Source organism: Phyllostomus discolor, chromosome 9 (genome assembly GCF_004126475.2).
Source record: "Phyllostomus discolor isolate MPI-MPIP mPhyDis1 chromosome 9, mPhyDis1.pri.v3, whole genome shotgun sequence".
In the NCBI taxonomy this organism is placed as follows: domain Eukaryota; kingdom Metazoa; phylum Chordata; class Mammalia; order Chiroptera; family Phyllostomidae; genus Phyllostomus; species Phyllostomus discolor.
In genome coordinates this window covers 67,530,547-67,602,384 of record NC_040911.2, presented here as the reverse complement: position 1 = coordinate 67,602,384, position 71,838 = coordinate 67,530,547, and the positions used below count along the sequence as shown (strand labels likewise).

Here is a 71,838-nt window from a genome sequence, read left to right as displayed (position 1 = left end):
ATTCTGAGCCAAGATTCAGGAGAGAGCCAAGACTAAATACCTGTACTCTAGCTTTGACTCAGAACTCAGGTGCTAGAATTTTACTCAATGGTTGACTCTAAAATCAAATTCTTTCTTCTGCCTCTAGCCACCTCACAAGGGGACTCATATGCTACCAACCCACCAATCAGCCAGTCCCCCTCCCAGCCTCTCAAGGTGCAAATGGGGCCAGGGAATTTTTCAAGTGAGTTTGCCCTTGATACTGATTATTCACTTAATTTGTATTTCAGCTGCATAGTAGTATATGATGTGTCCCTCAGTTGGGAGGTAGAAAAAGTCTGGAAAATTAAGTTTCTAATGTAACTTGAGGAATAGGAAAAGGCTTTGCCTGCCTTAGATCAACCCTGGTTAGATGTTAGATTGTTTTATTAATTATACAAGTAATATCTGAATGCTTTATTTTTATAAAAGGAACCCATTACAAAAAAAGTCCCCTTTTTCTGGCCATTCTCAATAGCATTTCCAGTGCCTTTTCTATATATGTTTATCCATATATATACACACATAAGAAATATATAGTATTGTTTTATTGTAGACTTTTTTCACCTTTAATGCATGAGAAAACTGTACCCTTTAGCAGTTTATTGTTTTGGGTTTTTTTTGTTTTTTTTTCCAACTCAATATGTCTTTCATCCACCCTTCCATGTCAGGACTTAATAAATCTCCCACTTGATTCTTGACTAATACATGGATTTTATAGTATGGACATAATATATTTATATAGACATTCTTCTATTGATAAATACTTAGGTTCTTTCCAGCATTTTGTTTTGTTTTGTTTTGTTTTGTTTGCAAGCAACACAGCAGGGTAGTGCTATTCAAAGTCTGTGGTCACATGCCCCTGGTGAGGCCCCTGCACTGTGTGTTAGCACTGTGTGTTAGCGCTGCATGATGAAATGAGAATAGAGAGTGGGGGTGAGCACTGAGGAACTTTTATGGCAGTTGGGCAGAGTAATGTTTTGTCAAATTTCACAATAAAAATTGGAGAATTGTATTTTGAAAGTTTTTGATTTTTACATTTTCATTTCTTTAGTAATTCATTTTAGTAAAAATGTATCACTTTGCAACAGATTAGAAATAAAGACTGAGCTTGCCCCATGGACTGCTGAGAAGCGCCACTTTTGTGAACAGCCTCATGTATTCCTGTACATCCTTATGCATCTGCACGAGGGACTCTGCTACAGATTTAAAGAAGTAATTGTCTGAGTTATAGGATATGGGCTTTCTTTATGATTGTGATAAGATAGTATCAACTTACCCCTATAGGGAGTAGACATCCCCTCACACCATGACCATTAATATCTTGTTCTAATTCACGTGTTTCTGAATACCAGTGAGGTGGAACTTCTTTTTATATGCTTACAAAATGTATTGATGTGTTTTGGAGCCCAGGAAGTCAGCCAGGCCTGGGGTGTGACAATCCTTTTGTAACAAACTACATCCGCTCTGAAGTTCCAGGTGGTCTGGGGAAGTGGACCAGGCAAGAGTAATTTCCTCTCTAAACATTCTCAGTGGATTGAGCGCAGGCCTGCAAAACAAAGGATCGTGTTTCGATTCCCAGTCAGGGCACATGCCTGGGTTGTGGGCCAGTTCCCAGCAGGGGACGCATGAGAGGCAACCATACATTGATAGTTCTCTCCCTCTCTCCTTCCCTTCCCCTCTAAAGATAAATAAATAAAATTTTTTAAAAAACATTAAAAATTAAAAAAAAAATCATTCCATTCCTTAAGGGGAAAATTGAGGTAAGTAAGGTACCTGGGTGAGATACCTGGGTCCCACATGCCCACCTTATTTGTTGGCAGAGTCCAGGTCTCCTGGCCCAGAATTCCCTCTCTTCCCTTCTCCTGGCCCAGAATTCCCTCTCTTCCCTTTCCAGGCTCATAAGGGTAGTCCGGGTCCAAAAGCTCACCAGAAGAATGGGCTGGGAATATATGAGGGACTAGGAAGATGGTAGTCAGACAAAGAACCAAGAACTAGATTTGGAAGGTGGGGAGGGGACAGGGGAACAGTGAGAAACTGGAATGCAGCACAGTGCAGCACAGTGTGGGGAAGCTCTATCTTCTGGAGGTATCAGATAAACCTGGTGTCAGAGATAAACAAATTCTCTGTCAGTCCAACAGTCTAAACAAACAAGAAGTCAGGAGTTTCTTCCATCTATTTGCCTAATATTTTAACACTGCTATTGATGGGGTTGATATAACTCAGGCCTCCCGAAATAATACAAGGGCTTGTCCCCATCCAACTCAAACAATGAGCTTGCAGCTATCAAGACATTAGGCCAAACCATCACTCATTTTGCTGGGGTGTGCCCTTGTACATATATGCTGCCTGCCAAGCCTAGGAGGTCATTTCCAGGCCAGTGAGCAGGAAACGGAGGAAGAACCTGCCATAAGAAACAGAGCCAAAGGGAATAGGTTTCAGAGAACAATCTAACACAATCCTTACTCAAACTCATAGCCTCAAGTAACAGCCCTCAGTACTATTTCTAGACCCAAAGTGAGTCACTTCACTTCTCTGCACCTCAGTTTCTTCATCTGTAACATGGAGATATGCCTGCATTGGGTGCTATTGGTGCCCCACCTATACCCTGTAGACCCTTACCATTTTTGATCCAAGTGACTTCTCTAACAGCAATTGCCCACTCTGCCTGTGCACTTAGAAGAGGTAGAGAATTGGCAAGCCCAGGAGCAGCCTTCAACCACAAACTAAAGGGAGCTGGTATAAAAACACCTGAGCTCCTGCGGGACAGAATTGTTGGGTACATTTTCTGCACTGCCTCCCAGGGTTCTCCAGCAGGACTGAGCTTCAATAGTACATAGTAATGATGTGCTTGATAATACAATAACACAATAATGACTGCCTTCCATATCCTGTCTCTTTTCTCCACTCCCCACTGACATCACCTCGCATAAAAAGTACTTGCACTTGAAGCCTTATAATAAGGTCAGTTTTTGGGAGAACCCAAATTAAGACACTTCCCAACTTTCTCAGTTGTTGGTAAGATCAGGTAAAGCTTGGACAAAAGTGCCCTGGCTAGTATGGCTCAGTGAATTGAGCATGCCTGCAAGCCAAAAGATCACTGGTTTGATTCCTGGTCAGGGCACATGCCTGGGTTGTGGGCCAGGTCCCCAGTTTGGCGAGGTGGGGCAGTGTACAAATGATTGATGTTTCTATCACATATCAATGTTTCCTTCTCTCCGTCTCTTCCCACTCTCTAAAAATAAATAAATAAAATCTTTTTTTAAAAAAGCTTAGACAAATGTCAAGGTTATCATCATGAACTTCTGGCGCATTTCCATATGTCAGGCAAAGGGAGCTACAAGTTGGTATTATTCTGGAGCTTTTGAACTCCAGATGTACACTGTGGAGACTTTCAGGTAGAAGGAACATAAGCTGTAAAAGACAGTAGAATTGGAGCCTACTTGGGTTCTCCCTGGTTTTATCAGTGATCACAACTTCCAACTCCAATTGGTGGGAATTTTTTCCAAAGAATAGCTCTACCAACATACCAATCAACTAAGGAATATGTTTTGGGTATAATTTGGCCCCTAATTGATATCAAACAGAAGACGTGATCTGTGGCAATCTATGTAGAACTCAAAGATAATATCTAACAATTAACTGGATAAGGCCAGCAGCAAATCCTGGAATTTTGTGTGAAACCAGAAAAAGACTTGTTGAAAGAACACAGGAGCCCTGAAGGACTTCTGAATGGCCAGGGTTAAAATAATTTAAACAATAAAATAAATAATAATAGTATTGGATTATATAACCCATAGAACAAAAATACTGAATCTGTATTGATATGAATAACTACTTCATTAAATAAATTGTTGGAGCAGCCCTTGCCAGTGTGCTCAGTTGGTTGGAGCATCATCCCATAAATTGGTCATGGGTTCAATTCACTGTCAGGGCACATGCATAGGTTTCAACTTCAGTCCCCAGTCAGGGTGCATACGGGAGGCAACTGAATGATGTTTCTCTTGCATTGATATTACTCACTCCCTCTCTTTCCCCACCTTCCTCTCTCTTTGAAATAAAAATTTTAATTATATTTTATTGATTATGCTGTTATAGTTGTCCTGATTTTTCCCCTTTTTCCCCCTCCACTCCTTCAGGAAATACCCCTACCATTGTTCATGTCCATGGGTCATGCATATACGTTTTTTGGCTATTCCATTTCCTATACTGTACTTTACATCACCATGGCTATTCTGTAACTACCTACTTGTATTTCTTAAACCAGTCACCTCTTCACCCATTCTCCATTTCCTCCTTCCCATCTGGCAACCATCAATATTTTCTCCATATCCATAATTGTCTCTGTTCTTCCTGTTTGCTTAGTTTGATTTTTAGATTCAATTGTTGATAGACATGTCTTTTTGCCATTTTGTTGTTCACAGTTTTTATCTTCTTTTTCTTATACAATTCCCTTTAACATTTCACATAATAGTGGTTTGGTGATGATGAGCTCATTTAGTTTTTTCTTGCCTGGGAAGCTCTTTATCTGCCTTTCAATTCTAGATATATCTTTGCTGGGTAGAGTAATCTTGGCTGTAGGTCCCTGCTTTTTATGACTTTGAATATTTCCTTCCAATCTCTTCTAGCCTGCAAAGATTCTTCTGAGAAATCAGCTGACAGTCTTATGGGAACTCCCTGTAGATAGCTAACTGCTTTTCTCTTGCTGCTTTTAAGATTCTCTCTTTATCTTTAAACTTTGGGCTTTAAATAATGATGTATCTTGGAGTGGGCCTCTTTGCACCCATCTTGTTTGGGACTCTCTGTGCTTCCTGGACTTGCATATCTATTTTCTTTCACTATTTTTTCAAATAGATTCCCAATTTCTTGCTCTTTCTCTTCTACTTGTGGCACCCCTATGATGTGAATGTGTTGAGCCTCTTGAAGTTATCCTAGAGGCTGTTTACACTATCCTAATTTTTATGGACTCTTTTTCCTTCTTGTTGTTCTAGTTGGTTGATTTTTATTTCCTTATGTTCCAAATCATTGATTTTATTCTCAGCTTCACCCACTCTAGTGTTGTTTCTCTGTAAATTGTTCTTCACTTCAATTAGTGTATTCTTCATTTCTGACTGGATCATTTTTATGCTGTTGAGGTCCTCAATAGGTTCCTTGAGCATCCTTATAAACAGTGTTTTGAACTCTGCATCTGATAGATTGCTTATCTCCATTTTGTTTAGCTTTTTTTCTGGAGTTTTGATCTGTTCTTTCATTCAGACCATGTTTCCTTTTCTCCTCATTTCAGCAGTCTCCCTGTATTTGTTTCTATATATTATGTAAAGCTGCTTTCACTCCATGCCTTGGAAGTGTGGCATAATGTAGTAGGTGTCCTATATAGTCCGGTGGCATAGTCTCCCCTATCACCCAAACTGGGTATTCCAGGTGTGCCCTTCATGTGGGCTGAGTACACCCTCCTCTTGTAGTTGATCCTTGGTTGCTGTTGGCAGGTCAATGGGAGGGATTTGCCCAGGCAGTCAGCTGCAACAATCAGCTGTAATCACTTACCACCAATCTCCACTTCCGTGGAGGATCATCTGTGCAGGGGCAGAGTGGTGGTGCTACAGTGTGGTCTGTAGCTATCCACTGGGTACATCAGCACTGGGGTTTCCCAGGTGGTGCAGGCCAAGGTCAGCCCCCATCTGTGTTTTGCTTGGGGCCACCTTTCCTGAGCTATAAAGCAATTTGAAATGGCTACTACTTGTGCTGGGCTTGGTTTCCCTGGCAAAGCCAAACTGTGAATCTAGGCTGGCTGCTGCTATTTGTGGGCCTGGGGCTCACTGAGGCCAGCTCTTGCTTGTTTAAGAGGCTATAGGAAGTTGTAAAGCATGAGCCAAGACCAGCCATTTATATGGAAAAGCAGCTTGGATGGGCCCATAAGTTGGGGGGGGGGGGGAGCGGGGAGAGGTGAAGTCTCTGGGGATCTCCAAGACAGGTCAAGCAATGTTACCCAGGTTGATGGAGTCTCAGGTATGGCACCAGCTTGCCAGTTCTGTAGCTCTGTGGGGGGAGAATTTAGAAGAGACAAAGAGGGCAATGGCTTCTGCTCACCTTGATGCCAGACAGGTCAGTTTCTTCCTGTATACCACTGAGGTCTTTCAAGCTGCTACCCTAGTGCTGGAGCACAGAGGGAGTGAGTCTGAGTAGGTGAGTCTGTGGGGTGTCTCTTTAAGAGGAACTGCTTGGGGGTCCAGTAGTTTCTCCCACCTACTTAATCCCTGCTGGTTTTTGCAGCCAGAAGTTATGGAGGCTTATCTTCCAGACACTGGAACCCTGGGCTGGGGAACCTGGTTCCAGGTTGGGGCTGGGACTCCTAACTCCCAAGATATCCCTCCCAAATTTTTATCCACCATATGTGGGTGAGGGACCAACCCCTTCTACATCTGCATACATCCTACCAGTCTGGATGGATCTGATTTCTTTAATTCCATTGTCAGACTTCGATTCAACTCAATTTCTGATGGTTCTGAGTGATGATTGTTCTATATTTTAGTTATAATTTTGATGTGGTTGTGCCTACGCTGCCATCTTGACCAGAAGTCAATATTTAAAAATTAAAAAATAATAATAAATTGATGGAGAAGAGACAACTCTTTCTTGCAGTGGGAAATCCAATCAATAAATGTGGGAGGATTGAGGGAAGAGGGAAGTCAGCATTAGGCAAACAGCACAGAGGTGACTGTTGCAGACAAGATTTGATGACAGATGCTAGAATCTATGGAATGTCTAAAGATAAAAGGGATTTGCATAGCCTCAAGTTATCTTTCCCAAGATGTTTGTGTGGAGGGTAGATATCCACATCTGTGATGTCCTTGTCTAGGATGCATGACCTCCACAAAATCATGAGACACAGAAAGGCCTGAACTGAGGGATGTTCATCAAAGTAACTGGTCAACACTCTTCATGGGTATCTAGGTACTCAAAGGCAAGGAATAACCCAGGAACTGTTGCAGACAGCAGGACACCAGAGAGAAGAAAAAAGCAAATGCAAATGTGGGATCCTGAATGCCTTCTCAGAGCAAAAGAAGGACATTCCTGGAAAAGCAGGTGAGGTTCTCACAGGGTCTTTAGTTGGATTAAGGGTGTTATATCAAGGTTAATGCCCTGATTTTGATCACGGTGCTATGGTTTTTTGAGGTTAGGGGAGGTAGGAGGAGGGATATAGGGAAAGTCTGTTCTATTCTCGCAACTTTCCTATAACACTACTTCTTTTTACCAGTACTTTTCTAAATGTAGTTCAAAATAAAAAGTTAAAGGAATAGCAGCAAATGTCCACTCTGTTAGCAGTATCTCTACTAGAAAAGGAACAATCATCACACTAATGTTGATTTAAGGAACACTCAAAACTGAGACAACAGATCTCAAAATACTTTGAAATGTGGGAGTGAGGAAGTAAGGGCAGAGGCATTCTCTCCCTGACACGTGCCCCTAAAGTTCATAGGAGGCAAAAATTACATGATCCCATCTGACTAGATTTGGCAGAAAAAATGTTCAGTGACCTGTCTGAGGCTGATTACACATTTATCAATAGAATTTTAACTGTTCCATGTTTCCAGTTTGGGTTTCCTAGGCCCATGCTGTGGCATCAGCCCACGCCAAGATCTAATTTCATAGAAAATGCATGTGCATATCTGTTTTGAACAACATGACTTTTTACCTCAACCTCTTGGTGATTTGTTCGATTTTGGATCAGGAGCCAAGGCTACAAACAGCAGTATTTTTTTGAACATCTAGAATGTTCTGAGTACCTGAGTTCTAGGCCTGTAGGCCAAATATTGCGCCTGTGGAGCTAGAAGACAGGTTCAAGCTGCCTCCAAGAGGAACTGGACTCAAAAGTGACATGAGAAAGCTCTCTGGCCTTGGGCCCTGTGCTAGGGCACAAGGACAGAGGCAGGGCTGCCTGGTGAGCCCACTTGCAGAAAACAAGGCAGCCTGCACAGAAATGCCAGGAAGTAGAGTACAAAACAAGGAGGCAAGGTCTTCCATGTCTGTCCCTGCCCTTTTAAGCAAATACCAGGCTGTTTGAGGCCAGGGAAGAAGTAAATATTGACAAAGGTGAGGAGTAGCAGAAAGCCAGGTGGCCAAGTCTGCAGAGGGAGCATAGCCTAGAAACGGTTCCAGGCCCCTGAGCTCCCCTCCCCAGGGGACTCAGAGTGTCCTCTCTTATGGAGAGATGTCCTTGAAGCTTCAAAACCCTGTGGTACTTTGAGTCAAGCCAGAGGGATGGTGAGCCACACCAGAAGCTCAGCTCCTTGTGTTTGGCAAAGGTGTGGCCCAAAGGTGTGACCTTAACCTATGACCAGTGCCAGGTTGGGAGTTCCTGGGTTAACTCCTGCTTTAGCAGGTACTCAAGGATTCCTGGTCCAGACAGCCGGCTGGCATTGTTAGGGAGAGCTTCTCAAAGTGTGGATACAGGGCCCTCATCAGAGATGAGGTACTGGGGTACTGGGTAAAAATACACATTCCTGGGTACCACCCACCCCACATCCCACTTGTAGCAATCAGGAATGAAGCCCTAAAATGTGCATTTTTAGCACCTTCCTGGGTGATTCTGATGTCTGTCCCATTGAGCTCTGAAGAGAGCTCTGAGGTCCTGGCTTCCACTCCTCCTTTCCACGGCCTACCTCTCAAAGCAGAGCAGCCAGACCTGCTTCTGTTGTTTTGGTTGGGAATACTCACCCCTCCCTATCACCCAGTTTGTACAGATAACCCCACTAGACCATGCATAGGGTCTCAATCTCTCTTCAAGAAGGCTTCCCTGACCCCCACCTCCAGTCTAGCCCCTGGGCCTCTCTTTGTCCTGACACTGGCCACACTGGATTGTGACTAACTACTGACTCTTGGGTGCCCCACAGCAGCACAATGCATGGCACGTGGACCCAGGTGCTGGAGCAATGCCATCATGGATCTCTGCAATGCCACATTTACCCACCGGGCATCTCTAACAAACTGGGAGCATGTTCCTCAACCAACGGCCCAGGAAAACTCCCAGGGCTCCCCGTCATTGGCCTGCCGGGGCCATGTTCCCAACTGCAGGCCAATCACTAAGGTCTGAGTAGGAGAAGATCTTCCTAGGCCAGATCTCAGAGTTCTAGCCACACACACCTGAAAGCAGAGGGTGGGGTCAGCAGCCCCAGAAGGGCAAGGCTAGGATAGAGGAGAGGCACCCATAGAAATATCAGGGGTTTGGCCAAAAAGAAGGAGGGTAGCTTAGTCAGCAAAACCTAGCACACGTCCCTCCAGCCCACCTCCACCTCACAAGGGAGCTCACCCATCCTGAGGGCTGCCCTGATGATCAAAGCTCTTCAGAATCAAATCTAATTCTATTTCCCTGACTCTCCTACCCACCATACCTGGCACCACCCAGAACAATTTCTCCCTTTGCCTGATAGCTCTTAAATGGGTTGCTGACAGACTTCTTGTCCCCTAGTAACCACCCAAGCTTCACTTTCCTCACATTGATGTATCCATGGCCCTGCACTCCTACTTCCTTTGCCAAGGATTCCAGACACCTATTACCCAAATGTTTTCTAGGGCTTGACAAGATCAATGCCATCTTAAGCAAGTTGTTCTCGAGGATCACCTGTTCACCCTGAGAGAGCTGGGCCCATATCACCTGAAAGGAATGGTCTTACATTCAGAAGTGGTCCCATTAAGTTGTTTATTATCTTGAACATACAGTTCTTAACAGGCATGAGTCACAGGCTGCAAGCCACCTGTGTTCCTAGAAGTTCTATGTAACAAGCCTCATCCACTTTCTAATTCAGAGATTCACTGTCTTTCTGCCACTCAAGACTCTGCTTCTGTCCAAAAGTTTTCTTAATAAATTTGAATTCTGGAGTTGTTAGTCTCTTTCTTCGGTCTCTTGGTCCTTTCAAGGTCAGTTCCAGTACACCTCAGGAAATTTTTCCAACAACCTCTCCCATGCCAGCTACCTGCTCAGCCATGGACACCTGTTGTTAGTCACACAGGGACCACTCCTCTGCTAAAACCCTCAAAGGCACTCCATTACCTGCCTTCAGAATCCTCAGTCTGGTGTTTAAGGTCCATCTAAATCTGGCTCTCAAAATATTACTGGAAGTTAGTCATTATTCCATAAGCCTGTTCTGAGTATAATAAAAAGGTAAACATCTCTAAATTCTCTGAACCTTGTAGAGATTGTACCTACTGATGGTATCTTTGTTCTTCTATATTATTCCCACATGGGATAGAGAATACACCAACAACCTTTGTACCTTCCCCTTACATTTGCTGTGAACCTGAAACTGCTCCTAAAAAAATTAAGTGTTAAAAAAAAGAAGACACCACCTTAAAAAAGTACTTGAGAAGTACATAGAGAGAAATTTGGGGTAGGAGGTAGAGTTTCACAATTTATGTGCAGGAAATAAGGCTGGAAGGATGTTTCAACACATCACCTCTGGTCCTGTCATTTTTGTATTTTCTACCTTAACATATAATTTGGGGGGAATTAATAAATCAGTTTAAGAAACTTGTTAGACAAGAAGCAGTTTATATTAGAAAAGGCACCAACTCTGAAGTTAAACAGGCATAGGTTTGAATCTCAGCAGTTGTGTGGCTTAATCCTTTATCTCTCTGAGCCCTGGCTTGCAACCTGGGAGGTTACAGTAAATTGTGCAAGTGGCCACAATCTTTGCAGCTCCTCCCATCACAAGACGGAGTTGATATTCCTTCCCCTTGGACCTAAGCTGGCCTCGCACGGTGTTTTGGCTCAGAATGTGGCAGGTGTGATGGTGTGCCGGTGCACAGCCTGGGCCTGCAGATCCCCTTGCTCCCTGTATGCTTGCCCAGCAGCCTGCTGGGGGAAAAGCAAGGACATGGAACAACAGCAAGCCATCCCATTTGAAGCCATTCTAAGCCACCAGCCCCAGCTGACTGGGCAGGTTACCTCAGACAACTGAGTGAGCCCAGCTACCAGGACTACTCAGCTGGGCACCATTTAAAATAAACAGCTACTATTTAAGCTACTCAATGTTGAAGTAGTTTGTTATGTAACAGTAGCTAACTACTACACACACTTAATATGTCCCTACCTCATGACTTTTGCCCTTGCTCTTTTCTGGGCCTGTAACCCTCTTCCCCTAAATATCCATATGCCATTCTCCCTCACTGCTCCCAGTCTCTGCTCAGTCAGGCCATCCCTGACTGTCTATATAAAATAACACCTGCATTCCCATTTACTCTCCCTCATACACAGCTCATCAAAGTACTCATCAGCTCACCTCTTTATGTCTCTACTAATTTGTTCATTATCTCTCTTGCCCCAACAGACACAACAGAATAAGCTCCATGAGAGAAAGGATTGTCTGTTTTGCTTACTGCTTTCCCTGGTGCCCAGCACCTAGAGGGGTTCAGCTTCTGTGGAATGAATAAATAAGTTCGGCTCACACCCCAGTGATCCCTAGCCAGCTGGTCCTAGGCCACTCCTTGGTAGATTCATTCCAGGCATCCATCATCTATCTTCCTGCCTTGCTCTAGTCCTCACGCCCCTGAGTCTTAGTAGTCCTCACATTGGAATAGTCCCATTTCAGAGTGTAAAAGGGATTTCCACACTTAACGATGTGGTCACCCTTTCCCTTGACCTACTAGTGGGGGCACTCCCACCCCAATTTTTCACATGAGAAGCCAGAGGCTGAGTCACTTGCACAGAGAATCCAGGTACTTTAAGGCACATCTTGCCCAGAGCTCCCTCAGACCACTGGAAAGAGGTACCTACCATAATCATGCAGGGCCCCACCAGACCCCTGTCAGGAGACCCCACTCTGAGCCTTTTCCTTTCCTCCCAGATGGAAAGTCCTCCCACCATAAGAAGCCTCTGACAACCCAGGACCTCATTAAACTTGAACATGGTTTAAACGTGAAGCAACCAAAGGGAAAGGGAACAACAGGGGCTATTAGACCATGGTCACCAGCCCCTCCACTTTTGGAGCTTCAGAGACACAAAGGAAATGGGCAAGAAGAGGGGTCCCCTGCAGCCTCCAGGCTGCTCCCATCTGCACCTCAACCTCTCTCCTGCCCTTCCTCCCAGAGGCCTCAGAGAGGAAAAGCACAGAGGGCATGGGTCTAGAGTTCATTGGTGACTGCTCAGTAATATTGCCTTAGTTTAGACTTCTCTAAGAGCAAGCCAATTTGAGGACTTGGGCATAAGGATTTTACTTGAGAGGTGGCCGTAGGAAGCCCCAAGAGGGGGTGTGGAAGTGGGATGGGATCATCAAGCAGGGACTGTGTGGAACCCACCTCCATTCATTGCATGCTCCTGCCCTTTGCTGGATCCTACCTGCGGGCATTCCTGGGCTGGCAGAGAGGCCCCTGCAGTAAACATGCCCTGGGCCAGAGAGGCAGGTCCTCAGGCAGGGACAGCCTGTGTGTGTGTGTACAGGGAGGAGCTGCAGGTGGCCTCAGTGGCCAGGGCCTTGGAGACAACTGATACCAGCATTGTATACCCCAGGGAACCTGCAGGGGAGAGAGATTAAATTACGGTTCTCTAGGAGTAATTTCAGCTAGGAGTGAGAGGACTTGTGTTGCTGACTCTCTACCTTCAGACTGGCCACTGAATTTCCCAAGCCCATGTGGCTAAGGGGTTGTGGCAAAGGCACCTGTGCAAGTGCAGTCTTTTGGAGGCTAGCTCCAGGTTCAAAGGGAGCAAGGTCCAAGCCACTGCCTGCCATATAAAGCCACAGCCCATCCCCTCTGTTTACGCTGTGGATGCAAGAGGTATGAACTCTTTGGCAGAGATGGAATTCCTAGAATTAGCCCCTAGGTAAATGGCTCCAAACCAGTGGTACAAACAGCATTAAGTCTACAATACACACAGCCTGCAGCCAGGGAACAGGCAGAGAGACCAATGATATGACACTGTATTAGGTCCTTACTCTGTGACGAGTATGAAGGCTTTGCATGGACTACTCCCCTTGGTCCTCACAGCCCCTTGAATAAGTCTGAACTATTCTCATCTTAGGTGGGACTGATATTCCAAATGCCTCTTTAGTGCAGGCAGGGGAGCCAAAAACTTCAACAACTGGAACCTCCTTTTGTGTTCAGAGTAACCTCCTCTCCCAAATTTACAAATGTGGAAATGAGTGAGCTTCAGAAGCCTGTCCATGGAGACAGAAATCAGGCCACGAAAGGCCTGGTTGAATACAAAACGTGGTCCTCTTCCACAGGAGCCACAGTACTGTGGGGAAATGAGACTAGACGAACTTGAGCAGAAAAGTTAAATCCCAACACAAGGTGGCTACCACTTAGAACTGGCCCAAGTTGGGCACCAGGTATCCTGCTGATTCCTCCTCTTATGGTCTTCCCTCCCCCCTCTTGCCTGTTAAGTTTCTAAAAAAGTGTCCAAAAAAGTACTTACAGTGGCCCTGGGTGAATGGAAGGGTTGTTGCCTCCTATTCTAAAACATTTGCCAACAGATTTTCCCACCCCCTGTAGGGCTCCTTCCCTATCGCCCAGACAGCTGACCAGCTTCCAGAAAGCAGCCCTTTCATTATACCAGGGAGGGGCCTCCCACTGCAAACTGTCCCTAGGTCTTGGGAAACTGCTGAGAAGGCCATACAATTAGAGGGAAAGGCAGTCAATAAATTACGGAGGGGAGTGGGCAGGGCTAGAGAGCCTTTCATTAGCCTGTTGAGCTATATGGTAAGTGGCCCTGAGAGAGGTACCTCCCGGGTGTCTGAGGCCCCCTCCTAAAGCCCAGGGGGGGCCCAGCCTCAGGCCTCTACCTTCCTATCAGACTCTGTCCCCTCACTGTAGGGGGAGGACCAAGATCCCCTCGTGTGGCATATGTCACTGTGACTCTAGGCACCTGGTGGAGCCTTTGCGTCTGTTTCCTCATTTATAAAATGGGGCTGAGAATGCTTGGCTCAGAGGCAATGACCAGGATTCACCTGTGATTCTAACCCTGCCTGTATATTAGAACCACCAGGAGAATTTTGCAAACTATCAACATTTAGGCTACACCCCGTACCATTGAAATCAGAACTTTGGAGGGTAGGCCTAGGCATCAGCATTTTTAAAATCTTCCCATAACAGCCAAATGACCTTGGCTGTGACATTGCTACACCATGCCTGTGACATTGGCTACAACCTTCTTGATCATATCACCAAGTTAAATGGCTGATTTGGGGGTTTCCCTCCCAGACCCTCACTCCTGGAAGAGAGGCTGCTTGAGGACAGGGCACTCATCTGTCATGGTTACCTCTCTATCCCCAGGGGCAGTACCTGGCATAGAGTGTCAAATGAATGCTCTTGACTGAACAAAAGCTTAACTTGGCAGAGAATCTAGGTACAGTGAGCAGCTGCAGCCATACCTGGGAGACATTTGGAAACACAGCACCACCTCATTTACTTAATATTTGTTCACTCATTCCACAAGTACCTACTCCGTGCCCATTATTTGACAGGCACTGTTGCAGGCATGAAAGGTGAAGAGGCCTGCCTACCCTCCTTGAGTGTGCGTACAGTTCAACAGGGATGGAAAATAAGCTAAATATATAAAGATGGAGGTTTGTGAAAAAATTGTTAATAAATTGGGTTAGAAATTAAATAGGGTTGTCAAGGAAGGCCTCATTGACAGGTGAGATTTGAACAAAGATTAGAAGCAGGTGAGGAAACCAGCGAAGGCAACACAGAACATTCCAGCACAGGAAACAGCTGGAGCAAAGGGCCTGAGGCAGAAGTGTGCCTGGGATTCACTGGAGTGGACTGAGGGAGGGGTCCAAGGAGAGAGAGAAGGTAAGGTCAGGGGGGTTCCCGCTACTATCGCTAAATAATGAACCACCACAAATTATTATACTTCAGGATTCTGCGCATCAAGAATTTGGACAGGGTTAGGGGAAATGGCTGTTACATAGTGCCTGGACTGTCTTGGGGTGATGACAATGACTGGATCTGGGGTACACTATCCAATACAGCAGCCACTGGGTACATATGGCTATTTAAATTTTAATTAAAATTAAACAAATTTAAGTCTCTTCCTTAATTACACTGCCCACATCCTAGGTGCTGGACTTAGCAAATAAAAATGCAGAATGACCAGTAAATTTGGAATTTAGAAATTGTTTTAGTGTATCCCAAATATTGCATGGGAAGTACACTAATTTATCAGAAATGCAAATTTAACAGGGTGTTCTGTGCTCTATCTGAACCCTAGCTAACAAGTGGCTAGTAACCACTGTATTGGACACCACAGATGAAGAATATTTCCATCACACAATCCTACTGATCATCACTGACCTAGATACCTTTTTACTCACCTGTCTGGTTCTTGGGCTGGGATGACTTGAAAGTTAGCTAGGACAAGTGCCCTCTCCTGAGTGAGACCCAGCTTCTCTTCTCCCAGGATCAGCCAGAAAGAAGAGGGAAGGGAAAGGCAGAAGAGAGGAAGCAAGGAGCACCAAGAATGATGCTTCCTGTGGTCCATCCTGGAAATAAGCCCCCAGTGTCACTTCTGCTCTACTCTATGGGTTACAAATATGTCACTAAAATCAGCCCAGATTCAAGAGGAAGGGAACAGAATGCACAAGATTAGAAACCCTATCGACACATTGGAAAACTGTAACCTCAGAGTAGGGCAGCAAATCAGGCAGTCTTGTAGTAGTTGGAAGGACTTGGGCTTTTATGTTGAATCAAACGGGGAGTCGTGGTTCTTTTGCAGGAAGGATCATGATCAAACTTAGGTTTTTAAAATGAAACATAAGGGGATAATGTAGGCAGTGGGTGCTTATCTACATGTGGCTAGGCTGGAATCAGATCCTGTCAAAACTGGTGATGCAGGAGTGCCATGACACTGCCAGCCTCCTGCCACATCCCCTTTTGAATCCTGCAACAGGTTCCCCTCTGTCACCACATCCAGTCAGTTTCACATCCCCTACCCTTCCCTAGTGTGGTAAGTGCTTTAGTGCTTTAAGAGACAGTGCATCAAGGGTCAAAAGCGCTGTAGACACAAAGCAGACTTTGGGGAAAACCCTTCCTACAAGTCCTGTAGAACTTGCAGCAAGCATTTCCAATGTTTCCCTCTTGAATGCCAGTTGAGATTTCTGGAGCCGGGTATTTGCTGAGCAGGCCCAGGTCAGCTTCACAGAAGGTACTGAGGCTTCATGCAACACTTCTTTGCTGACTGGCTCCTTCTCTCATCTGAGGATCCTTTTCCCGTACTTTTTCTCTTCCCATGTTTGCTGTCCCCAAACACATGCTGGGTTGGGATGCTGGCCTCTCAACATAACTGTGGGCTCAAGATACAATCACTATCTCCAAGAAGCAGAGGCCCCAGGAGCCAGAGCTGAAGCCAACTGGAGTCTCAGGCTGATTCTAGCTTTAAGTTTCAACTGCTCAACTGCTTCGCAGAAAACTTTTACCCTGGCAGTACAGGACAACATGGAGTTGGGACTTCCATCAACTATTCCAAAAATCACCATGAGTATCAGGCCTAAATCAAGAGTAATTAGTACTAGCCTAACACCTCAGCAGGACTGTTTTGCTGTTCCTGTACCTTGCCTCATCTTAGGTTGATCTTCAGGGCATAAATAGTCCCCTCTTGTGTTACAGGGTAGAGGTAGCACGGCAAAAAACAGGTACATGATCTCCATTCCATCTCCAAACTGCACGGAAAGGACAGGAAAGGATCTATGACATGGCAATGAAATAAGGCCAGTAATAAACAGTTCCTAAAATGTAAGGAGCTGGCTATGTAACTTCTGCTACATAACCTTTGCAGCAAGGTTCAGCAGAAATCCTACACCCTTATCCCAAACTGTTAGCCAAGGGTGTACCAGATGAATTAGTGCTTGTGGGCAAGAGCTAGAAGGCAACCACCAAAAATAAAAATGGCAGTGGGCAGGGATTATGGTTTCTCCTTTTCCTGAGTGGCCCTATAGTTTAACAAGCTTTAAAGGAGTTTTGTAAAGCATGAGATGAAAATAAAACCCAATTGAAATTCTCCTAAAATGGCTACGTGTCATTCAGTCTACCAGTGAAGCCTTTGCAGGAGGAAAGGTTTGCTGACAGGAAGGCTGAGGCTGGGAGTGCCAAGATATCCTCAGGCCTTGCCCACTCTTCTCCACTTTTCCCCTAATTCCAGTGCAGAAAAGGTGTTCAGGCCTCTGGAACATGGACACCATTCCAAAGGCAGATACTCCAAAGCTAGGAACCTCTGGAAATTGATATGACCCCCCAACTCTGGCATCCAGAATCCTTTTCTGTAAAATACACTACATATGTAGATAAGGAAAAAAAAAACACTTAATAATTGATTTTTATGGAATCTGGTAAAATAGAGGACTTTACCAAACTGCCACTATGGATTCTTTGTTCTACCCACCCAGGCAAGGGGAGGGTCCTCCTGACCTTCCTTCCAGGCGTGTCACATGGACCAACGCTGAGCCCCTATTACCTTGCAGCTGTTTAACATTAGTCCCAGGTTAAGTTCTCAGAAAAGGAGCAGCCTCAGCGATATAGGTTATCTCGGATCACCAGGCATCTGAGGCCCACATGAATCCTGGGGGACTGGTATGGGAAGAATAGCTTGAAATCTTGGATTTCACATTTTTCTCCATTACAAGGTATCATTTGAGCAGCTCTGTAGGAATGCCAGGTTTACCCTCTCAGTCACTCCTGAAGAGGCCCCACAGCTGAGGGCATGTGGCTGCCCTGGGTGCTTCTGCCGCCTTCAGGAGAAAGGCTGACGGTGCAGTACAAGGCACTTGTCTGCTCAAAATAGCTCCCAAAGGGAAATCACAACTCAGAGCTGGATCTAGGCATTATCTCAAATGAACCCCACAACCTGAAAAGGAAGGCAAAGCAAATGCTGAATTTGCAAAAAAAAAAAAAAATGGGTGGAACAAGTGAACATGTAGGAAGGTCACTGGCCCACTGCTTGGGCCACCACTAATCTTTATTTCCTACCAAAGCTTTAGAGACCTGGGGTGGTCTTCCCTCACTGATATGCATCCCCTTATCTTCCTTTAGGTAAAATGCATTACCTAAGAACTGTAGTTGTGTGCTAACAATGCAACTTTCTTAAGATCACTAGCTGTCAGGTCTCACGAAGCAATCAACTTAAAAGCACTCTCTCAAACTTAAAGACAACCTGACTACAGCCTCCCAACATCATTCTGAAGTGGCTCATATTCACCTACTGGCTTTAAGAAAAGCACTGCAAAATGTTCTACCTAAGCCCACTTGCACTCCTGGAAAGTTCCTCAGCAGCTTAACTTTCCTCCTTAAGTCCACAGGGAAGATGCCTTCCTTTTGATCAGCCATCCCCATCCCCACAGGCACTGTGGCATGGACAGCAGTTTCTAGTCCACATTGCCTTGCCTTCATGTTTTGGTATGTTAGTTACCTCACATTCCTCAGGAACACTTAGTACAGAGCTATACAGATTGCTATTAACTGACATGAATAGGAAAAGGACTCGAGACATCCCTCATCCACTCAGAAGCACATGAAATTTCATGAATGACCTCCAGACCTAGTTACTTCAAAAAAAATTACCCGAGGCCAAAAAAATAGTGGAGGTAAACATATCTACAATCATACCAAAGATTAAGTCTGTAGATGAGATCACTGGTATAAAATTGAGGGACATCTGAAGTACTATTGCAGCTTACAGAAGATGGATATGACTTAACAGGGGGGTGACCGTTTAGACCACCAGCAAGCAGAACCAGGACTCAGACACAGCATCCCTATTTGATACCCAGCAACAGGCCTAGAACAAAATGTAGCAAGGCACCAATCAGGCCTTGGGACAAGGTGGTCCAGCAGTCAAGCTCCTTGGACCAGCTGCAACCCAGGCAGAGTTACCCACCCTAACCAGACGTACCACTTGTCCTACTATAGACAGGATGGGGGTAACAGGTAAGCCAGACAGAATGTTAGGAACCCAGACCAGTTTTAATCCACTCATTTCCAACACCTCCCTTTCCAATTATGTAAAAGAAAACAGAAGCTACTATCTCCAGCCCATTCAGTAAATTTCAGCTACCTATAACTGGCTGGAGAGGTAAAACTTCAACACCTGTTCAATATAAGAACAAAAAAATGCTCCCTATGGTATTCAAATATCAATGTTTTGCAATCCCACAACTACTTACAACTGATTAAAATCAAGAACAGAGGCTGGGCTTCCAGTCACGATGGTGACATAGGAATACATGGCTCACCTCATCACACAACCACGTCAAAATTTCAACTAAAATGTAAAACCACTGTAACTCAAAATCAAGTTGAAGGAAGTCTGACAACTATGGAATTGAAGAAACCACATCCATCCAGACTGGTAGGAGGGGCACAGATGTGGAAAGGGCTGGTCCCACACCCATGTGGATAAAAATTTGGGAGGGGTATCTTGGGAGCATGGAGTCCCAGACCCATATAAGGCCCCCAATCCAGGATTCCAGTGCCAGGAAGTCCCCATAACTTCTGGCTGCAAAAACCAGCAGGGATTGAGTTGGTGGAGGAGGCTGCCGGAGCTCTAAGTAGTTCTTCCTGGGGAACCCACAATCTCGCCTAATCAGACTCACTCCCTGAGCTCCAGCACCAGGGTGACAGCTTGAAAGACACCAGTGGTATACAGGGAGACTGGTGTCTGGCATGAGGGTGAGCACAGGCCACTGTCCCTTTGCTGAGGCTCCACAGCCAGTAGGGCAGTGCCATATCTGAGATTCCATCTACCAAGACAACACTTTTGTGACCCACCTTGGAAATCCAGAAGCTCTACCCAACCCAACTATGGGCCCACCTAAGCTGCTTTTCCATATGAATGGCTGGTCTTGTCTCCTAAATCCTACTAAACAAGCCAACAGCTGGCTTCAATGAGCCCTAGCAGCAGCCAGTTACAGCTTGGCTTCACCTTGGACTCTCCAACCCCAGCAGTAGCAGCAAGTGCCCCAAGCAAAATACAGGTGGGGGCTGGTTTTGGTCTGCACTACCTGGGAACCCCAGGGCCAACGCACCCAGTGCACAGCTACTGACCACACTGGAGCACCACTACCCTGCCCCTGCATAGCTGATCCTCCATGGAAGGCAGAAGTTGGTGGTCAGTGGTCACAGCCAATCCTTGCAGCTCACTGACCTGAGTAAATCCCTCCCATTGACCTACCAACAGCAACCATGGATCAACTACAACAGTGCACTCAGCCCACATGAAGGGTCCACCTCAAGTACCCAACTTAGGTGATAGGGGAGGCTGTACCACAAGACCCTACATGACACCTACATTAGGCCACACTACCAAGACAGAGTCAAAGCAGCTCTACCTAATGCATAGAAATGAATACAGGGAGACTGCCTAAATGAGATAAAGAAACATGGCCCAAATGAAAAAACATCAAAACTCCAGAAAAAGAGCTAAATAAAATGGAGATAAGCCATCTTCAGATGCAGAGCTCAAAACACTGCTTACAAAAGATGCTCAAGGAACTTAGTGAGGCTCTCAACAGCATAAAAAAGATCCAGTCAGAAATGAAGGATACACTAATTGAAATAAAGAACAATTTATAGGGGAATAGAACAGATGAAACTGAAATTGATTTAGAACATAAGGAAGCAAAAAACTACCACACAGAACAAGAGAAAAGAACACCCCCCCTCCCCACCACCAAAAAATTAACAGTATAAAGAACCTCTGGGACAACCTTAAGAGGCCCAACATTCACCTCATGGGGTACCAGGAGAGCAAATTAGAAATCTAGCTGGAAAAAGTGAACTTCCCTAATTTGGTGAAGGACATAAGCAAGTCCAGGAAGCACAGTCCCAACTATGATGGATGCAAAAAGGCCATTCCAAGACTCATAATAAGGCCAAGGTTTAACAGAAAGGGAGACTCTTAGAAGTTAGTTACCAGTTGGTTGCCAGAATGGGGGTGGTGGTGGGTGGTAAATGGCTGAGGAAATGAGGGGATTAAGAAGTACAAATAGGTAGTTACAGAATAGTCATGGGGATGTACAGTACAGTAAGGAAATGGAGTAGCCAAAAAACATACCCACATGGCCCATGGATATGAACAATGGTGCGGGGATTACCTGAGGGAGTGGGGAGAGTGCTGGATGGGGGGGGGGGAGTCAGCATAACTGTAATAGCATAATTAAGAAAATTAATTTTTTTAAAGAGCCAAAAATGGGGGGGGGGGTAACATTTTCTACAGTGTCTCAAATTATCTTCCCAATAGTTAATTTCAAAAGATATAAAACTTCACAGGAGAAAACCTGGAAGATACCACCTTAAGGCTCAATCACCAATGAGACAGACACATTCTAAGGACACAGCATCATGTACTAAGGCCTATCAAAAACGCAAACCTGAATCAAATCAAAGACAGACAAGCCGAGATCTGCGGACCCTCTAAAAAACTGCCCTGTAAGTCTTCAAAAACCTGAACATTGTAAGAGGCCAGGAGCACTGGGCAGACACTGAACCCCCTCACTATGGCCAAGGCTTAGCTAAACTGCTGTCTTGGGCTTGTCTTACACAAAAACACTCCATATGATATCAGTTTTATTATTTTATTATATATACTTTATAAAAATTCCAAAGACAAACATCTCCCCCCACCTACCAATAAGAAGGGTGCTCATATCTTTCTTAAGATAGATCTGGCCATTTTCTACAGTAAGCCAAATTGGTTTTTATACCCTTAAGATCCTTCCTTAAATATTTATATCCCAACTACAAAAATGGTGCTGCAAAGGGTACAGAAAGATAAATGATGTGTTCTTCTCTTGTGGTAATACAGACACTTAAGATGACTAGAACTGTGAGGATACTAAGGCAGGGAAGTTACCTAATTAAGGAATGGAATGTCTGTTATCTGTAACAAGTAGTTATTTGTTGTAATTGACACCTACCCTAAAACAACTGGTTTGTAGGGACACGGGCACATGAAACTGTGAGACTACATGCACCAGGCAATTCCTTATACTTGTTTGCATAAGGCACATATATCCTGCACCCTTTCTTAATAATTAAAAACAAATTACAGGAGAACCCAGTTTTAGATTCTGCCCACTTTGAGCTATTAAATGCATACGGAAGATTAGTTATGTCCAAGTAGCATGTAATAGAAATATTTTTAAACCAACATGGTTAAGTGTTAAGATTTTTAGAAATCAAAATATTTATTAACATAATTTTAAACTAAAGTCAAAGGTAATAAATCTTCTGTGGTGATGATTTAAGTGCAAGTGATGCTGGCTTTCACATTCATATCCTTCATCCAGAGAAAAAGCAGATCAGTTGTTCTTGAACAAGTCAATGCAGCTCTGCAAGAGGGTGACATTGTTCTGGAAGAAAACAAGTCAAAGTAGACCAATGAATCACTCTAAGAGTTCAAGACTTCCTATTGATCTGTAAAAACTAAACTCAAACCCACCAACCTGGCTTTTCACAAGAGAGATAAAGGCAGCCAAACTGGGTCAGTGCTTTTCTTCATTAAATCACAACCTATACTCCTCCTCACCCCAATTTCAGGTTGGCAAGTTCCTCTCCCTCAGAGGGTCTGGGGCTGCTTACAACTCAAGAGCTAGTGGTTGCTTCTCCAGCACCTCCATCCTCCCTAGTCCCAGGTTTGCCCCCAATGCAGTCATGCCAACTCTTACTGTGAATTGAATTAACCACTACATAAAAAAGTTTTTTGAAGATGGAGGCCTTGGGAAGACTGGATAAAAAGTTGCTAAAAATTAGTTCTGGGTGAGATTTTAGATGAGATAAATGGTAAGTATTTATGTAGGACCTTTGCACAAATTGCTTTATGAAGTTCTCACTTTAAAGGGATTCAGGAAACTAAGAACATGAAGAAAATTATGTATAAATAATACTTTAAAACTCCAACTTGAAAGAACTTGGACTTCAGAGACAAGAGGACAAACACATCCACACAAATGTTCTAAGTCTTCTTGCTTGAACCAATGCTGATATCCAGTGACAGTTCCCTCCTCCAGGGGCTGACCTACTTGCCCTGGACCAGACAGCACTCAGGGGGGACCAATCTCAGCAGCACCCAGTAACCACCCAAAAAGCCATCCCACAAGTTCTGAGTGAACCAGTCTGGTCATCAAGAAATCGTTGCCCTAGCTGGCGTAGCTCAGTGGATTGAGCGCGCGCGGGGGGGGGGGGGGGGGGGGGACCAAAGTGTCGCAGGTTCGATTCCCAGTCAGGGTACATGCCTGGGTTGCAGGCCATGACCTCCAGCAACCGCACATTGATGTTTCTCTCTCCCTCCCTCCCTTCCCTCTCTAAAAATAATAAAATCTGGAAAAAAAAAAAGAAGTCGTCTTAAAAACTCCCTAGTAGATGCTAATGTGCACCTAGCATTGAGAACCAATGTTCTCCAACTTTCTGGGTAAAATTAAGTTAGGCATCAAATATATACAGGGAAGTATTCTTCCTTTCCAAACCAAAGAGAGTATCAGAGGACATTTAGCAAAACTAGAAGACAATTTATTCTAAAATGTTTTTCATGAAAACTCCAGATAATTAAGAGCTATAATGGTATGACAGATAAATTAGAACAGGTTCTTCAAAGTGTGCTCCACAGGACTTTAGAGGAGGTAGAGTAGCTGCCATCAAAAATGCCTTCCCAAAAGCAGTATTTCACTAAGACATTATAAATGTCTTTTGTTCTGCAGAATACTGTTTAACAAGCAGCTCCCATTTACACTATAAGGGATTAAAACCACACAGCAACTCGCACCTGCGGAATGGATATTGAGATAATGAATTGGGAAAAAACTTTCAGAAATATTTTATTTATTTCTAGAGAAAGGGGAGGGGAGGGAGAAAGAGAGAGAGAGACATGTCAATGCGTGGTCGCTTCCTGTACGCCCCACAACGTGCCCTTACTGGGAATCAAACCAGTGATCCTTTGTTTCACAGGCATGACCTCAACCCACTGAGCCACACCAGCCAAAGTTTTTATGTTTTTGTTTTGTTTTGTTTTTTAATTTAGGGAAAAAACTTTTTAAAAAGCTAGAACAGTTGTTGGCTTAATTTGAATACTTACCCTAGCATGCTTTATTTCCAGTTCAGACATTTCAATTAGATTCTTCCTAAATGCTGCCACTCTCTTTCGTTTGAAATTGTTTAGTTCTGCAAAAGAGAAAGTTTACCAAAATAAAGTTGAACAATTTTCATCTTTAATTTCCAAATATCATTCTTACAGTGTTTCCCAAGCTTTGAAGCACCACTCTATTTTCTCAGATTTTTATATCCAACATTTTCCATGTATTATGTTTTATTATTTTAAGAAATGTAAAAGTGCAAAACAGAAAAAAAAGAAAGAAAAGAAAAAGATTTGTGCAGTGTATAGAGAAGGTGCTATGGCTGATTAAACATGTCAAAAGTGATCTGTGAAGTATTTTGGTACTATTGACCTTCTGGATAAATAATTCTTTGCTGTGGGGCTGTCTTATGCATTGGAACAGGTTTAGCAGCATCCCTGGTCCCTACCCACTAGAAGCCAATAATGGGAGACAGCCAACACACTCAAATCAATAAAGGTATTGGTGAAAATGAAAAATGTGTCTTTTATGTTACAGGAAAAAATTTAACAGACTTTTTGGCCAACCCAATAATAGATAATGGGTCGGGGAGGTGGTAAGCCACACACACATCAACCAACAGATTTTTCAAAGATTTTAAAAAACTTTGAAAGCCCTCCCTAGCTCAAGCTGGCGCTCTAGGCACTTAGGAGAAAAGTTATCCTCCTGTCTATACAGCACTGTCCAACGGAAATATAATGCAAGCAACCACATTAAAAAGTAAAAACATAACAAAAATTTTTAGTGATGTGTTAATGGCCATACCTTGGGTATACTAGGCTGAATGAATCTCCCCAGATGTCAAGATAAGCTCTCCTCCTTCCTCTAAAGCCTGCACAAAGGACCAGGACTCTAAGGTAACCCATCTGTATCTCCCCACACCATTGTTTTACTATGCTCCTTCAACTGACTCTTATCAATTCAGCCACAAGTCTTACAAAGAACTGGGACCAAAAACAAGACAAACAGCTTAAGACTCATTATTCTCTGAATTGTCTAGAATACTGTACTTTGAAATTATCATACAACCAGGATTACAATTTGAATAAAGAAGATAAAAATAACACAGGAACTAACCTCAGGCAACAAGGACAGGCCTGAAGTGGCACCATTTTAAAACATTCATTTTTTCTTAATCTTCTCTAAAACTCCCAGAGTCACTAAACTCTGACCTATGTAATAACCTATGGTTTCAGCATAGCTTTTAAAAAATTTTTTATTGATTTTAGAGAAAGGGAAGAAGGGAGGGAGAGAGATAAAGAAACATCAATTTGTTGTTCCACGTGTTTATACATTCATTGGTTGATTCTTTTATTTGACCCAACCAAGGATTGAACCCATAATCATGGGGTATCTCGATGATGCTCTAACCAACTGATCGACCCAGACAGGGCTCACCTCAGTAGTGTTGAAGTGTGTTCTTTTCCTTATAAATTTAAATTAGCTGCTTAAAGGAAGGCAGGCAAGAATTTAAGAATAGGGCAACAAGAGGAGGTCCCTTTGAAAAAATCCAAAAAAATTGCCATGTAAGCATGCCTCCATGCCATCTACAAAACTTTTATACAGAGAAACTCTGGTCCTTACCATTAAGGCATTACAATCCTGACAAGGTAAGAGTTAAGACAAAGGAATAAAATTCTACTGTTCACAGCTATTATCAGGACATTTCCAAATATGCCTAGATTTTGAAACTACAGGGGGAAAAACGTTTTGGAAAAACAGTCTTAATATCAGACTGGGATTCCTCCTCATGGGAACCTGAGCTTTGAGGCAGTGGGGAATTGTTTTGTGAATCAAATACAGGCTCACTATATTTGTTCTAAAAGACACATGCTTTACTTTTTGTTCTGGCATGGTCCATAGCCTCTAAGAACTACAGGGCAGTGAGATTCCTTAAGGAAATGACTACATATTGTTCAATGAAATACTCTTGTTCAATGAAAATGGTGCACCATCACCTCCTAAAACTAAGCTATATTAAAAAGGAATGTGAGAAAGCAAGAAAAAACTCCATGGATATGTACTGGAATTCAGTCATCATCACCAGCTCATGATTCCTGATGGGGTAGAGAGAAGTGAATTTCATGTGCACATACCCCTATATTTCCTTGCTGTCAGAAGGCTTAGAAGCAGGATCTCCCCAGGAGCAATGAGCATATTTAGCACCCTATCTTGTTACTATTCCTTAAGTAAAAAACCTGGGCTCCTTCAAGAAATCACAGTTTCTAGGGCTGGATAGAAAAGGTATAAAATTAGCCTAGACCACGAAACTGCTCAAAAGAATGGGAGGTACATCACAAGAACACGTCAGCTTAAAGGCATTCCTTGCTGGCTAGGTCTGAACAATTTGAGCCCCAAAATATGTTAGTGTAATAATAAATTTTAAAACCATTTTAAAAAATGGGCATGATTCTAATAAAGGTAAGAAAAAAACAGAGAAAAAGGGGAGGCTTGTGCTTCAAGGATGTCAAGTGCTAATCTGGGAAGGGAATGCCAGAACTGGGAGAAGGGGAAAACATTGACTTCCTGTAACCACCAGAGTAAAGGCTGCCTCAGGCAAGAACCATCAACATAGGCTACATTTTGGGGAAGAGTTTGATATGCATGGTCTTAAACAGTCTCCCCATAAAGTGCTAATTAATGGCATGGGAAAGAAAAATTTACTACACAGTGGAGAAATCCAAAATTACTTGACTAGGTATTCAAAATTAATACCATAAAACTTTGAAATTGCTTAGGGGAAGATGGACAGAACATGCCCTCAGATACCACATCTTAAGAAGGACATATTATTTATATAGAATTCTGTTGGAAATGCATCAGTGGAATCTAGTCATGAGGAAACAGACCAGCCAAAAATGAGGAACGAATCTACTTGTACAGAGATTAGTCTTCAAGAGGGCAAAAATGTCATTTAAAAAAAAAAAAAAAAAAAAAAAGGTTGTGAGAAAGATTCCTTTCAAATTAAAGGAGACTTAAGATCTGTGAAAACTAAATGCTATCCTAGACTGGAGGACATTACTAAGACAAACAAAATAAGAACGTAGGTTGTGTTATATTGTATTAAAGTTCACCAAAGTCAGTAACTGTACTACTATAGGGTAGTAAGAGAAACGCAGTTTTTCAGGGGGGAAAAAACAAGCCGTAATATAGAAAACTTTATCTTAAATGGTTATAAAAAACCCAACATGTTTATAAAAACACAATGGAGCATTGTTTTGCAAGTGACAAAGCAAAAAAAATAAAAACATAAAATCAAACTGTGGATACATATGGACCCCAAGTAAAGAATTAAGTATGGTATTCTTGGCACTACTTGTGAAACTTTTCTCTGTAAGGTTGAAATGATTTACAAATAAAAAGTAAAGAGTGGCCCTGCTAACCTTCTTTTGCAGATTCAGAAAGCTGTTCAAATTTCTGGCAGCATTCCTGCTGGTGTGCCTCAGCCAACTTGACATCTTTGCTTTTTAACCGTGCTTTATCCAACGCTTTGTTTGAGTTCTCATAGTCAATGAGGGCTTTGGTACGCCGGTATAAGAGATCCTAAGAAGAAAAATAAGATACGACTTGGTAGTTAAAATATCCCAAGTACTATGATGCCAATGTACTAACTGAAATGTTAAGTCTCCTTCTACAACCCTTTCTCTGTTACTAGTTTTTTAAATCTCAACATTAGACTGGGAACAAGTCTTAACAGCACTACTGAGGGCTTTCTGTCATATGAAAAAAATAAAAAAAACAACAGTGAAAACGGAAAGATTTCTTTTTCTAGAAAGTAATTTCAGAATTTCATTAATCACTGTATATTACATACAACATGTGTAGTTACTGCAGGGTGAGTCAAATGATGGGAAGTAGGCAATGCGGTAGTAAGAATATCCTTATAACCCTATCTGGAAAACACTGCCTTTAGGGACAGGGTCTACCCTGAGGATCTTATAGCAAAGCAGATGTTACCTTAGTACCTAAAATGGAGAATTAGAGTGCATGTATGACAAATACATGAAGTTCAATTACATCTTTTGTGTATATGCAAAAAACTTGCTTATCATCTGCATTTAAATCCATTATAAAGATACACTCAGCAAAAGTGTGGAAAAAAGAAAAATCCAAAGACAAAGGAAACATGCCAAAAGACAAAAGTAAAACCAAAATATGGAGAAAATAATGAATTTCTACATCCTGATGACACTTTCCTGTTTTTTCCCTAATTTTATGTTGCCGGATTCAGCATGTTTTGCAATACATAATTCAAACACGTTTGTTCAGGACTGTGTAGACAGTGAATAATGCATTTTCATTCCAAAAGGTTGTCCCACTAGCCACTTAGTCTTGCTTTTGATAAGTAATGCTTTATGACTCAAAGACCACAGTGACAACTGAAATTCAATAAAAACTCACAAGTACCAAAACCTTTTGTCTCAGAAATAGCCCTGTTGGCAAGTCTTCACTTATGTCCTGCATCTAACACCACATAATCCACAAAACTATTAACTGTCTATTCAGTACCACCCCTACTGCTCCCAAGCAATAAAACTAAGGATACAATGCCACAAAAAGGCATATGAATGTGAAAAGATTTCAATCTAAAATGGAACTGAAAGACATGATATGAAGAATCACATACATGTGCCTGAAGAACAAAACTTAAGAACTAAGAGGCTAATTTCCTATAAATGCTGGATTTACAGAAGACCCAGAAGAATTTACTGACCAATGAACAAGCCAGCCATGAACTTACTGCTTGAGACAAGCACCCTCAAACAATGAACTCACTACTTAACTCTGGCTGGAATTCCCACTCTTTGTGCCTTCCTTGCCCATAAATTCAACTGGCCCCAAACCGTCACCAGACTCAAATGTAGTATTTGCTACAGCATGTGTTTTCCAAACTGTAATTCCTTTGCTATTCCTCAATAAACTGAATTTCTAGTAACTCAAGCTTGCTCAGTTTACATCTCTATTTAGGTCATCACTTGCACAAACAACCCTGACAAATTCCTATCTTCCTTCATTTGTAACAATAATACATCTCTGACATCAGACCTCTGATGGGATCATGGTAGGGCAGACGGAAAGAACTTACTTTAGCAGCCTCTATGTTGAGCATGTAATATCGAAGGAGCTCTGTCACCTTTAAATCTTCATCTGAGGAGACTCGACTCTCTATTTTCTATTAAAATAAAATAAAGGTCACCATCATCTAAGCAGAAATCCACAGGTTATAAAACATATAATGAAGACCAACTAAAAATTCTTACCCTAAGCTTTTCAAATAGTTCAGCAACCTTCAATAGGTACCTGAAATATATACATGACTTCAGTTTAAGGTCTTGAATCACGTATGACATATGATCTTATCAGTACTCCAAGACATGAATGGATAAATTCAGGAGTCCTAGCAATTGGTGCTTCAGAATTAATTTATCAAGAGTAGTGCTTTTATCATAGTTGACCCAATTAGTAGATACGATGATAATAAAATTGAGCACATTTGTAGTGCCACAGTCATGGGTATCAACCTCTCCTGGTGTCCCTTAAGCCATTTTGCCATGCAGAACTTGTGTCCTTAGTTCTTATCCAATGCCAAAATCGTGTTAACCAGGGTCAGGCTCTAATGAACCACTACCATGTGTATCCCAAAACCATAAATATGTATTATTTTATCTTGGTTCTGCCATCAGCTGACTTCCACCTTCAAATCAGAAATACTACCTTCTGTTATAACAAGCTTAGGTGTATACTGTCTCACACCAAAAAAAGCCAGGACAGAGAAACTGAAAAATTCAAATTAAAAAGAAGCTCAAAATCAGATTGGGGTCATTATACCATCCTTATGACCATTTTAACCAAATGTCTTCAAGTCAGTCTACACTAATGTCAGGTAAAGTGGCAAGCACCATGATGCCAGAGACCACACAAGACAAAATCAAAGACAACTCCAAGATTAAAATAATCAAAAGGAAATGGAGACATCTAATAAATCCTTGACAGAAATAAAGGCTTTAACAAAACAGCCACAGGTTTGGTAAGGAAATGCCCTCTGAGTCCTTTACAAAGAGTCTCTGTTCGGAAAGGGAGATTTGAGTTGCTAGAGACCATCTACCCTTGATGAGGCTTGTGCTCAAGAACAGAACTAAAATTATATAGTCATTATTCATTACACTTCTAATTATACAACCTAGTTATTTTTTATTACAGAATTAGGGGAAAAGCTTTTCCAACAGAAACTTACTTTTTGATGACTGTGGGCTCTTCTAAAGCCAGGCTATGCAGGCAGGCTGCAGTTTGGATATAGTCATCTGCAACATCTGCAGAAACAGGAGCAGCTCTTTTTATATGAACAGAGTTGGCACATTAGCAAAGCTACATGGTTAGTAGGTGAATGGTATTTACTTTTATGAGATCTGGTCATTTTGTCAGCTTTTGTACATGAATCCTTGATCCTATTGTAATAGTTAATGAGGAAATTCTTCTCTTGCTCAAAGAAGTCATCTACCTCCTAAAAAAGGAAAAATAAAACTTAAGAGGCAAAACTTTAAAAAATATGAATGTATATTTTGTATTAGAACATTTTTTAAAAAGTACGTTCATGTGTAAGGTTAATCTCTACAGACCAGAGAAATACAAATTGACAAGACACCATTTCATTCATACCCAAGACTACAAAAATCAAGAGTTGGCAGGAAATGTCAACAGAGAACCATTCTGACAAGCCATTTAGCAATGCCCTGTAATACTCCAGTATCCTAGTATCTAGCGATTCTGCTAAAGCAACAGCACTGCCTAGTGCATTGCTTGCTAACTAATTTGGGGTACCACATTCATGTCTGAGTTTGTGTGTATGTAGAAAAGGAATGAATTTGGTCGCTTTCAGACTGAGAGGCAATACTGGAATCTGGTGGGCACCAGCCAGGGACACTAAACACCCTGCAATGTGTGGGTACAGGACAGTCCCACGCACCTTAAACTGTGCCAATGATATCATCAAAGAGCTCCCACATTTCTGATAATGCCCCCTGTAGTTAGCACCTATATTCTGGGATCCTTATATTCAAACCCCAAGTAACAAAGTTAGACAGCAAATAGTAGCTATTATGGTAACACAGTTAAAAAGGAGGTGAGGGGACTGAGGAATGAGAAATAAATCATACCTATGAGGTCACTATGAGACTTGCGTATTAATTTGATTTTCGAGACCAGCACAGTCTAGTAGAAACGTGTGAGCCACACACATCATAAAAATTTTCTAGTAGTCACATTATGAAAACAAGAAAAATTACTTTTAAAATAAATCAGTGTATCTACAACAAACGTATCGGTGAGATTCAAGTCCAGCATGCAAATAAAAATTTGGTGCCTTAACTGCACCAGGTAATTTACATGCCAAGTGCTCAACTGTCATATGTCTAGTGCTACCAAAATGAACAATACAGTTCTGGAGAATGGAATGAAATACTACTCTTGTAGCTAATTAGAAAAAAAAAAAAAAGTAATTTCTCTACAGAAAAGGAGAAGGTAAACAAGACAAGTGTAGAAAGGTTCTTATCCCCTCTCCAGGAACAGACAGGGATATTTTGGGAAGAAAAGTGACAATTCAACAAGTAGATGAAAACAACCAAAATTTGAAAACAATTACATTTCTGAGAAGTTAATTTGTTTCACAAATCTTTTTTGAAGAAATAAAAGATCACCTATCCACACGAAGTCAAGAATTTTCTTCAACAGCTAAAAACACATACCTTAACTCCAGAAAAAAGGACTTCATCAGCACTTTTCACCACATTTTTGAAAAAACCACCAAACATCTCTTTGGTATTTTTCCGCCTAACGCTCAGCTGAAGGAAGATAATTCCAAAAGAATAGTTTATGGTACATATATTTTTTCTAAATTCTTTTAAAGAAGTCCTGAATACATTCCAAATAACACTGTTTACTACTACAGGCACACACACAAAGATTTAAGACAAATTCCACCTTAACCACCACATCTAAAATATCGAATGAACAGCTAAATCTAAATACAGATCAGAATTCTCAAAGTGTGACTTAAGAGATACTTTGAAAACTGGGAACCAAGTCTTAATGGCTTTTAAATCCTTGTAAAATTATTGTTTTGTTCTGTGTTCTTTATCAAACGTCACTGGTGAGAAGACAGAAAATTTCTAAACCGGGGCTTATCTCATACATTTTAACAGAAACCTTTACCTAAACAAACAAACAACCCCACACAAGTCTTTTGTCAAAAAAAAGGTAGCCAAGCCCTTACAGTGTAGCTCAGTGGGCTGGGGGTTGTGCCATGGACTGAAAGGGCACTGGTTCTACTATTCCCAGTTGGGACACATGCCTGGGTTGCGGGCCAGGTCCCCAGCTTGGGGAATGAGAGAGGCAAATGACCAAAGTTTCTCTCCCACCCCTTCTCCCTCTCCAAAATACATACATACATACATACATAAAATTAAAAAAAAAAAAAGGCAGCCAAGAAGAAAAATGTGGATCAATTTAAGTTTCTTCTAACAATCCTAAACTTAACAGAGAGAAAACTAGTCTTCAGAAGGGGAAAAAGGTCAAAAGAGAAGAAACGGCATCTACAAAAGGTTTCCACTGAGTTGGAAAGAAATTCAGAACTTTAAAAGTTAATTTTGTAGAAAATACATCAAGTATATTTTTAAAGTAAAGTCTTGCACATTTTACTAGATCATGAGAATGGATTAAAAAAATGCCTTACATCCTGATCATATTCCAGGAATACATGAAAGTTGCGATCTTTTCTGAGAACAGGGTGAGAAGAGAGCCGCTGAAGAAAGACTTCATGGGAGGACACAGTCTTCTTAAAGACAGCAAGATATTCACTAAAAGAGAAGCATTTAGTTGGCACCACTCAACTAGCAACCACTACTGCACCCAGTTATCACAGTTCTGCTCATGCCACTAATCAAAATACCTGAACATGACCTAAACACTTTGGTATTACTTTATAACCATTTAAGTAATAAGGTAGGTGTCATTTTGGAATCTGTGGAATGAGCAAACGAAGAGGGAAAGTGGTATTATAACTGGGGTTGATGGATTAAGTCTGCAAAGCCTGAAACCTACATGCAAATACTGCTGGTATTTACCAGTCTATAGAACAATGGTTTCTTTAAAACAACAAAAACTCTAATTCTGCAGCTATATACACATAGCACTAAGTCTAATATGGCCCAGAATGATCAGAAATTATAACACACCCAAGGACAGATAGCATAAATTTCATTTTGGCACATCAGCATAAAGCTGATGAATGTCCCCCAAACTCCCCTAAACTCCCAGCCTTTAAAAGCCCTCAAGACCAAGGACCCAGCACTGCCCCTTCCCAAGAGTCTATCTCCTAAATTCTAAGGGTCCTCACAAGACTTGCGACCAGGGGAGAAATGCACAAGGCGGCAGCAGCTCATCCCAGGCTAACTCCCTGAACCTGTCTCTAAGGCCTCCTTTTCTCTGACTTCAGTGAGCCAACAGCAGCCAGTCTTGGCTCATTTCTTTCCCACAACATTTCTGAAAAGCCAAAGCAGCCCCACCTAGACTCTCTCTAGCTTCTCCTAAGACGCTCCTTGTTTCAATAAATGTACTCTCAAAATTACACACACACAAAAAATATAAAGTGGATTTATCTCAATCTAGACATTAAAGATCACCCTAAGCTTCCTGATAGAAACTTGAGTCTTGTGTTCAGTGCTTTTATCCTCAGCAATGATCATAAGTCACTCAAGTGACTAATTCAGGACATGAAGTTATATGAGCACTGGCCCTAGATAATAATATGGGCTTGGGGCAAAGCATTAAAGACAACTGCTGAAATGAGCACCTGAATTCTAATATACTGATGGTAGAAGAGGGGAGGAAGCCAAGATAAAGTTCAAGAATGATTTCAAAAGAAACTTTAATGCAAACCTCCAACCATAATACAGAATAAATAACCCATATTTATGTGAATTAAATGACAGCCAAACTAAAATAAACTTTCCTGCAGACCTGCACTTCTTCCAAACCCTCAATATGGTTATTATTCAGAATGCTTCTTTGTAACAGCATTCACTGTAACCTACTTCAACTATGTTTCCAGTAATCAAACTTCAGTAAAGAAAGCATGGTACACTACCAGCAGCTTGAAGAATTATTTATATATAGATGCAAAGGTTTACTTCATTATGCCAGACCAGGATTCCATAACAAGTATGGTCCATACAGGGGAAACTACTTGTCTATTACTGTTAGTGGCCCCCAGGAAGTCAAGGTCAAAAATTTAAGACTATTTCCCACATTCTGCAAAATGTGGTTTAAGACAGAACTAGCAACTGTTAACTACCGCACTTAAAAAAGTAATGATCTACTTACGCTTCCAGCTCTTGCTTCATCTTGGCAAATTCTTCTTTGGTCATAGACCCTTCACCCTCCCCCAGTTTCTGCATCTTCTCTCGAGGGCCATCAAAGTCAGGCTTTGTAGGAGCAGGTGGAATCTGCAGCAGAGGCAGGTAAGGTAACTCATGAGCAAATTTGTCCCAGTAATGATATTCTAGTTGGGACCTATGCACAGGAAGCAGCCAGCCCTGTGGGTCACCTCTGTATTTCTCTTAACCTTATTCCTTTTGGCCATTTAAAACTGTTCTCCTGATAGTTTGGCACTCACTTGTTCAGTTTATTTATTTTGGACAATCGGTAGGGTACAATAGTGTTTATCCTGCATCAATGTCAGTTTAAAATTTATTTATTACAATCAGTACTAGAATAATAAAGCTGATGAAGCATCATCAAAATTATAGTCTCTAGACTTCAAAAAGGACTTTTTTAATTCCAAAAGATAATCAAAAGATTCTATTATTTAATGAAGAAAATATTCTCAAATATAAGCTTCAGTACTAATTTTGTTTAATTATTTGGCCAGATACCACATTTAATTCTCCTTTAAAATCAGCAAGTCTCTTCTTTCAGCCACGCATTAACTCTCAAGAGCTGAACACAAAGACAATGGCCTCCTTTACTCTCTGAGCAGACTGCAACACTTGAGAAATTAAGACTGTATGTTTCAATTCATTTATAGCTATAACACTATCCTCATATATTGTTGACTTTAACAGTAATAGCACATACTGTAGTTGGCAGATGAAGTTAAGACTTTTCAAAATCCATTATGAAACATAAGTAAAAGTCTCTTTTTACAAATGAACAAAGTTGAAGAAACTGGCTTCAGTAATTACTTCATTTCCCAAATGTACTTACAATAAGCCCAGCATAGTCTGCAGTTTCAGAAAGAGTGTCATGTAGCCATACAAAATCTTCATGTTGCCTTATAACAGAAAATGCTGGGCTCTGAAATGTGGGCAGTGTGGTCTGTAAAGAAAGGAGAAATTCACTGGTAACTACCACTTTTAGACAAAGTGGTTTGAGTTTCCTGGGCTGCACTATGGGAAGATTCTGCATAATAAAACTTTACAATGAGATCCAGTAGAGAACAAAAAGCAGCAACACACATTTCCCACTGCTATAAAAAGTCATAGCTAAAATTCAACACATTCTTTAAGGAATTCTTTTCACAAAATTCCACTTCCTGCCCTGGCTGGTGTGGCTCAGTGAACTGAGAGCCAGCCTGTGAATCAAAGGGTCGACGGTTTGATTTCTAGTCAGGGCACATGACTGGGTTGCAGGCCAGGGCCCCAGTAGGGGGTGCTCAAAAGGCACCCACATATTGATGTTTCTCTCCCTCCCCTTCCATTCTCTAAAAATAAGTAAATCTTTTTTAAAAATTCCACTTTCAGGCCAACCCAGGTAGATACAATTATTTTCACAGTGCCTTTTTCAGTAACTGATGTATGCAAATCAAACCAGTAAGGTATTAAGAGAAAAAAATCACGTGGGAGAGAACCTACTGATATTTGTTTTATTTAAATCGGTGCCTGTTTCTTCACCTGTAAAGTGGGGATGATAATTAAAAAAACGTAAGGTTGTAATAAAAAGACAATTAAATCCATGTAAACACCTTAAGACCTTGCCTGGCATAAGGCAAGCATTCAATACATTTTAACTAATTTAAAAGGAGGAGGCTGAATGTGTTCCTGAAAGGACCGAATCTGAGAAATTAAACTTTTTCTACACTTTCCAGATTGGCATACTGCTTTTGTCAAATTAAAAATGTAGAGACAGTCTTCTGAATCACAAGAAACAAGCTAGATAAAGGCCAAGAACTTAGTAAATGTAGGAAAAGCAAGCACTTCCCACACATGCAAATTAAAAACAAAGGTGAAAGATTTCAGCCTGGTAGGTAGATGGCTCTGCCTCCATCACTTCACCTGATCTGCTCCCTCATAGAGCAGAGTACAAGCCACATTTAACATTGGCAATGCCTTAGGGCCCTAACACAGTAGCAAATGCTGCAGCAACAGCACTTATTTAGAGATTCACTACAAGATGAGGGAGGCGCACACTTAGCAGTGGCACAACATTATGAACAAATGGCAACCTATTCAGTTCAGGAGGTCTCTCTTCGCTGTTGCTGTAAATAATAAGGCTGCAACACAGCGTTGTTTTTGTTATGAAAGTCAATCTGTCACACTTACCTTGGTGTGTACTGTAAACTTGACCTTATCTCTCTCACTGAGTGCATCAGGTATGTCAATCTGAAGTGAGGGATCAACATTCAGGTCCACAGACACAGATCTCAGCTGAAATACAATTTTTTGGTTATTAAATCTCAAATTCATTTTAGTCCTAAAAAATATCCTTCCAAAAATGGGAGCTAGTACTTAAAAAACAGTCTATACAAGATCATTTTGAACAAAGTCAGCTGAGATAAATCTAAGTTAATTTGAAAAAGTAGGGAAATCTTCTCTTAAATGCACGGATGGGCCCAAGGTATTCCTATGATCTCAAGAAAGCAACTATGATCATAATATTATGTCCCTTAGTACATTAAACTAAATACTTGGAAGAACTGTTACAAAGAAGGCTTGCCTAGACAGGATGAAGTTTTTAACTTCTTCCGTAAATACCCCAACTACAAAGAACATTCAAGAGGCATTAACCAGACCCTGCATATATCTGAAAGAAGAGACTAGGAAAACAGAGAACAGTCATGTGGTATGGGATCCTAGGTCAAAGGATAAAATTCCATCTCAAGAGTGGATCCATTTATATGCTGGGACTGTATGAGAACAGAAATCTAGAAAGAAAAAAATAAACTGTAAAAAAACTAACAAAGGCCCTAATTAGTAGAATCCCACTGTAGTTACATATAAGGGACAAGTGTGAGCACTGCCCTGGAAGCAAAAGCAAGAGATTTTTTAAGTTAGAAATTCAGAGGAAAATAACATCCAACTTCACATTTGCCAGTTTAAAAAGAATTTTTAGGCTGTTAGGAAAAAATGGTTAAAATGGTTTTCATACCAAATTTCAAGTATGATAAGTTCTCTAATTCTTAAAGCAGACAAGCCGATGGTCAATATGAAGGCCTGACACAAATGAAGCATGAAACTACATGAAATAAGCATCTCATCCCCTTACCCCAACTGTAAGCTAGTGCTAAAGTTGTCCTAACACTTTAGATTATTGCAGGGAGAATGCCAAGTCAAGACTGGAGTCAAGAGGATGAGAACAGGGAATACTGTGGTATTTCCCCCTGAATTTCATTTTGGATTCTTTTCTTCAAAATAAAAAATTCAAGACCAAGGACTAATAAACTTAACTTCTGAATTTAGAAAAAACTGTTTCAATCAAGTATAAGAAGATTAAATATACCCACTAGAAATGCATCCTCTCTGTATCTTAGAAACTGTCAGTACCTCCCTTTCCCCCTAGCACTAAGAAAAAAGATTTAAATTGCAAGAATCAAAGCCAGTCCTGCAACAATGACTTTCCTCTAAGAAACAAGCATCAGGTTATATTACCAGAGTTTGATTTTAACATCAGGTATTAGTTAAAATCACAATATACTTAAGTTCCTGACACCTCAACCTAAATACTTTTCCAAAATAAGTTCTTGATGACTCCTATGAAATATTTGCTTATTTGGCTTAATATTCCTATGTCCATTTATGAACTCTCTACAAACAAAGAAAGATAAGCCCCGAGGTCAGGGATACTTCATTTTGTGATAACTGTGACTCCAGCTCTGACGTATTTCTGATAAAAGCTTGCTTCCTTCCTTCCGGTAACTTACCACTGGGCAAATACAAAGTTCAAAAAGGCCTCAAAATACACGTTAAAATTTGACTGCAGAGTCTACTGAACACCCCACCTAATGTTTTGTATCTGTCAGAGTCAGACCAGGAACAGAGTCAGGGCAGGTGTAAAGGGAGCAACAAACATGGTTAGAAAGATAGGGCCGGTTTAGGTGAATTTCCCTGAGCTCAGCAACAACTGAATTGTTTCTTGAGATTTCATTTCTTAAAGAAGTCACAAATCCCGGTTTCTAGTTACCTCTCAATTTCTGAACATGCTGACAATCCCATTTAGCTCACTATGAGCCAAACAATCTTAATGGGCTTGTGAGCTCCACACGAACTAGCTTTGGACCTAGGGATTGAAGGACCTAAGGGGAATGTCATCTAGTAAATGAGGTTTATTTATAAGCACCACAGTCAGAGCTACAATAAAGTTTACCAACTCCTTTTTGTCCCACTGAACAATTAATTATCTTCTGGTTTCACCTCTTTTCCAAGACCCCTAAACCATATGGGGGTAATAGCCTAGACTATTTACTATATTACTATCTCCCTTTCTTGTCACAAGAAATACGGTTTTTGGCATAAGTGCAACTGAAGGCACATTTAACCAATAATGGAGCACATAATCCTCCAGAAAATGAAGCAGATAAATCACCACAAAGTAAAAAGTTGTTGAATTAAAAGTTCTAAGTCAGCACAGCATTCTTACTCCGGAAGCATCATGTGATGCTCAGCATTCCTTTTGCAGCTTAGTCAACAAAACACTCATGCCACAGTACTTGCTAAATAAATCACCAGGATGTAGGGTATAAAGACTGGGTTGTATCCCTCCATATACTTTCCCCTATTCACCCACTTCTATCCCCTACCCTAAATAGCAACCAGAGTACTACTGCTGAGTACCGCAGGCCAACACCAAGTCTCCGACTTGGATTACATATGTCAAAATGCCAAGAATGGCTGTTTAAATCAGTAGTGAAAGACAGGCTTCAGAACCAAGTCAGGTTAATTTTTCCAATTTCCCAGTTCCCTTAGGTCACTTGTGAGAATCAAACTTAAAACATGTATTCTCAAACAATGGAATATAAGTTTTAGAACTAACTTTCTTCTGTAGATTTCTACAGAAAACATTGTATTACATACCCAAAGTTTTAGATGGAGTTTCAGCCCCCAATGTACTTTCCTACCATATTAATCCTTACAGTAAGGATTATAATGATCTTGTGACAGGGGAGAGAAAAGGATAAATAAGTACTGCTTCATTTAGAAAGTTTTAACTGTTTTAAGAACTCTAAATGCTTGGCAAGGGAGCATGAAAAGGAAAAAAACTAATAAAAGAATTCCTGTGCATTTCTCCACCCATTCATTCACCAGCCTGCCAGCTGCAGAACATGACACTGGCTGAAGGACAATTCTGCAGAGCTCTGTGATAAGGACCACTTTTGGTCCAAATACCACTTTTGACTCACTTTGGTACAAGACTTAATACTATCTGCAAAGCTCCCTCTCAAAAAAGGTTTAATGGCCCACAGATGGCAAAGGGCATGTATGTGACTAGACAACATGGAAGGCTAAATTCTGAAATTCAGAACCCACAAGAACAGAGAAGATATATACAGAAGATATAGTTAAGTGTTGTTATGGTAACCACAGGCTCCAGTTTACAGCAGTGCCATACAGCCAAAACAGCAAGACACTATGGAAAAGAAACCACTGCCCAGTAACTCCGATGTGCTAGAATGTGGGGTAGGTGAACAGCCACTAAAAACTTTTTTATCCTCACCTGAGAACATTTTCATTGCCTTTTTATTGAAGGTAAGGGAAAGAGAAGATTAGCTGTCTCCTGCACATGCCAGGACCAGGAAATTGAAACCCCATCCTTTTGGTTACAGTCATGCTCCAACCAAGTCACACCCGCCAAGTCTGCCATTTAAAATTTATCCAGTTTTGTACACAATGTAAGAAGTTGAATATGCCTTCCCCTATATATCTCCATCTTAATTTGAATGTTGCAGAACCACAAGAGATAATGAAAACTACAGCAGATAGTTAAAACTACTTGTATTGGGTTGACCAAAAAGTTGGTTTAGTTTTTTTTGTAACAGGACACATTTCTCATTTTCACCAAAAACTTTATTGATTTGGATATTGAGTATGCTGGCTATCTCCCACTATTGGCTTCTAGTAGGTACAGACCTGGAGTGCTGCTAACCAACCATCTTCCAATGCATAAGACAGCCCCAAGGCAAAGAATTATTTGGCCAAAATGTAAATAGTACCAAAAAACTTTGCAAACCACTTTTGACATGTTCAATCAGTCACAGCACAGTCTCCATACACTGTACAACTTTTTTGGCCATTCAGTTGCATTTGTACTTTTTGATATATTGTACATAAAGCACAGAATGTCAAAATGTTGCATATTACCTTCCATCTTCAATATTAAAATGGCTACACAAGAATTCACCAATTTTGGTAAGTTTTTAAAAAGTACACCCTGATATGACAGCTGTCACAACACAATCTAACAAAATTGTTTCAAATAAAGTTAAAAACAAAGCACTACTAGAGCCATCGTATGGAAAAAAAAAGTGACATACTTTTTGGCCAACCCCATATATGTACATATTTAAGTGTTTTTCTGGTTTCCATTTCCAAAGCAGAAGCAATCCACTTATTAGCCAGCACATGTTACATCCTTGTGTCTTCCCTTCAAACTGTTTCTCCTAACAATTTTGCTTTCTTACCCTCACTGCATAAGAAATTAAGACCCCTACCAGGGACAGTAACCCAGGAATGGTCCGTCAGCAACATGAAGCCAAAACAGAGGCAAGAAGCCTGCCTCCTAGATCACATTTTCACTCTAATCAAAGGAGTAGGAAACACTATATTTCATCTAGAAAGGTATGCATGGCCTTGCCTAGTCCAATATTCATTAGTGAAGAAATAAATACAAAAATGTTCTGCTTGCAGACACATAAGATTCATATGATATGTACTTATGAAACAATATATTACTTTGTTACAGTTTTAACTTTGTTACTGTTTTAACTCACAGGAAGTGCTCTATAAGAAATTCTTAAAAAAAAAAATTCAAATACCATATCCATCCCCAAAGTATGATTCAAGTGCTGGTACTCAAATTATTTGTTACTGTTTTCTTCCACCCTGAAGGTAACCAAAATCTGTTTATCTATTCTATCCCGGCTCTTCCTTATGGCAGTGGTGCATGAAAATAACTGAATTGACTATTAAGCAATGAGGTCTGCTTCTACCACTATTTGTTTCTCATCTCCTGCCTCCCCCTTCATTCATAATTGGTTCTCCCCTTTGTGTAATTCAGGTCTGCCAGTATCATAATAGTCTCCAAGGATAACAGAACCAAAGTCTTCTAGAAGATCTCAGTCTACAAAGTTACAGAAGTTCATCATAAAATTTAAAAAACTAGACAAAGGGCCACAGCAAGTGATCAGATTTCCACCACTCATCTTGGTGGGATGGGACCCTCTGTCCCATCCCTGCTGACACCAACCATTCTTACCTGTAGTCCACCAACACACAAGCTGTCCATAGCAGAACACCACAGACTGCAGGGCATTTAGAGGCTACTTAGCAACCAGTTCCTAGAACAGGAACTGAGGCTTGGAAGAAGGTTGATGCAGCGTACTCAGCGAATGGATAAACTCAATCATCATTTCACAAGGCTGCAGAGCCCACGAACTAGTCAAATTCCAACAAGGAATCAGAAAGATTAAGTTGAATTATTGGCTTAAAGAACATTCATTTCAAGAAATCCATCTAATTACTAGATACATGGATTACTTTCAAATGAGTTCACAAAATGAAAAAGACTGAACTATGTGATTTCTAAGAATCTCCTAGCACACAAATGAACGCTGAGAATGATCACAGCTGAACAGAGGAAGCAGCTGAAAAAATGAAAAACTAATTCTTCCATTCGAAGTGAAAGCCCTTCACCCACTACTTAATCCTATCAAGGATTCCTCCCCAAAGTTGCTTGGTGTATCAAGTCCACTGACCTCTACTATAATACAAACCTGACATGTTACACTTTACTTGTTGATGAGGGTATTTAAGAGCATTCACTACCTGACCTTTAGGATTAAACCATGATGAATAGAAATACTTTAATAAAAAAATTTACCTTCACCACCAACTAAGATTACTCAGCAACATGGAGAACTGTCTTGAGCTTAAGCTTGTATCATAAACGGTTGTGACACAAATGGCAGCATGGGGAGAAGGCTGCCTGCTTCCTGGTGACATTTCTTCCACTTTGAGTGGGAGATACATTTCCCAGATCATTTAGCTGTAAATATTCCAGTACTTCATTTCATCATTCACCAACAACTTTGTACTACTCGTCAAGAAAGACCAAGTGAAGGCCCAAGAAGTTAATATCCTGCATTTGTACTCATCATTAACACTGATTAACACTGATTAGAATGAAAGTTAGGGGCCTGCTCCTCAAAAACAAGTTAACTATAAATTCTTCAAGCAGAAAACACATGCCACAACTTAATATAAGCAGCTATTCTGAGAAAATTATACTTTTCTCTCTAGATCACATCAAAGTACCTGAAAAAGTTACACCAAATTTGTAAAAGGGAAGGAAGAAGGGAATCTAGCCAAGGACGCAATATCTGAACTGAGTAAGTTCAGTTCCTCTTTTGAGCCTCTAACTGCAACTTTGCACACCCCTCCCTTGGTATTTATGGTTTGCCTTTGGGGTATGAAAACAGATGATGAATGTCATATCCCTCTTTTAGAAGAGCTATCTCTTAAGAGTAACTCAATGGCCAATCAGAAAACAAACAGGTGTTCAAGTTGAAGTTTTCTGGAAAGCTAGATCAGCAGAGAAACTTTAAATTTATACTTGTAAAAACAAGTTTACCACACTCCCAGAGACAAGATGTCCTCCTGCAGCCATCTTCCTTCACTGCTTTTTTCCAAAAAGAAAAAGCAGAATTATAATGATCTGAAACTTTCCTGAAAATAATTGGGTTCTTTAAAAGGCTGTTTCCCTAAATACTACCTAATTTCACTACATGCACCTTCACTCACTGCATGGCTCCTGGAAGGGTATTAACCCACAAACTATTCTTGTCTAATCTCCTCAAGCAAACCAGGCCCTGATAATAAACAGAGGAAAATGTTTTAAAAAGCACAACTTTAAACTAAGTTCTACCCCACAGCACATTTGTCAGTGAGCTTCAATTTTAGCCCAGTGTACTCGGTGCTGTAGCACCAGAGCCCCAGGTTCCCACAATCCAAAGTGGGCACTAAATTCCAACACAGTAAATGCACAGTGGCCTCTTTGCAACTCAAAATTGCCCAGAACCGATGAAGGAAACCACTTCTTACCATCTTTTGGGAGGAGGATCTAATTCCCCTAAAGACAGTCAACAATGCTTATTTCATACAGCATGTTATTTTTTTAAGAATTTATCAATTATAGATCTGAATATCCTCTGTAACACAACCTGGACCCCCCTCATATCACACCATTTTAGAAAAGGAAGTTTAAACCAGTGATCCCCAACCAAGGAACATTTAACACTGTCTGCATATATTTTTGACTGTCACTACTTGCTACTGTGTCACCCAGTAGAGGCCAGGTATACTGCTAAACACCCTACAATGTATGGGACAATTCCCCACAACAAAAAATTAGCAAGCCCAAAATGTCAACAATGCTGAGTGAAAAAAACCTGTTTTAAACTAAAGCTCCACATTCAATTTTAGTCAGTCACCAGATCTTAACACCAAATAAAAACTTAGATCTCAGGATCTAGAATATTCCCTAATAGCCTCCCTTGGCCATTTCTTCCTACAGCCAAAAAATATGAGATCATGGGGATCTTAAAACACTCGGTACAAGTTACTGATCTAGAACTAAGGCTTAGGAAGCTTTGATTAAGTCCTATTTCCAGAATTTAGACAAGAAAAATGATGTCAAGCCATTAAATGTAAAAAAAGTCAATCCACAAATATTACTCAATTTGGAACTGCTGCTGTATTTATTGGTCAAATACTGGACCGTTCCTACAGTAAAACAAATTTTAGGACATTCTTCCACCCAATCTGGTAGAGTGTCAAGTGTCCCTAGAACAACTTCCTTGTCAGTTAACAAAAAACTGCAAACCAGAACCGCGGCATGAACATTAATGCCTGGCTCTGAAGAGACACCATCCACCCAAAGTCCATGTAATTAACTACTGAACCAAGTTGTAATAGCACTAGGCTGGGAAGGGCTAGCACCTAGTCCTTGCAAAGCTTTGCCTATGTGCTCAACTTAGGTCTATTACCAAGTTAAGAATTAAAAAACAAAAATAGTTGTGGGAGGCAATCACGAACCATACTCAGTTTTTTGTGGATTTGCTGGACTACTGAGGAGACTCATCACAATACACACTGAATCTGAGAGGAAACCTAAACATGATACCCAACTACTTAACTGGCTTTTTGGTAAAGAGAAGGCCCAGAGAACCCAAGAGGAGGAAAATGACTCAAGATAAAGGTAACTTCCAATTATTTCCCCCTACCCACCAAAAACTTCAGACACCTGAGAATATCCATGGACCGGCAGAAGGCTGCACAAATACTAGATTATGAAGATGGAGCCCAATAGTATTAATGCTTTAGTTAACTTTTTCAGAGGCTACACTTGGTAAGCCTTACTTTTCTAAATTTAAAGATCAAAATACAATTATTTTCTTCAACAGTGAACGAGTTAAAATCACGCACTTTTCCCTTAAACTGCTTTTTGGGATAAGAGACAAATCCTAGCACCTTCAGCTAAATGAAAGTGCCAGCCTACCAGAGATACTCCTTTCAGTTTTCGCTAAAACGGGGGGGGGGGGGGGGGGGGGGGGGGGGGGGGGTGGGTGTACTTTACAAGCACTCAAAATCCTAGAGTCAGTTATGTTCCCCTCTTTATTAGTGGGTCTAAATCCCACAAACCTCTATTCTCATGGAAATTCCAAAGCCAACAGTTGAAAAGTGTAACCTCCTTTCTATAAAAATATTTCTGGTGATCAACAAAGCTGTTTTAGATAACATAACTTTGCCTAAGATTTTGTCTCTTGTTAATTCACACTTGTCCCAAACTTCCTTTAGGTTAACAGTAAAAACCATCTAGATGGTCTACAACACAGGACTAGAATTAGATCAGGAAGCGAAATAAAGCCATGTGTTAGGGTAAAATTTTAGTAAGTTTTATTATTTCTTTATCCCCTAATTTAAAAAACTAAAGGAAAATACTTTTCCCATAGCCACTAATAGTGAGGAGGCAGGAAATAGCCTTCATAATCCTCCCATTTTACTAGATTAGAATGATGAGCAGGTTATTTCAAATACCAGCTATCATATACTGTACTAAACAAATAGGAAGGCCTGTTGAAGCAGTAAAATCCTTTTCAACAGCTGTCTAAAACATTTTAGGTCAAGAAAAAAGTGTGTGTGTGTGAATCAAATTGCCATCGTAATTCCTATTCACCACCTAAACTTCTAAATTCAAAACTACCTTCGGAAGGTTCTAGAAACAATCATAGCCTCAAATTCCCATTTTCAGTTTTAGTAAAAAGTGTAAGTTACCTCTTTCAACATTCAAAAAATAAGAATACTCAACCAAGACCCTACTATCCTCATCACAAAGTTGCACTGCAATAACTAACAGCAATGATACCTTGTTGGGAACAAGTCGTACTTACAAGGTGAAAAATAGTCTTTCCAAATAAGACTTGTAAAACAGATCTAACATTTTAAGAAGTCTTCCAGGTTCAATCTGAGTGTGCTTTGCTTATTCTAGGTAACTTTTTTTCCCCATTTTCTGTCGGAAAAACTTTTGACGATTCTGCACACAACTTTTGTGGTTCACGTCAACTTCCATTAATTGTGACACTAACTCAAACATAAAGGCAATAAACATGTGGGGCTTGTCTCTAATTAATTGGCCACAGTAACCTGCTCTTACTGTATTATTGGGTTGGCCAAAAGGTTCATTACATTTTTTCCCACAAGATGGCCCAGCAGTGCTTAGTTGTTTTTAACTTCATTAAACAATTTTGTTAGATTATATTGTGACAGCAGTCATATCAGCGTGCATAAAAAACACACACACCCCCCTCACCAAAGTTGGTGAATTTTTGTGCAACCATTTTAACATTAAAGATGTAAGGAAATACACAACACTTTCAACATACTAAGCTTTAATTAGTTCAAGAAAGGTAAAAATGCAACTGAAATGCAAAGAAAAAGATTTGTGTAGTGTACAGAGGCCGTGATGTAATGAAATGTGGTTTGTCAAGTTTCTTGGTACTACTGACACTTTGGCCAAACAATTCTTTGCTGTGGGGCTGTCTTACCCACTCGGACATGTTTAGCAGCATTCCTGGCCTCTACCACTAGAAGCCAATACGGGGAGATAACCCACCTAATCGAAATATCCAAATCAATGAAATTATTGGTGAAAATGAAAAACGTGTCTTTTATGTTACAGAAAAAAAGATTTTTTGGCCAACCCAACAGTTACCTTCTGAACCTCAAGATTTAACTGGCATAAAAATAATTTACATAAACACTCAAATTAGCTGAGTTTAACAAGTATTTGACACCCACTAAGTATTACAGAACTCCCACAGTGACAACGCACTAAGCTTTTATGCAATTGTAACAAAACATGCTTCAGATATCTGACTTCATGAAATTTCTCTAGTTGGGCCAAAAAGTTTCCTGAAAGGGTGGGGAGAACGTTTGGAGGCAACAAAACCAAACTTTCCTTTGTCGCATGTAAAGTGGATTTCAAGTTTCCCGTCCAGTCTTCACGAAGCCAAGGTAAGCTTTAAAAACTTTCTACTTAAGAACACATTCTCGGGTCTCCAAAAACTCACGAAGCGCCCGTTCGGTACTAGACACCCGACCGCGGACTATCAGAACCGGTCCCCCGTCTCTGGTTCTCACCCCCTGGATCCGCAGGGAGGTCCTCGGACAGCCCTCAGGGAGAACGAAGGGCGCATTGGTCCGGCAGGTGCTTCCCGCCCGGCAGAGCCCCTCGCTGCGAGACACGGGTGCATGAGCAGCCCCAAAGCCCCTGGGGACTAAGGAAGGAATGGGGGGCTCCGGGAGGTCGGCGGGACTTCCCCTCCTAGAGCCTGCAAGTGCATAAGGCCTCACCTTGCTGCGGTCCTCCTCTTCCTGCTGCTGCTGCAGCAACTCGGGAACCGCGGCCATGGCGACGCGGGCCTCGAGGGAGGGCTGCCTGGCTGTGCGAGGAAAGAAAAAGCTGGGCCGCCGGCGGGGCGCCTTGAAGGGCGGCCGCGGCCCCTCCTCCAACTAGCTTCCCAGCCGGACGGCGGCAGGAGGCCTCGGGACTCCGCCACCATCCCAGAAGCCCCAAGAAAGGCTAGTGGAGCGCCACGTGCTCCCCCAGAGCTGCCTCCCCCGTTCCCGCTGCCGTCCATCTTGGAGCCGGGCAAAATAGCTATGCGGGTCCTACCCTCGCTCCGGGTCACGCGTAAGCCGCTGACCACAGGTAGACGACAGGAACGCAGAAGCTGAAACACTCTCTACTAGGGACGTTTCAAGAAAGATGGTACCCCGTGCGCGGAAATTTATTATTCAGCCAGAGTCCAAGATGGCGACGAGCTGTGACGTAAACAAGATCTCGTGAGAGCGAAAGGGCACGATAGGGAGGCGCCCGCGCTTCTGCCGGAAAGGAGGGACTCGCCGAGGATCCTAAGAGTGCCTACGGAGGGGAACCTGGAGGTAGGGGAGGGGCGTGAGCGCCGCTTTGCGTGCTGGGACTGCGGTGCCTTGGGCGAGGCCTAATTTGAGACCCAAGCGCGGGACCGAGGGAAACACGCGTCCGGAGAGGCCGTTAGTGCCCTGGGAATTAAGCGAAGGGTGATGGCCTCCGAGGTACTTAGCCCTGCCCTGGGCTGCGCTTCAGTTTAAGCCGTCGTTTTCCTAATCCTGTTCCCCTAGAGGCCACTGCCTTTTCTCTCGCCGCCGTGGTTCAGCACCCACGGCGTGGATCAGGAGTCTGCCCTCTGGGGATTACGATGATGCGCTCTGTTGACCTCTGCGTACCAGCTCGGACCAGCAGTGGACCTTCAAAAGCTTGATTTCAACGTCTGTAAAACGGGTCGCAATAGAGGATGTGAGAGTTAAATGAAAAGTCATACAGACTACTTAGCAAAGATCCTGAATATAGGGATCCGTGGTTAATTGCTAGATGTGACTCCTGGCCTTTATAGGGTAGGGTGGGCTCTAGAGCAGTGGTTTCCAACCTTTTTGGCACTAGTGATGGGTTTCATGGGAGATAATTTTTCCGTTTAGGGCGGGACAGGAGGAGGAGCTCCAGCGGTATTGTGGGCCAAACTTTCTCCTTGCCGCTCACCTGCTGTTGTGCGGCCCGGTTCCTAACAGGCCACGGACTGGTACCGGTCTTAAGCCTGAGGTTTGGGGCCTCCGCTAGAGTGGTTTTTTTCTGTGTCACCCTTCCCTTGCCAGGTGTCACATTCTTCAGATGGAATATTGGGGATGTCTTCCCCTAAGCTGTCTATTTCACATTTATTAAGTGCTGGTCCTTCTGGTATTGATGAGAGGCTTTCTTTGGAAATAACTTTGTCCAAGCATGTCTTAAAAGCTTATTGAATAAGCTTTTAGTGTACAATATCATACTAATACAGATTTCACATTGATAGTTAAAATATTTAATATTTGGTACCTAATACCACTTTTCTCTTTAATAGGAATGCAAAAACTAAAAAGGCTCTCGGCGTTGCAAGGAGACTAAAGGGAAGTGAGAAGTCTAAAAATGAAGGTATTTCAGACCGTCTGCAGGCAGTTTAGAAGTTCAAAGGGGTTTTCTGTAGAACCATCCCCTTGTGTGGCTTTCTCCACTTCCTCATATTCATGTGGCCGTAAGAAAAAAGGGAACCCTTATGAAGAGGTAAACCAAGAAAAGTACTCTGATTTAGTACAGTCTGTCTTGTCATTCAGAGGCCATGCTCAGACTCCAGAATCATTGTTTGAGGAAGATACTTTACTCTATGGACCTGTGAGTAAGTGTAAACGTCCAAAGCAAGAGGAGGAAGCAAAAGTTCCAGGAAACTGGTTTCCTCTCTTCAGTCCAGAAAGAAGCTTAAAACCAAATGCAATGAGTGATGCCACAGTTCCTTTGAAAATCCCTTTGCAAAGGAATAAGATGCCAAGTGTGACCCGAGTCCTTCAGCAGACCATGACATCAGAACAGATTTTCTATTTGGAAAGGTGGAAACAGCGGATGATTCTGGAACTGGGAGAGGATGGCTTTGCAGAATATACTTCAAGTAATTTTCTTAATCCTTGTTCTGTATTGTTACTATGCTTTCTAGAGTATAGAACACTGGTGCCATTCTTTAAAGGTTGTTATTCTTAACTAGTGAGGAATTCCTTTCAAATGATAATAATTAGCTTTAAATAGCACTTCTTGTATTAACTCAGTCCTCATGATAGCCCTATAAAGCACAGATACTATTACCTCCATTTTGCTGACAGGAGAAACCTGGTTCTTCTTGCTGATGTGTGTAAAGAATTACAGATCAGCAAATTTATTAACATGTAATCAGGTTTTATTAGTGATCCATTTCCGTGGAAGGAAATGAGCCTAAGGCCGGAGTGGGAGTGCAGGGGAGGAGGGTGAAAGGCATAGGTTCAGGGCAAAGCAGAGCAGCAAAAGTAAGGGGTGGTCAGTCCCCAAGTCCTTTGGTCTGAGGACTTAACATAGTTGGCAGGATGGAGAAAAAAACGTACATATTGATTGATGGGTAAATGTGGTGCCAGCTTTCTTGGGGGAATGTGACTACCCAAACTTAGGTATGTGAGGGGTTCTGTTAGCCCAAATCCTTACCTTGCTCCAAACTCCACTTGTTCATTTTACTGTACAGCGGATACATGCCAGGAGGCAGTTAATTAATGTTGGGGTAGTTACCCAAAGTTATTTATGGGCTCTTTCTTGAAGTGTTAGGGACTCCCTCATAAAACATATAGTGTCCAGAGGTAGACAATTAACTGAAGGTGTTTCATGGGCTTCTTTGGCCACTGTGGACCCTCCTGCCTTTTAGGCCTTGGGATGAAAGCTCAGTTTTAAGGCTTTCTTCCCAGGTAGTGGAAACACTACATAGAATTTCAAGGACTTCCCTCCTCCCATGCTAACATAGTGTTTCCTGTGATGTTGGAACACCTGGCAATATTATTGGACCAGGCTCAGGACTGCTGAGTTAGTGGGTGTGACATGTCTTCCTCCTCCTCCCTGCCTTGGTTTGCTATTCATTCTACCTAAGTGCTAATAGGCATTTCCTGGCAACCAGGATGCTTGCCACTGCCCAGTAACAGCAGCACTGTCTCAGAATTTTTCCTGTGCTATCTCCTGCGTCAATTTCACAAATGAAACTGAAGCACAGAGATTAAGTATTTTGACTAAATGATATATCAAATTATTTTATAAGCTACAAACTTAAGTATTAGAATTGCCTGTTCAATTTCCATAATCGAAGGATTATGGAAAAGAGTCAATCATCTGATAATGGAATTCTAGATGTTTGCTAGGCATTTTGTTCAGAATCTAGGAAATACCCCCTTGTTCTACTTGTCAACATTGACTGATAAGCCAGACTTAATGGAATTAAAATAGTAAGCTAGAACAGATTATCTGTATTTTCATTTGGCAAATTTAGATAATCAGCTACTGTTTTTTAGGAACTGAGAATAAATAAACTTTAGCCTTCAACTCCTACTTTACGAACTTATTAGACAAGTGAAGAGCATAGACTCCTTGTAACTGATCCTCATAGGACTGTGTAGTTATCTTTTGTGCTTTCCAGAGAGCAGTATGTGTACCCCTAGTGGTACACAAGCACTTTGTTTATTTGTTTGTTTGTTTCAATATTTTATTTATTTATTTTTAGACAGAGGGGCAGGGAGGGAGGGAGAGAAACATCAATGTGTGGTTGCCTCTCGCGCACCCCCTACTGGGGACCTGGCCTGCAACCCAGGAATGTGCCCTGACTGGGACTCGAACTGGCGACCCTTTGGTTGGCAGGCCAGCACTCAATCCACTGAGCCACACCAGCCAGGGCAGCACTTTTATTTTTAAGAGTAATGCACTTATTTTGAGATATCTTAGAAAAAACCGTGGTGTGTACATACATGTTAAACAAGTGGTCACATGTTTTAAAGAAAATTATTCAGTATATACGTGTCACCTGGATAAAGCAAACATGGTCAAAGTCGTAGCACCTTATAACATTCCTCAGCTGTTTGGGACAAGGTATCCATGTAGGGGCTAACTGCCTTCTGAAGAAAGTTAATTAGTAACAACCACCAAGCTACAGGCATACCTTCTTTTATTGTGGTTTGCTTTGTTGTGCTTCTCAGGTGTTGTTTGCTTTTTTTACGAACTGAAGGGGGGAAAATGACAACTCTAGATACTTGCTTTATTACTGTGGTGTGATACTAAACCGGAGTATCTCTAAGGTGTGTCTGTAGTCTCTGCTTGCTAAACAAGCAACATAAAAACATCTTTTAATGGTATCTTGGGTTTTTGTGAATTTCCTAAGAATCAGTTAGTTTACCTTTTGAAGATTGAGAGTCTGACTTACTGATTTTTATGTGTTAATCATAGTGAAAATAGGTAAGTTTTTGGGGGGGGGGGTTAGTTTTTTGCTACTGATTTTTTAAAATCCTAAAATATTATCCATCTTGTGAGTTCTATTAATCAGAATATTGGAGACTCACAAATTTTTTTTAATGCCCTTTATGTACTGGGACTTGAACACATTTTACTTTCATTCCTTTAACTTACTGAGTGCATGCTCTGACTTAATACTATCTGCAGTAAATCTTGAAGCTTTTAAAATTTATTTTTCCTTGGTCAGATAATTCAGTTGGTTGGAGCATTGTCCAATATGCCAAGGTTGTAGGTTCAATCCCGTCAGGGCACATACAAGAAGCAACCAGTGAATGCATAAATAAATGGGACAATAAAAATTGATGCTTCTCTCTTTCATGTTCTGAGCCTTACAATCTAAGGGACCTTGTACTCTGTCTTCCCATGTTTGTTGCCTTTTATATGTTAAGAACCTAGCCAGAGGTTGTCTGCACTGGGGAATGAGTTGTCTGTTTGCTTGGCAGTTGATGATGAAGCAACTTTTTTCTTCCTGTTTTTAACATGTTTATGTTCTGTCTGCTTCATTAAGCTAGTCTATAGATGAATACTACACTTATTTTTCCTAGGTTTTAATTTCATCAGTCTTAATTTTCTCATAGGCCTTTCATGTGCTGACATTAAGTCCAATTGAGCTAAGTAAAATTGGAGTAGAATTAACTGCGGTGCTCAATTGAATTCCATTTAACTCTCCAAATTATTCCCCAGAAGTAATTCCCTTTTTTGCTAGTGGTAGAACTGACCTTTTAAAACCTTTGGAAAACATACCTGACAAACGTAATATGTTTTGATATTATCTCATTAAATGAGGTTGTTTCCCTCATTTTCTGTGGGTCTGTCTCCAACCATATATAAGGGAGGAGGGACCCAAAAAAAACCCCTGAATTATCTTCTGGAGGGTGGGCCCCTTGTAGTACAGGCTTCCCCCACTAGGTTCTAGGAATGCATCTGTATCAGTGTACCCCCTGGCATTGTAAGAGCTGCTCTTAGGCTTCAGTGAATTTTTTTGAAGACTTTCAACACATTTGCCCATTTCATGACAGGTGATTTATGAGCACACCTGCCAACACCATACTGAGTGTTCAGCAGTTTTTGACCAAAAATGTCTTGATACCCATGCCCCACCCTCTCTGTTCTGATCTCACTCAGAGCAACTTTTTTGTTTCCCTGGATGAAAAAAGTCCTCACAGGGAAATGTTTCACTGATTTGGAAGAGGTGGGAAAAAAATGGTAAGAGCACTAAACAGCATCAAAAATCAATGAGTTCAAACTGTTTTAAGCAGTGGGAAAAAAAAACCGTTGTGATAGATGTATTGCATCAAATGGAGAGTGCATAGAACGTGACTAAAGTATAAACATATAAGAATAAATACACAATTTTGTATAAATAAATTCCAGGGTGTTTTGGACTCCCCCCTTGTATATTTTCTACTCTGTTTCTGTGTGTATCTAAATGATGATCCCTGAATTTATTTTTCTTGCTCTGCTGTATGGTGGTAGACTGATGTCAGGCTGCTGGGTCTAGCATTTTGCTTTGGGATAAATTAGCAGCTCTGACTAGGTTTCATTCATTAAAATGGGAGTAATGATCCTTATCTTGCTGGTCGTATTTGAAAGGTTAGTACACTATTTTGATACTTACCTGGCAGGGGAGATATCATGGTCACGAAGGTGTTTTTCCCAGGTCAAGGCTTATCCATTGTACTATGGATGTGATTTCCCCAAATGTGGGAAATTCAACTACATGATTTGTGGTAATGGGTAGTGCATTCATGCTCTCCTCTATTTAAAAAAAAAAAGAAGAAGAAATACAGTATTTTGAAAGCATCAAGGCCACTGCTTAGCACAACAATGCCCTTTCTTTCCCTTACTGAGAATCAAGTGAATATGTACCATTTTTCATTTGTTGAATATGTTTACAGTTTCTTAAAAGTATATGAGGAAAAAAATTCAGGACAGAGCAAGTGTCCTAGGCTATTCTAACCCTAAAAAAAGTGTAAGAGAAGAATGCCATGTTTTCCTCCCCTTCCTCCAGGTCTCACAAAATCCTCAAAACAACTCCTTATTTTTAATTTGTATGAGCCTTGATTTTTCATTTCTTGCCAGTCACTAAGCCTGCTAATGAAAGTCTTTCCCGCCATTTTTATGCCCATAATTGAGTTTTGGTTGTAAAAAGTATAAACAAAGTGCAGTTTCCTAAATTTCTAATAATTATACGGTTGGCCAGAAAGTTTGTTTAGTGTTTTTTTTTCCCATAAGATGGCGCTAGTAGCACTTAATTGTCTTTAACTTCATTGGAACCAGTTTTGTCAGATTGTATTGTGACAGCTGTCATATTAGTGTGCATTTAAATAAAGCTCACCACAATTGGTGAATTTTTGTGTAGCCTTTTTAATATTGAATATGGAAGAAAATAAGCAAACACTTTCGGCATATTATGCTTTATTATTTCAAGTAAGGTAAAAACGTAACTGAAATGCAAAACAAAAATTTGTGGAGTATATTGGAGAAGGTGCTGTGACTGATGGATCATGTCAAAAGTGGTGTAAAGTTCTGTGCTGGAGATTTCTTGCTGGACAATGCTCTACAGTTGGGTAGACCAATTGGAGTTGATAGTGATCAAATAGAGACATTAATTAAGAATAATCAATATTATACCACGTGGGAGGTAGCCGATATACTCAAAATATCCAAATCAATAAAGTTATTGGTGAAAATGAAAAATGTGTCTCTTATTTTATGGAAAAAAGCATATAGACCTTTTGGCCAACCCAATATTTACCAAGCCAGTTAACTTACTAAAATGGGTACTTAAATTCACAGTACCATTGCTTCTCAGCCTTTTGGCTAAGATCAGATGTTCTATCTGGTCTTACCAGTTTAGTATCTGATTGGGCCTCTATCCGAGAACATAAAAAAACAAAAATTCACAGTACCATAAATTAGATGTGTTCCTGCATCCTCCAGATCTTTAATTCTAGTTTTGGCCTCAGTCAATTAGAAATATTTTATTTTAATCCATTTTATTGGCTAAACTATTCCATTCCCTTTCATTTTGAAGTGCATTCCTAGGTTTCACAAGGGCTGAAATGTTGTGTCCCAGGGGTTGTCACTTAAAGGTAAATCTTGTATGATTTTTAATTTTATCATTCAAGAGTTTTTTAGAGTTCGTTTTTTAGTACTAGTTTGGTCTTTTTTGTTTGTTTTGTTATTTCTTTTCCCCTGATTTTCTCTTCAGACATATTTTTACAAGGAAAACGGTTCCATGAAGCCTTGGAAAGCATACTTTCACCCCAGGGTAACTTAAAAGAGAGAGATGGAAATCTTGAATCTGGCTACATTGAAAGTGTCCAGCATATTCTGAAAGATGTCAGTGGAGTTCGAGCTCTTGAAAGTGCTGTTCAACATGAGACCTTAAAGTATGTAGGTCTGCTGGACTGCGTGGCTGAGTATCAGTAAGTATTAGATTGTTTTTATCAAAGTGTGGAGGTGAATTAATGCAAGGTGGGACAGATGGTGCCTGGCAAACACAACTGTTTACTCTTGACTCTTGCTTCAAGGTACAACCTCTGAAAGTCAAAAACCTGTGTGACAGGTAAAAGAATTGGGTTAGGATGGATACAGAGGGGAAGAGCCACATAGTCCTTGTAAATCTGTGTTCTAAAATCAAAGTGTTCGGTGGAGAAAAGGTATAACTTTTCAGTATCCCTAGGGTGACATGTTTTGTACTATGTTCGTCCTCGTCTGCCCCCGAGCCATGTACCTGCCATAAGACCCAATTTAATTTCTGCATTTTCTTTCCTGTTCCTCTAAAAATAGCATTTTGATCTCTTAGCCCTGAAAATCAACTCTTTTCCTGGCTTACAAATAGTTTTTGACATGGATAGGGAGTCAGTTTACTACAGCTTCCTGTGGTTTTTATGTTGTTCCTCTTACTGTTTTTCCCACTTACTACAGATTTCAAGGGTAGATATAACCTGTGCATACTCCATTCCATAAAAAATATGTGAGCAATACAACAGGGTGGGAGTAAAAGAATCTATGAGTATAACCTTTGGAATTCTAGTTAAATTTTAATTTTAAAAATTACAATATTTATTACTCTGGAAACTGTTTAGACCACCATACAGTTTTGTGCCCTAGCTGCCTCACATTGAGAAGAGCCCTGTGTGCCTAGAAATTTAATAGGCTATTTTTGGCTGCCCTTTGGATTAACCAGTGTAGCCATACAATCAATTCCATCCAAGGTCTACAAGAAATTTCTGACACCAGACACTTCATAGGGATTACAAACCGTGTCCAAAGTACTGCTATTTGGTTTTTGCTCTTGATATGAAGAGCATCAGCATTGCAAATATGAATATTGAACATGTTTGAAACTAAAGTTTATCACCTGTAATTGAAGAATTAAAAAAGAAAAAAATGTCTCTCCCCCACTCTTTTTATGTCTTTTTGCCCTGGCTGGTGTGGCTCAGTTGGTTGAAGGGTTGTCCTATAGACTGAAAGGTCAAAGGTTCCATTCCTGGTCAAGGGAAGGTACCCAGGTAGCAAGTTTGATTCCCATTCAGGATGCATATGAGAAAGTAAACAATCAATCAATCTCTCTCTCCCCCCATTTCTCCCCCCTTCCCCCTTTCCTTCCTCTTCCCCCCACTCTTCCTCTCTACCTCTCCCTCTCCTCCTCCCCCCCTTTGGAAGAAATGTGGTAAAACACACATAAAATTAACCATTTATTTTTAAGTGTATAGATCAATGGTGTTAAATGCATTTGTGGTGTACAACCATCACCACCATATATCTCCAGTATTATACTCCTCATCTGTGAAAAGTGAAATTCTATGCCCATTAAATAGTAACCTCCCATTCCTTCCTACTTCCTGCCACTATCAACCACCACTCTACTTCCTGTCATATTTGTGGAATAACATAGTAATTTCCTTTTTCTCGCTGGCTTATTTCATTCAGCATAATGTCCTCAAGGTTCATCTATGTTGTAGTGTATGTCAGAATTTCTCTTTCAGGCTGGTTAATATTACTTTGTATGTATATACCACATTTTGGTTATATATTCATCTGTCAGTGAACAGTTGGTTTGCTTTCAGGTTTTAGATATTGTAAATAATGCTTTTATGAACATGGGTACGCAAATACCTCTTCAAGAATGTGCTTTTAGCCCTAGCAGGTATGACTCAGTGGATTGAGTGCTGGCCTACGAACCAAAGGGTTGCTTATTCGATTCCCAGTGAGGACACCTGCTTGGGTTGTGGGCTAGGTCCCCGGTGAGGGGTGCTCGAGAGGCAGCCACACATTAATGTTTTTCTCCCTCTCTTTCTCCCTCCATTCCCGTCTCTAAAAATAAATAAGTAAAATCTTTTTTAGAAAAAGACTGTGCTTTTAATTTTTTTGGAGATATGTCAGAAGTGGAATTGCTGTATCATACAGTAATTCTATTTCATTTTTTGAGAAACCACCATACTGTATTCTACAGGGGCTATGTCATATTATAGTCCCAACAGTGCACAGAAGTTCCTATTTTTCCACATTCTCTCTGACATTTGTTATTTCTGATTTTTTGATACTAGCTAGCCTAATGGGTGTGATGTGGTATCTCATTGTAGATTTGATTTGCATTTCCCTAAAGATTAGTGGTGATGGGCATCATGCCATATGCTGATTGGCTAATTGTTTCTTTAGAGAAATGTCTGTTTGAGTTATTTGCCTATTTTTAAACTTCATTGGTATTTTTTATTGTCGAGGTTTAGGAGTTCTCTATATATTTTGGATATTAATCTTTATCAGAATATGATTTGAATTATCTTCTCCCATTCTGTGCATTTGTGTTGATACACAAATATTTTCAATTTTCCTGTAGTCCAATTTGTCTATTCTTTTGTTCGCTGTGCCTTATCTAATAAATCATTGCCAAATCCAATGTCATTAAGCTTTGATCCTATGGTTTAAGTCTTATATTTAGGTTATATATAGAAGGCCTATATTTAGGTCTTGTGTAGAACCATTTTGAGTTCATTTTTGCATATGATGTTAGGTAAGAATCCAGCTTCATTCTTTGCATGTGCATATCCAGTTTTCCCAACACTATTTGTTGAAAAGGCTGTCATTGAATAGACTTGGCACCCTTGTCAAAAATCACATGACCATATAGACAAGAGTTTATTTTTGGGTTCTCTATTCTGTTTGTCTGTATGTCTGTCTTTAGGCCAGTACCACAGTATTTTTAAAAGTTTGTATGTGGTGGTTTTGGGGTTTTTTTTGGTAAAATAAAAGACATTTTTTCATTTTCACCAATATATTGATTTGGATATTTTGAATATGTCAGCTGTCTCCCATGGGTTAATAATATTGATTGTTCTCAGTTAATGTCTTGATTTAATCACTATCAACTTCAACTGGTCTTCCTGACTGTATAGCATTGTCTAGTAAGAAATCTCCAACACAAAGCTTTGCACACCACTTTTGACACATTCCATCAGTCACAGCACCTTCTCCATACACTGCACACATCATTTTTTGCATTTCAGTTGCATTTTTACCTTCCTTGAAATAATAAAGCATAATATGGCAAAAAAGTTTCTTTATTTTCTTTCATCTTCAATATTAAAATGGCTATACAAAAATTCACCAATCATGATAAGCTTTTTTTTTTTAAGATTTTATTTATTTTTAGACAGAGGGGAAGGGAGAGAGAAAGAGAGGCAGAGAAACATTAATATGTTTCTCTGTAAGGGGAGAGGTCCCCTTACTGGGGACTTGGCTTGCAACCCAGGAATGTGTCCTGACTGGGACTGGAACTGGCGACCCTTTGGTTTGCAGGCCAGTACTCAATCCGCTGAGCCATACCAGCCAGGGCTCAAATGCACGCTAATATGACAGCTGTCACAACATAGTCTAACAAAATTGTTTCAAATGAAATTAAAGACAACTAAAGGCTACTAGAGCCATCTTACAGAACAAAACCACATGAACGTTTTGGCCAACCCAATAGTAAATTTTGAAATCAGCAAGTGTGAATCCTACAGTTTTGTTCTTTTAAGATTGTTTCGGGTATTTGGAATCCTTTGAGATTCCATATGGATTTAAGGGTGAGTTTTTCTATTTTTGCAAAAAAAATGTCATTGGGATTTTTATAGACATTGCATTAAATTCATAGGTTGCTTTCAGTAGTATGAACATCTTAACAATATTAAATCCATAAACATGGAATGTGTTTCCATTTTGTTAATGTTTTGTTTAATTTCAACAGTGATTTGTAGTTTTTATTTTTAAAAGACTTTATTTACTTTTAGAGAGGGGAAGGGAGGGGGAAAGAAGGGAGAGAAACATTGACATGTGAAGAGATACATTGATCGGTTGCCTTTCACACACTCCAAACGGAGGATGTGGCCCCAGGGCTCAGTCCACTGACCACACCAAAAACAGGGCTGATTTGTAGTTTTTGTTGTACAAGTCTTTCATCTCCTTTGTAAATTAGTGTTTTATTCATTATGATACTATTATAAATGAAACTGTTTTTGTAGTTTTCTGATTATTGTTTGTATGTAGAAACACGATTGATTTTTGTCTGTTGACTGAGTATCTGACTATTGTGCTGCATTTATTCTTCCAGTTTTGTTTGTGTGGATTCTTTAAAAGTTTTTGATATGTAAGATTATCATCTGTGAACAAGGATAATTTTACTTCTTCATTTCCAATTTGCATGCTTTTTATTTTTTTGTGTTGCCTAGTTGTTAGAATATCTAGTACTCTGTTGAATAGAAGTGTTAAAAACAAGACAGCCTTCTCTTGTTCCTGATCTTAAAGGAAAACTTTTCACTCTTTACCACTGTGTATGTTTGCTGTAGGTTTTTTAATATGTGGCTTCTATTATGTTGAGGTAGTTTCCTTTTATTCCTAGTTTTTTTAGTATTTTTATCATGAAAGGGTATTTAATTTTTCAAATGCTTTTTCTGCATCATTGAGATAATTTTGTGATCTTACTCATTTTGTTAATGTACATTACTAGTGTTTACACTAACACATTTTTTAAAATATACTATTCTCTTAAATCATGTAGAAAACAAAAAAAATGGAGTCAACAAACTTTTACAATAATATTAGATTTTATAATTGCCCATGTGTTTACCTTTACTGAATGTTCTTTGAGCATCTTTAAGACTCTAAAAAAGTCTTCTATAGACCTGCCATCACATATTTTTCAATGACAGCTCCTGTCGATTTATTTTTTTCCTTTGAATGGGCCATGCCTTCCTATTTCTTTGTATGCCTTCTGATTTTGTTGTTGAAAACTGGACTTTTGAATCTAGTACTGTGTTAACACAGGAAATCAGATTCTCCCTCTCCCCCAGAGTTTGCTGGGCTTTGGGCTTATTATGGTAAGCTATCTCTGTGCCAAGTATCAGCCTGAGGTATAAATTTAAGGTCTTCTCAGGTCTTCTCTAAACCTTTCCTTGGTCATATACAGTCACTTTCTAATACACTCCTATATGCAGGTGTGTTTGGATGTTGTGGTCTTCAGTGTTTGACTCACAGAAGGAAAAAAAGAAAACTGAAGGGGGTGAGGGGTGCCAGTCCTTTAACTCCCCTGGAAATCACGTTAGCTGGAGATGAAGGGACTTGCAACAACCGGTGGAGGTGTATCAACAATAGCCATCTTCTTCTTTGTCTATATCTGTGTGATCAGAAACAAACATCAGTGATGAAAGCACAGATCCCTGACATTTGGTGGACGTGCTCCTTTTTGTCCACTCTGATTTTCACAAGCCGTGTACAAGCTGCTCCAGGAATTGTGCACTGCTGCCTGCCCCATGAATGAGGGGTAGGTTGCCACTATTGTGCTGAGAGCTGAAATTGACCAAAGTTAACCACTGTTTTTCCATCCAAGCCTTCAATAGACTATATATTTCCATAATAGTTTTAGACAGATTCTGCCTTTGCAGTTGTCTTCTAGGTGGGCAGATTTCTGGTGCTTCCTACTCTGCCATCTTTCAGAATCCTCCAGCCCCATTCTTTTTTCAACCTCTGTTTAAAAAGTTCTTGGAATTCTGAGATATTTTATGACTACATGTATAATCATTTGTCCCCACCACCACTTACTAACAAAACACATACACCCTTCTTTTTTTCACTTGAAAAATGTATTTTAGAGATCTTTCCTTACTAGCTTATGTAGATCTGCACCATTCTTTCTTTTAATAATTTTTCACCACTCATAATTAACAGCTATTAATACTGACATTTTTTTTCAATTTCTTAAAAGAACTATAACTTCACAAATTAAGACAGACTAGTAAGCAATTGGGCTGGGGAGCCAGACTGCCTGGCTTTTTATCTTAACCTTGGCCTAGTTACTTAGCCTTTCTATAACTCAGTTTGTTCATGTGCAAAATAAGACAAATAATAGTACCTACCTCATTAGGATTGTTATAAAGATTAAATGAAATATTCCCTGTACATTACTTAAAAAGCATACATCTATTCAAAAAATGTTAGCATTATTATTTTGATTCTGTTCTCAACTTTTACTGCTGTTTGGTATTCCATTTTATGAACAGGGCATATCTGTTTCTCTAGTGGGAACATTGAAGTTATTTTTAGTTTTTCAGATTAGAAACTGCAATGAATGTGTCTCCTTCTATACTATTATGAGAGTTTTCCTAGGCAAATGCACAAGTTCATTTGTTTGTTTTGGCAGGTGATATATGCAGTTTGGGTAAATTTGGTTGATATCAAGGAAGGCTGGGCACAAGTACTTCCTAAGTATTCCAGGCACTGTCACTCCCACTCAGGTTATTAAACCATTGTTCTCCTTCAGTCCATACAGAAAGAGAAATTGCTGGGTGAAAGCACATGTGCATTTTAAGTTTCCACAGACACATATGCATATGCTTATTTGTGAACACTTTTAATAACACAATGTTAGTAATTTTGATAACATTATATCTTGAAATTTCAGTCTGCATCCCACAGAAATTAGGCTGAGCATCTTTCCATTTGTTTAAGAGCTATTTGTGGCCCTGGATGGCGTAGCTCAGTGGATTGAGCATGGGCTGGGAACCAAAGTGTCCCAGGTTCGATTCCCAGCCAGGATACATCCCTGGGTTGCAGGCCATAACCCCCAGCAACCTCACATTGATGTCTGTCTGTCTGTCTCTCTCTCTCTCTCTCTCCCTTCCCTCTCTAAAAATAAATAAAATCTAAAGGAAAAAAAAGGCCTTTGTTTAAAAAAAAGAGCTATTTGTAGACTATCTTACTGTAATTTTAATTTGGGTTTATACAACTAAGATTTTTTTTCACACCTAAGTTCTACAACTTATAGTACTTGCTAGAAAACAGTGGCCCATGGCAGAAATCTTTATTTATAGGGTATTTTGATTTATTCAAGGAAGAGAACTGGGAATGGCAGCTAGAGTTCAATGTCTTCATATAAAAAAAATGTAAAATATCCCAATAACTTTTTATATTATATGTTGAAATGATATTTGTTAATATGTTGGGGTAAAAAAATGGGAATTTGATCTATTTTTGTCTATTTTTTGATGTGACTAGAAAATTCAAAGTAACACGTAGCTCACATTTTATTTGTAATTGTAGACAGTGCTACCCTAGACTGGTTTTATAAATACTTTGCATAAGTTGTAACTCAAGAGCTATAGTGACAGGTAGGTAACATATACATTTTGTATAAAATCGCCCTCTAAACCACTAATTTTGAAATTGAAGTCATGAAAGACAGGTTGAAAAGATAGAACCCTTTGAGAGTTACCAGTTATCATTTTACTCACCCACCCTGTGATCCTTTGACTGCAGTTGGCAAGTATGAAATCCCACCAGAATTGAGTGGTGGTAGGAAGGAGTACAATGGTTATTTGACTTGAAGAAGAAGAAGAAGAAAAAGAAGGAGGAGGAGGAGGTGGGAACAGGGAAGGGAGAAGAAGGAGAAGGAAGAAGAAGAGGAAGAAAGTGTTGATGGATTTGAACACCAGACTTGGTTTTTGAGCAATAGAATTTCTGAGGGACTATTATGTTTAGTCTTTTATGATGAGGACTTTTCTATTGCTCTGTTGTGGTTTATTCTGATAAGCATTTGAAGCAGAATCAACCAAAATAATAATAGGTGCAGTTTTAATTCCCTGTGTTAAAGGAAAGAAGGCCTTGTAGGTTCCAAGGGATTTCAAGACTGTGTAAACTTGAACTGTGGACAGATTGTTTCCCAGCACTCCCACATGGGCCCGTACCTATAGATCTCGTTGGAGCAATTTAGGAAACATTGTCCATCAAATGAGCCCTGACAGGCCTCATTTACTGACTGAATAAAGGACTCAAAGGAAAGAAAACATCAAACCTTTCTATTCCTAAGAGTTAAAGCTCAGACGAGCTGCCTTTTTGGCAAGTGTAGAATAGAAGCAACAGTCACAGGGTGACAAGTAGTAAAATATATGTAAGAAGATTAACCTAGTAGATTTTTTAGTTTGAACTATTACCTACAAAGACTTCCCTTTGGTTTCTCTTTAGAGGCAACCTGTGTGTGATTGATTGGAAGACATCAGAGAAACCAAAACCTTTTATCCGAAATACATTTGACAACCCGCTGCAGCTTGTGGCGTACGTCGGTGCCATAAACCATGATGCCAACTATAGCTTTCAGGTCAGAACACTGAGGCTCTCCTTAAAGCTTTGCCTGATACCACTTTATAGCTACTTAACTCCTTATGGTCCTTATTCTGTTTGTATCCCACTACTTAACTCGGTTCTTTGCTATCACTTTTTTTAAAATATTTAACTTATTATCCTATTATAGTTGTCCTGAGTTTTCCTCCTTTGCCCCTTCCACCCAGCACCCTCTACTCCCTCAGGCAATCCCCACATCATTGTTCATGTCCATGGGTCATGCATATAAGTTCTTTGTCTACTCCATTGCCTATACTGTACTTTACATCCCCATGGCTATTCTGTAACTACCTATTAGTACTTCTTAATCACCTCACCTCTTCACCGGTTCCCCACACCCCATTCCCATCTGACAACCATCAAAATGCCTTATCCATGATTCTGTCTCTGTTCTTCTAGTTTGCTTAGTTTGTTTTATAGATTCAATTGATACTGAATCAATTCAATTAATGTCGATAGATATGTATTCATTGCCATTTCGTTGTTCATAGTTTGGATCTTCTTTTTCTTCAAATAAGTCCCTTTAACATTTCATGTAATACTGGTTTGGTGATGATAAATTCCTTTAGTTTCTTTCTTGTCTAGGAAGCTCTTTATCTGCCTTTTGATTCTAAATGATACCTTTGCTGGGTAGAGCAATCTTGGTTGTAAGTCCCTGTATACCATGACTTTGAATATTTCTTGCCATCCCTTCTAGCCTGAAAAGTTTCTTTTGAGAAGTCAGCTAACAATTTTATGGGAAGTCCCCTGTAGGTAACTAACTTCTTTTCTCTTGCTGCTTTTAAGATTCTCTCTTTAACTCTAACCTTTGGCATATTAATTATGATGTGACTTGAATGGGCCTCTTTGCATCCATCTGTATGGGACTCTCTGTGCTTCCTAGACTTGCATGTCTGTTTTCTTCAACAAATTAGGACATTTTTCTGTCATTATTTTTTCAAATGCATATCCAATTTCTTCCTCTTTCTCTTCTCCTTCTGGCACTCCTGTGATGTGAATGTGGGAATGCTTGAAGTTGTTCCGCAGGCTGCTTATACTATCATTATTTTGGGGGGTCCTTTTTTCTTGTTCTGATTAATTGTTTTTGCTTCCTTATGTTCCAAATCATTGATTTGATTCTCAGTTTCATCCATTCTATTGTTTCCCTGTAAATTGTTCTTTGTTTCAATTAGTGTATCTTTCTGACTGGGTCTTTTTTACACTTTTGAGGTCATCACTACATTCCCTGAGCATCCTTATAATCAGTTTTTTGAACTCTGCATCTGATAGCTTGCTTATCTACATTTTGTTTATTTCATTTTCTGGAGTTTTGTTCTGTACTTTCATTTGGGCCATGTTTCTTTGTCTCTTCATTTTATCAGCCTCTCTGTGTTTGTTTCTATGTATTAGGTAGAGCTGCTTTGACTCCATGTCTTGGTAGTGTGGCCTAATGTAGTAGGTGTCCTGTAGAGTTCAGTGGCACATCCTCCCCTGTCACCCAAGCTGGGCAGTCAAGGTGAGCCCTTTGTGTGGGTTGTATACACCCTCCTCTTGTAGTTGAGCCTTGATTGCTGTTGGCAGGCCAACAAGAGGGATTTACCTAGGCCAGTCAGCTGCAAGGACTGCCTGTGACCACTGACCACAACTTCTGCCCTCCATGGAGGATCAGCTGTGCTGGTCTGCATCATGGAGGGCAGCATCATGGTGGTCTGTAGCTGTCCACTACCCAGTGGTGTTCAGGCTCTGGGGTTTGGTGGGTGGTAGAAGCCAAGGTCAGCCTCCACCTGTGTTTTGCTCAGAGCTATCCTGCATGAGTTATAAGGCAGTCTGCAGGTGGCTACTACTTCTGCTGGGCTTGGAGGTTCCCAGGTGAGGCCAAGCTGTGAACCTAGGCTGCTGCTGCTAGTACATGTTAGCATGTTACCAACCCACCCAACCTGTGAACCTAGGGCTGGGGATTCACTGAGGCCAGCTGTTGCTTTGTTTGAAAGGATTTAGGAAGTTGTGAAGCAGGAGCCAAGACCAGCCATTCATATGGAAAAGCCATTGTTAGTAGTTTGGGTGGGTTGGTAAGTAAGATAGCCTAGGGTATTTAGGGCAGGACAAACAGTGTTAGCCAGGTTGATGGAGTCTCAGATAAATGGTTACCTGCTTGTTGGCTCTGTGGCACTGTCAGGGGAAATGAGGTACAATGGCTTCTGCCCACCTTTCTGTCTGAGAGAAAGCTGTTTCCCAGCTCTCACCTTGTTGTCAGACATGTCAGTTCCTCCCTGTATGCCACTGGTGCCTGTCAAGATTACACTGGTGCTAGAGCTAAGAAGGAGTGAGTTTGAGTAAGTCTTTGTGTGGGTTCTTTAAGAGGAGCTGCCTGGGACTCCATCAGTTTCATCCACCGACTCAATCCCTGATAGTTTTTGCAGCCAGAAGTTATGGGGACATATCTTTATGGCACTGGAACACTTGGCTGTGGGCCTGGGACTCCTCACTCCCAAGATATACCTTCCAAATTTTTATCCACCACACTTGGATGTGGGACCAGCCTATTCCATGTCTCCACCCCTCCTACCTGTCTGGATGGATGTAGTTTCTTTAATTCCACAGTTGTCAGACTTCCATTCAACATGATTTCTGATGGTCCTGAGTGATAGTAGTTCTATAGTTTAGTTGTATTTTTGATGTGGTTGTACAGGGAGGTGAGCCGTGTGTACTTACACCTCCATCTTACCTGGAAGTTCCTGTCTACCTCTTTAAAAAGCTCTACCCCTGCCTTTTTGGGGGTGTTTTGTCATTGTTAGTACTTCTTTAATGATGACAGCCCTTTTTTCAGTGTCTTATCTGTCATCTTTGTGTTCTGTGTATCCTGGTATAGTCTTTCATGTATCCATCTTAGAAACTGAGTTAGGAGATATTACTGTAGATCAGTGGTGTCAAACTCAATTTCATCAGAGGGCACATCAGCTTTGAGGTTGCCTTCAAAGGGCCAAAAGCAATTTAGGACTGTATAAATGTAACTACTCCTTAACAGTGAAGCAAGAGCTCAATGCTGCCGCCAGGTAGAAACAAGGTATTGGGCTAGATAAAACAAGGTGGAGGGTGGAATTCGGCCCACAGGCTTTGTGTTTGCCCCTGTGCTGTAGACTGTTTTGTTTGCCATGGAGTAAGAAGGAAATTAACCTAAACTCTGGTCCTACTGTGTTTCTTTCTAGGTTCAGTGTGGTTTAATTGTGGTGGCCTACAAAGATGGATCCCCTGCCCACCCACATTTCATGGACACAGAGCTGTGTTCCCAGTACTGGGCAAAGTGGCTTCTTCGACTAGAAGAATATACAAAGAAGGAAAAGAACCAGAATATTCAGAAACCAGATTAGGGGCAGGACACTGTTTGGGAACATGCAGCACTTTCTCATACTTTGGGAAAATACATTGCTGTTTACTGTGACCTAAAATGGAGGATCTGAGAGCTGAATTAACACAAGCAGAAATAATAATTTGTTAAAATTTATTGCAGCCAAAAACACTGAAAAGCCAGGAAAGTTTAGACATAAAGAACTGGGCTTTAGCACATAAAAGACCAGCTTTCTACCTCTGACTATGATTTACTTTAAAAAAGGGCTAGCAAGATTACACAGTGTTGATGGCTCTTGGAATCCCTGTGGACCTTGCTGTGTCCTGGGCAGGATTCCCAGTCTTTGAACTGAAACTGGAGGGCAGTGAGGCTTGGTGTGCCAAGCATTTCCTCAGGATACACCAGGAGGGAAGGGGCCATGCAGCCTCTGTGTATACGTGGAGGGAGAACTAGCATTAGCCAGCTACTGCTGCCAGCTCAGTCTCCTAGAACTTATTTTATATATTGAGGTTCTCTATATATTTCTTTCAAAAAAAATTCCATTTAACATTTTTGAAAAATAAATATGGGATTCCTTAGCCTCAAATAAATATTACTGCCCTGAAAGATGGAGCATATTCACTGTATCATTGGCAGCACCCCTTGGCATACCACCAAATAAACCCTGAAGTAATTGTCGGAATTTTAGTAGCTATGTTCTGATTTGAGTCAATCAGTCTTATCCATAGAGAAAATGTATTGTGTGGAATTTTTCAGCTGTGGGGATCAATAATGCAATCTATTTTTTGTGTGTTTGATAAGTAATAAAAATTATTAATTGTCACTGGGTTTGGAAAACTTAAATAAATCCCACTATAGCCCTAGGGGAAGAAGGTTCCCTGTTTTGTGAAGTGGGTTAACATTTAAGTTAAAATTGCTGTCTTAAAATCATAGGGTGCTGTGTACAGTTACTTAGTTTTTTCATTAGCCATGTATTATAAGAAATAAAAGATGTGAGTAAAGTAATTAGGCTTTTGGTTTTGCTTTGTTTTAACTTCTGTGTTTATAGATTAATTTCACAAACCTAGAAATTGTTTAGACTTTGTTTTTAAATTCAGAATTATGCCACTGGCTCAGTAGCTTTGGTATGTATTTTGTATAAATGAATGCAGGCAGATGTCCTGAATCAGGGTCTCCTGGCAAGGAACATTAAGTTTCAGGTCAGGGAGAGGAGGCTTATGAGTTACCTTTTATCAACTCTACATATTTGCATTTTTTTAAGTAGCATATATTTCTGTAACCTGTAATTTCCAAAGTCATAAATCAAGTGAGAAAATTAAAATTGTACCACCAGGTTTTTCCACACTGCTCTAATAAGCCTTACCCTAGAATTTAGGAGACCAGACCCAACAAGACTCATTTTAATACAGTTAACATAAATGCACCTTGGACCTGTCACTTCAGATCAAGAGTTTCCCAAGCTAATGGTGGTGTGAAGAGTTCTATAAAGACCATTAGAGTCTGACCAAGACTATGTGGTTGGTAGAAGAGTGAAATTGGTAGGGAGTTTCCCTACGCCCTGGGTAGGTTTCGCCAAACCACACAAGAGCACCCCAATTTCTAGTTACAATTTTAATAATCCTCAGATCTCACCAATTAAAGAAATCTCAATCACTTGAGAAGGAAATATCACTTTTAAAAAAGTAATTTTTACTAAGGCGTAAAAAGAGAAGGCCAAATCCAACTTTCTAAATGAGTCATAGTTTTTTTTAATTTCAATCCTTTGAATTATTTTATTTTTTAAAATATATTTTATTGATTATGCTATTACAGTTGTCCCATTTCCCCCTTCATTCCCCTCCACCCTGCACACCTCCCACCCACATTCCTCCCCTTTAGTTCATGTCCATGTGTCATAAGTTCTTTAGCTTCTACATTTCCCATACTATTCTTGCTCTCCCCTGTTTTCTACCTACCATCTGTGCTATTTATTCTCTGTACCTTTTCCCCCTCTCCTCCCACTTCCCTATTGCTAACCCTCCATGTGATCTCCATTTCTGTGGTTCTGTTCCTGTTCTAGTTGATTGCTTAGTTTGTTTTTGTTTCAGGTGTGGTGGTTAATAGTTGTGAGTTTGCTGTCATTTTACTATACATGTTTTTTGTCTTCCTTTTCTTAGATAAGTCCCTTTAACATCTCAAAAAATAGGGGCTTGGTGATGATGTACTCCTTTAACTTGACCTTATCTGAAAAGCACTTTATCTGCCCTTCCATTCTAAATGAAAGTTTTGCTGGATAGAGCAATCTTGGATGTAGGTCCTTGCCTTTCATGACTTGGAATACTTCTTTCCAGCCCCTTCTTGCCTGCAAGGTCTCTTTTGAGAAATCAGCTGACAGTCTGATGGGAACTCCTTTGTAGGTTACTGTCCCCATATCTCGCTGCTTTTAGGATTCTCTCCTTCATTTTTCCCTTGGCTAATGTAATTATGATGTGCCTTGGTGTGTTCCTCCTTGAGTCCAACTTCTTTGGGACTCTCTGAGCTTCCTGGACTTCCTGGAAGTCTATTTCCTTTGCCAGATTGGGGAAGTTCTCCTTTATTATTTGTTCAAATAACTTTTCCACTTGTTGCTCTTCCTCTTCTCCTTCTGGTACCCCAATAATTCAGATGTTGGAACATTTAAATATGTCCTGGAGGTTCCTAACCTTCCCATTTTTTTTGAATTATTTCTCCATTCTTTTCTGTTTGGTTGTTTCTTTCTTCCTTCTGTTGCACTCTATTGTTTTGAGTCCCAGTTTCCTTCTCATCACTATTGATTCCCTGTGCATTTTCCCTCATTTCTTTTATCATAGCCTTCATTTGTTCATCTAATTGGTGACCAAATTCAGCCAATTCTGTGAGCATGCTGATCACCAGTGCTTTGAACTGTGCATCTGATAGGTTGGCTATCTCTTACTCACTTAAAAGTATTGACTCTGGAGCTTTGATTTGTAGTTCCATTTGAGCCATTTTGGGATGGGGGGTCTGGTTGCACCTGTTACGTGTAGTGAGGGGCAGAGCCTTAGGTGTTCTCCAGGGCGGGGCAACCCAGTTGCTGTGTTGTGATGTATCTGGGGGTGGGGTCTGAGAGGAAACAGTGGCACTTGCTCCTCTGTTGGGTTTCAGTCCCTTCTGCCACTTCCCCCAAGCTATCTGGGCCTTTCTGGTGCTGATTCCTGGGTGGGTGGACTTGTGTACATTCTAGGACCCTGTGGGTCTCTCCAACGCACTCTCCTGTGAGGCTGGGAATCTCTCCCTGTGCCTCAATCCCCACAGGTGTTTTCAATCAGTGTCTCAAGGTTCTATTTCCCGGCGCTGGGACCCTGGGTTTTGAGGTCTGTCTCACTGCCCAATTTTGCGTGTTTTATCTGTGCGCGAATGTGGCCCAGACAGGCAGGCACCTTGTGCGCAGTGCCTCACTTCACAGTTGCCGTCTCGCTGGGTCTGCCAGCAGCCTGTGTGCCCAGGGTCTGTCCACTGCAGTCTTGCGCTCGGGATGCCTTATGCGCCCGTGATGCCTTACTCGCCCAGGATGCATTAAGCAACCGGTGCCACCACTTTTTGTGCTGCAACCCCTCTCCGGCCAGCTGCCCGACTCTGCCCCTCCTACCGGTCTGGGTGAATGTATATATTTTAACTCCTTGGTTGTCCAACTTCCATACAATTCAATTTCCTGTCAGATCTGGTTGTTACCTTGTTTCTAAATTGTTGCTGATCTTATTTTGGTTGTGCAAAGAGGCAGTGTGTCTCCCTATGCCTCCATCTTGACCAGAAGTGAGTCATAATTTTTTAAGAACTAACCTATGTTACTAATTTTAGGATACTACCTGTTACCTTAAGAAATTGTGAAAAGAAACAGGATTTGTGATAAGGAGAGATTCTCCAGTTGAGGTAATTAAAATATTTTTAAAAGGAAGTATGAATTGCTTTTCTGTGGGGCTGCCTCACAGAAGTACAAAATAGAGCCTTATAGTCCTATGCTTTGAGACAATTAGCTAGATTCAAAACCGTCTGCATTCCTTTCTGCAATTCTACACATTAATGCATTTAATGCAGCTGATAAAAGCTCTGTGCTGGCACTAAAAGTCAGTTTTTTAATAAGAAAAAATGTCCACCCTGACCTGTGTGGCTCAATTGGTTGGGCATCATCCAGAAAAGCAAAAGGTTGCCAGTTTGATTCCCAGTCAGGGTGGATGTCTGAGTTGCAGGTTCCATCCCTGGTCAGGACATGTACGAGAAGCAACCAATAGATGTTTCTCTCTTTCCCTCCCTTCCTCTCTCTCTCTAAAAATAAATAAAAATAAAATCTTAAAAAAAAATAAATTTCCCCTCAGGCCTGGCCTCTTGTTCAGAACCTTTAGCACCTATTAATCTGAGAACATTAACTTCTCTATATAAATCCATTATAGTTCTAGGAAAACGTGAACATATGAGCTATGGTTTCATATTTGTTGACTGTGGTAAATACAAGAAAAGGGTTTAGTCATAAATCAGTGTGTTTCTAGGTAACCAATTTGCCTACCACGTTTAAAAGGAGTTGGAGAGGGGTAATTTGTTTTAATCATTGCATCTTTCCACCTGAGCAATTAAACATTTGATTATAACCTACCCTACCCTCCAGCTCTACTCCCCACCCCACCCACACACACAAAGTGAAGCAAGGAAATACTTGGAACTTTTATTTTTAAATAAATACTTCAGTTGTTTGGAGCTGTTGCTCAAGACAACATCTTAAAAACAATCAATTACTAAGTAAAAGGCAGAACTCATACTCCTTGC

General features: G+C 40.8%; 2 protein-coding genes, 1 non-coding gene and 2 pseudogenes across 4 annotated transcripts; 3 read left to right on the top strand and 2 right to left on the bottom strand.

Annotated features, from left to right (window-relative positions):
* Positions 1-21,796: 21,796 nt before the first annotated feature.
* SNX5 (sorting nexin 5) lies at positions 21,797-47,973 on the bottom strand. The gene is made up of 14 exons (XM_028523746.2): positions 47,823-47,973; positions 47,501-47,589; positions 36,701-36,805; positions 35,367-35,477; positions 34,485-34,606; positions 32,836-32,959; positions 31,850-31,945; positions 30,504-30,609; positions 30,343-30,418; positions 29,369-29,408; positions 29,194-29,280; positions 27,491-27,650; positions 24,071-24,156; positions 21,797-22,352 (listed from the first exon to the last, which is right to left on the bottom strand). Exons 2-14 carry the CDS (start codon positions 47,555-47,557, stop codon positions 22,302-22,304), a joined length of 1,221 nt encoding a protein of 406 aa, XP_028379547.1. The 5' UTR covers positions 47,558-47,589; positions 47,823-47,973; the 3' UTR covers positions 21,797-22,301.
* On the bottom strand, positions 41,771-42,005 carry LOC114507179. The gene has a single exon (XR_003685448.1). It is a non-coding gene; the product is annotated as a small nucleolar RNA SNORD17 (small nucleolar RNA).
* MGME1 (mitochondrial genome maintenance exonuclease 1) lies at positions 47,583-68,049 on the top strand. Of its 2 annotated transcripts, none has more exons than XM_028523748.2 (5): positions 47,583-48,091; positions 49,081-49,659; positions 55,273-55,489; positions 63,564-63,696; positions 66,905-68,042. In XM_028523748.2, the coding sequence occupies exons 2-5, from the start codon at positions 49,146-49,148 to the stop codon at positions 67,064-67,066; spliced, it is 1,026 nt and encodes a 341-aa protein (XP_028379549.1). In that variant the 5' UTR covers positions 47,583-48,091; positions 49,081-49,145; the 3' UTR covers positions 67,067-68,042. The 2 variants fall into 2 exon arrangements, with proteins under 2 accessions (XP_028379549.1, XP_028379553.1); XM_028523752.2 differs by lacking the exon at positions 47,583-48,091 and adding an exon at positions 48,098-48,244 and having other exon boundaries at positions 66,905-68,049.
* On the top strand, positions 53,669-53,819 carry LOC114507194 (annotated as a pseudogene).
* Positions 54,862-54,975, top strand: LOC114507213 (annotated as a pseudogene).
* Positions 68,050-71,838: the final 3,789 nt, after the last annotated feature.

Bases quoted from the DNA above. Each gene is read 5' to 3' on its own strand.
- SNX5 (XM_028523746.2), bottom strand. From the start codon at position 47,557: ATGGCCGCGGTTCCCGAGTTGCTGCAGCAGCAGCAGGAAGAGGAGGAC. The intron at 32,960-34,484 runs GTAAGTAGATCA...CTTCTCTTTTAG, and splicing joins ATGAAGCAAGAGCTGGAAGC to TGAATATCTTGCTGTCTTTA. The intron at 24,157-27,490 runs GTTAGCAGGGCC...TCTCTTTTGCAG, and splicing joins TTCTGAATCTGCAAAAGAAG to AACTAAACAATTTCAAACGA.
- MGME1 (XM_028523752.2), top strand. From the start codon at position 49,146: ATGAAGGTATTTCAGACCGTCTGCAGGCAGTTTAGAAGTTCAAAGGGG. The intron at 49,660-55,272 runs GTAATTTTCTTA...TTTTCTCTTCAG, and splicing joins CTTTGCAGAATATACTTCAA to ACATATTTTTACAAGGAAAA. The intron at 55,490-63,563 runs GTAAGTATTAGA...GTTTCTCTTTAG, and splicing joins GACTGCGTGGCTGAGTATCA to AGGCAACCTGTGTGTGATTG.